Consider the following 72089-nt stretch of genomic DNA (forward strand, 5'->3'; position numbering starts at 1 on the left):
ATGATGAATAGGGGGTCTGCATGTTTTTTTAGGCAAGTTCTTCCCTTTTGACACAGTCTTGACACACCTCCGGTCAAACCACCATCAACCGTCCGCCCAACACCCCCCTTCTATTGGTACCAAACAGCATCTGGTTCCCCCTACAAACACACTGCACCACTGTTCAGCCCCAGCTGGAGACACACATCTGCGCTTCAGCAGGGGCGCTCTGACGTCACTGCTTCATCCCAGCCAATCAGCTGCTTTATTTCCTTCAAATAAAGCTCACCACTTGGTCAGTGGAGGATATGCTTCCCCGGAAGTCACCACACCGCTGCTGTCGCTCACTATTCTTGTAATCGATGAGCGGAGCAGTTTTTCTGCTCTGATCACTAATGTAGAATCAAACTTTGCACACAGAAACTGAGCATGCTGTGTTACAGTTATTCATGGTCAGTGCTATTTTCATCTGACGATGAGTATTTGCTTTTTTCATTTGAAGAATGTTGTTGAATTTTTTCTCAGATCTTGATTGTTTCACAGTTTTTTGAGTTTGAAGTGATAATTAACGACATTGTTTCTCTAAAAAAACCCACATCATGTTCTGGAACTTGATGATCTGGAAAATGAACTCATCATTAATGTGCAAGATGGTGCTTTTGGTAAATGATAATTTTTTCTATGTCCACATACAGCATAACCTCTTGTGCTCAGTGTGGCATTTGATGCGTTGCCTGACTTTGCAAATTAAAAAAATGTTACATCCCGCTTCAAAGAAGTGATGTAATGTAATTGTCAGCATTTGTGTGTTTGTCCGTTCGTTCTTCTGTCCATCCGTCCATCCGTCCGTCCGTTAGTCCATCAAATATCTTCGCAACCATTGCAGATAGAAAGATGAAACAAAAAGCACATTACTCAGGCAGCAAAGGGGATGGAAATAAGTTGATGACATTGACCTTGAGAAAACTAGGTCAAGGTCAGATTTTGACTTTCTGAACACTCAGGAACTGGATAAGACAGAAAGACAAGGGAGAAGGCCAGTGTGAGTAAGACCGTTGATCAAAGCTACTGCTTTGACCTATGAAAGTAGGTCAAAGCACAAACTTTGATCTTTGACCTATGCCCTAGGTCAGGGTAAAATTTTGAATTCAGGGGGTGTCGCGGGATGTTGCAGTCTGTGACTGATTGTTCTTGTTTGTTTTGCGTGGCATTTATATTGGTTCCCCGTAAGTCTTGCTTATACTGTACTATGCAATTATGTGAACTAAATGTCTCAGCAAAGTGTAGGGAGAATGGTGGTCCAATCATAATGGCAGCCTGGTGTGATCTCCATCATGTCTGTCATAGAGCAGATTAATTGACAAAATTCATGCTTTTGTCCTGTGTTTCTGGAAGTCACTACTCTGGGAAAACTGGAAAGTGATTTGATTTTTTTCTTTTAATTATAGCTACAATCCCAAATGAAAACATTGGTGTGGAAGGAGAGGAGTCTGCTTTTATGTTAAACTAAATCCACTTGTTCCACTTGTTCTGTGACATCACAAAGTTGTGCAGAGCAGCTGTAGAGTCGTCCTCCTCATCTCTCTCAGCATTATTACCATAAATTGTGGTGGGAAAGGAATCGCTCATCAATCAGAGGCATTGGGGGATTGACCAAGCAAAAAACCAAGGGCCGCTGTTTTAGCAACCGGCTCACAGGGGTCAGCTGACATACCCTGTGTGTGTGTGTGTGTGTGTGTGTGTGTGCGTGTGTGTGTGTGTGTGTGTGTGTGTGTGTGCATGTGTGTGTGTGTGTGTGCATGTGTGTGTGTGTGTGTGTGTGTGTGTGTGTGTGTGTATGTGTGCGTGCATGCGTGTGTGTGTGTGTGCCTTTACATCAATCACTCCAGGTTTGAAGAGCAAGAGGCATCAGAGCTTTTCTCCTACCCTACTCTTCATCTTCTCCTTTCAAGACCGGTGGCCTACGCACCCCATCTGACCACTGCACAGAGGCCAAGGTCAACCTGCCCCCCCTCACCATCTCATCTCCCATCAGCCCTCTCCAGGAGTCACCCTTCACCCCCACTTCCCCACAGCCTCGCCTCACATTCCCCCCACCGTGTCCCCTTTGTTCAGCTGTTGTCCTGGAAACTCGATTGCCACTGAGGCCACCCCTCCACTGTGTGCTCTGGCTGCGTGTGGGTATGTTGGGTGACTGGATGGCAGAGGTCAGAGCAGAAACTAAAATAATAGCTAATCCCAGAGAACACTGGTCAGGACATGACACCAAGGAGGTCAGTCTGTGACGACACAAACAACAAACGCCCAGTCACAGAAATTAACCATATTATCTCACAACAGGAAATATTTTCACAATATGCAAGTAATACAAAAATATAACAGAGCTTTTTAAAGTAATACAGTAGTAAGTGTTTAACTAGTGTGTTTGCGCATCTTGATACCAAGATGCATGGAAAGATGTTGAGTAAAGAATGAGACAGACAATAGTTACACAACCCTGCAAAATGGCTTCTTATGAACAGAAGTGATATTCAGAAAGATGAGTGCATACTGAGTGATCAAGTGATCAAATCATAAGAAATCTGATGATTCAGAACTGTCTATAAGCTTTCAAGACTAATAATTCAGTCATTGACAGGTAATAAAAAGCAAAAAATAAATAAACAGTAAATAAATAAATGAAAAATGAAAAAATAAGGATGTTTGGAAGTTTTTAATATTTCACACATCATACAAGAGTCATATCAAACAACATATCATCAACAAATGAATGGCATTGTCCGTTCCTTTGGTGTACATTAGCTTTTGACATTCACGAAGGAGGACATAAACAAGCCACCACGAAATCAAAAGGATGGACAGACAAATGGATATGTTGACTACATCACTCATTTATTTATATTTGGGATTTTTTTTTTAATTTCCATGAATTCTGACATGTCAAACATCAGCCACAACTTCAGCTCATGGTTTTTTCTTCCAGGGCCTTGAATGCCTTGAGAGCCAGAGTTTATCTGTGTGGTTTTTACAGTTGTATCAAGATCGTAAATATGCCCCCTTTTAAAGGCAGCAAATGTTTTGACCTGCAGTGTTCACCATCTTAATTTGTCATGTCAACATGAGTAGATTTGCTAATTAGTACCAAACAAAAGCTACAACATCAACCAATGGGAATGGCTCTAGTTAAGTAAGGAATTGGTCATGGAACAAATCAGCCATCTGAACAATCAACATGTTGAACTGGTGATGTCATCACATATAGCTCTAGACTTCACTCAGAACCACTCATGTGAACCTCACCTGAACATTGGCCTCATTCTATAGCACATCTGTCTACTTTTGAAAGATTTTTGAGAAGGTGTGAGAGTCCATGACAGTGTTCAGTGTCTTGATCAAGCACCAGCTCTAGAAGGGCTCTAGAAAAGGGAGTAAGGAGACCCCAGTAGTCCTGGAGACCCCAGTGGTCCTTTGGCATCAACAGTGTTGCTGCTGGAGTACAAGTTGGTGGTGTTCAGGCTGTACCATTTGAAAGTCAACAATGGTATACTTTTGGGTTAAGCTACTAACCGTTATCACTGCTCCACATACATTGACTTCCTTCCTGTCTCTCATCAGATTTGTTGATGACTCCCATTCCTGTGGCATCAACAGCATGAACAGTCAAATGCTGAGGCTAACCCACATATGCTGTGACACCTGCAAAGAAGTTGTTGAGCTTTCTTCAAAGAGAGGCACCCCTGTCACCAGCCTGCTGCCTGATCTTGTAATCCATTAATAGTTGGATTTCCTGCTGGATCTGTCTGATGTCTTCTGTGTCACAGAGGTGTCCATTTATTTTTCTTGTCACCGTGTTTTGCTTCCTTAATCCTTTGTGAAAGTGCAGTCCCAGCTGACTGACAGGAAGCCTTTTGCCATGATATTCTGCCTGTAAACAATGATTGAACATACCTGCAAACCAGTGAAGTGAAAGAAAAAAAATAGAAAATGGAAGAAATAAATTAAATGGTTATATTCATCCAGTGATGTGTATTATAAAGTTATTTTCCATTTAACGTCACCAATTTTAGATTATTTTTACTTAAAATCTCTGAATTTTCACATTTACGGCTGAAATGCTGAGAAGAGAGCTGCGGTGAGGCACCAGCCATCTGAGCATCGACATGGATCGGGCAATGGTTCGGCTAGCTGTGCTGGCATGCTATACAGTGAGACCGTAATGCTATCTCTCTAAATGTCGCTATCAAAATTTTCAAACACATCTGCTATATGAATTTCTGTAGTTTAGCTATAATGTATATACTGTATAATGTATATTCAACAACTGCATGTGTGTAACGTCTTTGTTGAGTTGAGCGGTCCTAAAATGGCTGGGAAAAGGCACAAAATGAGGCACGCAGTTCTCCTGCCTCATGGTAGGGGGCGCTGGTGATTCCAGGGAGTCTTTTTGGGACTCCTCGGCCGCTGAATAAGTGACAGCAATCTACCGTCAGCAAGTTAAGTGCAGGCATTCATTTGTTTTCCGCTCGCCTTTCCTTACTATAAAAATGGAGGATTGCATATCTCAACTCAAAAAATTTTCGATGCTTTTTGTTCAGAAGGAGCGGTGGATGAACATCATTTATAAGTAAACATAACACATTAACTTGTAGGTAACAACATAACGTTTTTTTAATCAAATGTGCTTATTTGTGTGTTACAGATTTTACATGTAAATAATTCTGCCATGAAACTTGAAACATAACCCTCTCACTGTTGCTAAATAAATGGTGAATAAGCTACACTGTAGGTTCATGTTTGGAAATCTGATGATAAAGTCAGTGCCTCACCAGCATGAACCTCACCTCACGTCATTGCTGCAACCTCTGTAATAATGGTAACTTTGTCTCACTACAATAATAACAGCTGCTGTAAAATTGTTAGACTAGATTCTCGTACCCCTCATTATCCACTTGTCACAAAGGTATTTGGAAGATTACATAAAAGGAATTTCTAAGCAGAACCAAGATGGAGAATATTAGTCCATCTTTAGCTGTGTCACCTTTGCTCCCGATTACATCTACAATTGACTTGAAGGACTTCCCCCCTACACAAAACATCCATATTGGGCTGAAACCAAGCTATAGTGTCGACTCCTTACTTTACGATTTACTGTCAAGAACTGCAATCATCGGCTGGAGGTTTATGTGAAGTTTTCCTCTTTTGTAAATTACAGTCCAAAACTCCAGAAAACACTACCCATAGATAAATGAAGTTTATTCATCACAATTTTAAAAAAAAGTTAAAGGAAGTTCAGTCAATATTATAAAAAATTAAAAACCTATTTCTACTTACTGATACAGTATATTACTATCAGGGTGCTGCACGCCAAGACTTTCTGCTGTCTTTGAAAATGCCTTTTGCTTAGTTTTATGTATTCTTAATGCAATATATAGTAATTGCTATATATTCTTATTGCTATATATCCTTAATACCGTATATTCTTTTACATATGTTCATGCTCTTTTGTAGTCTCTACAATATTTGTAGTTAAAGTCGACTGACAGACCACATGATGCCTTGTTTAGGTTACCGTACGACAGGAAATGTCTTGAGATGTTTGATTAGAATCAGTCCATGTTTTAGTTGAAACAATAACTTTTCTAATTCTGTGTTAATCCACTGTGCTTTCATCTGTTTATGTCTGGGGATGTCTGTCTTTTTTATCCAGGAGTTACTCTATTGGAGTGGCTCATCAGAATGATTGTTACTTAAGATGTTTAATCTTCCTCATGTCTCTTCATGTAGCGTTGAGAGCTGCATTCTCTCCTGCTCTGCTCTGCACAGCAGCAGCCTCTAAACTTGTTTAAACATGTGTTTCAAAACTTACATTTAGACCATTCATTTTCATAAAGCTACAGTGCCAGAAGAATTGTTTAAAAAATGGATTAACAAATACCATGAATAAATACACATTCTTCAACCTCATGGTAGCAATGACACTAATTAAGGGGACGTTTAATTTTACACTTCATATTAAATTAAATGTTGATAATTCACAGTTACTTCAGAAAGTTGGCCATGTTGGTTGTTGGTTCACTGCTTCTCAGTTACTCAACTACTGGAAGTTATTTCCATCATTTATTCTTCATTCCTGTTCAGCAGCTCTTCTGCCACTCATTCATACTGACTTTAATGGACACCATGCTTTTCACTTACCGTCACTTTTACACTTCATCATACTGGTTCAAATTAGCACATGTTGCCTCGCTAACTTGTTGAAATGAACTCGGCTTTACTGTCCTATGGAGAACCTCATCTACGTTAGACCCTTCCCTGGGGGGCAGCCCTTACTGCACCCGCATGGGATCAAACTGGGGTTCGGTATGTTGCTCAATGGTACTTTGACATGTAGGCTGCAAGGAACAGGAAACAAACCACCGACCATCTTCACTGGATACCCATTCCACCTACAGAGCTACAGCCACCCTACTCTGGTATCATCCTGCTATGGAATAGAAGAAGCAGATGACTGAATTTCATGTGAAATTCTAACATTGACATAAAAACACATCAACATATTGCTAGCACCTGCTAAAACTGGGGCCTCACAGTTGCATGCTATGGATTACCTTGCTTTGTCATGCTACGCTCAGAGCCTCTACAGACACTAATTTGTTTAAAATATGGCTCATCCTCATTTTGGGGTGTGTTTGCTACTTCTGACTGGTGAGTTCTCTCTCTCTCTCTCTCTCCGGTCGTCCCTCCATCTCAGTCCCGGGCTGTTCCCTCTATCCTACTGGGGTGGGGTGTGGGGGGGAACTGCAGGAATGTGAGGCGAGAGCTGGGCCCGTTCCAACCGTCCCGAGTGACTGCACCCACAAGAAAGGATTTAACTCTTTGTCACAATTGTCTCCTCACACTCTGGCCTGCAAGAAAAAAAAAAAAAAACAGCACAAGAGTCCCTAAACCAACTACACCCCTCCCCGTGCTACCCTCAGCCCCGACCCACCCCCCTCATTGTATACACCCACCCTCCTCTACTGCCCCTACCTTTCTCCTGACCCTGGCCGCGTGCATAAAAGACCCATCAGAAGTATCGCTGGCCACATTTACAAGTGAAAGAGGCCAAATAATGGAGCGGTTAGGGAGAAGAATGAAGAGACAGAGGGGCACTCACAGATGTGGAGGTGGGTGGGGAGGGAGGGTGAGAAGGAGCTGCGTCCCATTGTTGCCCTCCACCCCTGATGGAGGGGAGTAAGAAGGGAGGGGTGGGAAGGGGTGAGGAGGTAAAGTAGGAGGTGAAAGTGGCTTTTAACATTCGATTTGTGATGGGGGAGATGGGGGGGGGGGAAGAGATATGATGGGGGGGCAGTGAAAGTAATAGTCTAGAAGAAGAAAACAGAGAAGGAAAACAACAATAATAGCAGATAGGGTAGATAGCAGGAGCTCCTTCTTTCTGTTGTCTTTACTAAGCTTTCCTCCTATACTTCGATACATCCGCACTCGGAATGGAATAGAAGACGGGTCCAGCTGTTCTGCAGGGGGCGTGTGAAAACAGGCGCAGAGGTCACAGGAGGTGTGTGTGTTGGTCATCATGGCATTAAATATGCATGCGCCCCTCATTGTCCAGAAGCATGGAGATGACGATACGGCAGCTGTGCCGATGAAGCCTCTTAACTGACCTTCAAACTTTTCCTCTTCCTCACCACCGCCTGTGTAATGGTGGGTGGGTTGAAGGGTGTGTGTATGTGTGTGTGTTATGTGTGTGGTGTTAATGGAGTCATCACGGCAGGATCAGAGAGAGATGTGGCATAAATAGGAGGCACCAGGGTGCCTTCAGAGGATAAGGGGATGTTTCCAAAATGTTGGTGGGTTGGCCGCATCCTGCAGGAGCGAGTCAACATTTGGTCGATTTGGTGACGTTGGAGCTGAGAAACAGCAGCTGGTCGTGGGTTTGTGTGACAAAACCAGTGTTGTCACTAGCTTGATGATATATTTACGTTTATTCAGTGATATCTCGTGTCCAGGTGCTTTACAGCAAGAGCTACCAGTCACTCCTTCACACAAATAATGGAGCGGTTAGGGATTCTAGAAGTCGGACCCTGACCCTTTGGAGACCTGTTGGTTTAAAAATAGGAGCCTTTTGAATTTGGATGAACCTGTTCCCCGTTCAAGATTCATTTCCTGGTTGCCTCTCTGCAGCATTTGGAATTTTGGTTTGTATTAAAGCAGAAGGTTTCAGGGAGTGAATCAAAATTAATAAAATCTAACTCGGGAAAGACTTTTCTGCTCTTTGGTGAGGCTGCGGTGGTTTCAAAACTTTTAAAACATGGTTTTATGGAGGATATTTAAATATGGACAATGGAACACTTCATATGACTGCTGGTGTTACACACAATTCATTTGCAAATAAGTGCTTTCTGTTCGTCTCTACTTTTTTTTTTTATATATTCCCCCGACTTTTCAAGTGCACTTGTATAACTAGAAACCTGTGGAACTCTGTCACCAGAGCAGGTCATGTGCTTCCTGTTCAGAGCTCAGAGGAGACAGTCTAAACTCCATCAGCAACAAGTGGGGAAAATAAATCCTGCTACTGATCCAGTCTACATGTATCGATATACAATTTGAGAACTGATCAAGTACCAAAAGTCAAATCAATGGAAAAACTTCGTACTGCTATGTATTGATGGATTGAATCAATCTTTAATTAGCATGTTTTTTTCCAAGTATTTTAGCCGCGCTGTAGACAAGTTTCCCAAACCCTGGTGCATGAACAGGTAAGAGGCCTCCGAACATTTTCTTTCAGGGAAAACAAAGAAGATCTGATCTGACTGACATTAAGAGTTGTGTTTATGTAAGCATGCTGAAGTTAGACTACTTTACTCCTCCGGCAAAAAAAAAGACAATTTTAAATCAGGTAATTCATAATTATATAGTCTCTTGCTTCAGTATCTAACTGAACTTGAAATCTGCATGAGGAAAAGACTGGGATGTTTCTGAGTCTGTCTGTATTTAATTTAGTAAATAATGACAATACAATAATTTGACTCTAACTTGGCCAGCGCACAATAGAAATCACATTACAATGCAAAAAACGTATAAAAAATGGTTGGCAGACCCTGCACTTGGCCTCTCACTGGTGATTGAGAGCAAAGCTGTCAGCACAGCTGTGATACACAGTTGGCTACATTACCAAAGCCTATTAAGAGATCAGGAAAGCTGCAGAAACATTACCTAAATCTCATCAGTGACATAAATAGATACCTGCTGAACCATTAACAAAGCTTTTACAGGTGAGCGTAACCTCTGAACTGGATGTAGTGATTCAAATTAGCAAAATGCTTCCTCAGCTGTTGCATCAAATACTTTTAGAGCACTTCTGAGGTCGAGGGGGACATGGCTCATAATTTTTTATTACTGTCATTATTAACTGAATTAAACTTAAGTCCCTAAGGAGTAGTCACATCATTTAAGTGAGAGATGAGACAACCATTGTATGAACCTGATTGAATTAGTTGTAAATGCAAAATTTAGTTCATGAAAAAACAGTTTAAATCTTTAAATAAAAAGGATTCAAGTGATCAAATATTTTTTTTTAAATTGCATACAAGAAGAACAGGATGGAGAAACTGCACAGCACTACTCCATCAGTATCAGTGTTCAATTTCTGACACAGAAACATTATGTAATGTCACAAAGACAAATGTAGAAATACACAGATGATATGCATTTGTTTTTTTTAAACAAATTATGAAAGTTGAATCCAGTTTTAGAGTTTTCTTAGCCACCAACATCCAGGCATTTCAGTGGCCCAACCTGGAAGTTTAGTTTAGATTTACTATTCCATTGTAATAATTTTCATTGCTGCAGATGATTAAGTAAAAGCCTCTGAATATTGTGACACAATGCTGACAACATTGACGAGAAAAACACAGGAGCTGTTTGTTACAGATCAACAATAAATAAACACATGACGTGAAACTATTACATTTGGTACCATGTCCATGTGTCTCTGCTCCAAGGGGAAATAGCACCTCAATGAACTTAATTGCAACCCTTGATTTTCATGACATTTTAATTGTTCTAAATTGCCGTCTGGGGTCTTAAATACAACAAATAACTAACAGGTTACAATCATCGACATAGTTACAAACAATTCAAAAATTGTTTCAAACTTGTGGCATTTTGTTGCAGTCATAGAGACTTCTCATCACAGGTTGCCTTCACAAAGATCAACTGCTCTTCCCTTGTAAATACCTCATGTCCATTCATCAGTCGTGAGATAAAGTGCAATTTGAGCATGTTAAAAGACACAAAAGCAAACCAATTCATTCAAGAGGCAAAAGAGCAGTTTTTACAGACCCAACAGACAGAACTGCTTTCCTTCTTCCCCTCAAAGCCAAATGAAGTCTCTACTGCCTCCTAATGGTAGAACTGATAATGTGCTCAAAAAGCACATCAGCTCAGCTGAACAGACAGGATTTAAGTCCCGATTGTCACAACACTGCCTTCAAGAAAACACTTAAACGGCATTTTGCATTTTCATTAAATAGTATTTGAGGTTTAGCATAGCACACGCTATGAATGTCGTTATACTGATCATTTGGAAGAGGAGGTAAATTACAGAGTAAAAATATTTTTTAGCAGGCTCATATTTCAAATTTATTTCAATTCCTATCCAAGGACTTTACTGGCAGATATAATTAAAATTACTTCCTATTTTTAAATTATATTGGTTAACATTTGTTTAAAACAAATGGTGCTATATGCAGATGTATCTGTCATTTTTGCTTAACATTTTGGTCAATTTCTCAATCTCACATCGACTACAAGTTTTGACTGTTGGCAAAGTGAAAGGCATGCATTTTTTTCTGGTGAGAGTCAGTGACTTCATGAGGTCACCTTCTCACTTGTTTTAAAAAATAAAGACAGTAAAGCCAAAAATGCATCAGAGGTAAGTTAAAACACATTTTCAGAATGGGTGCAGAGGGAATTCTGCAACATTACATTGACTGTAGATTTGTTCCCACAAAAACAATGCAAAAGTATAAAAAACCCGACTTTAAATCTCTTTTAGTAAAAACTGCAGCAAGTCCCATTACAAAGGTGCATGAATAAGAAAAGAGACTGACCTCCTCCCTCTTTTCCTCTGTGGACTAACTGTGAAGCCTTCTGCAGTCAACAGTACGATCATACGATTGACAGCCATGGTGGTCAATAAATACTGGATAAATACATTTTAAAATAGACAATTTTTGAGTTCAATAACCATACCTAAAATCTAAAACCACAATATACCAACTTAAAGTTCATAAATTAATGGCAGAGTTGGGTTTGAGGTAGGGAATGGCTTGACTCCTGGATTTGTATCGATCGTTCCAAAAGCAATGCTCCCTGGGGAACTCAACGCTGACAGCGTGGAACTGCTTTGACTTCAGTTCCCCTTTGAATTGAGCAGGATGTGTCCTCACCTCTGAAACTCTGCATTCTCCATTGCTGCTGTTCTTACTTCAACAACCGAGAGGCTTATAGAACTCTCTTTTCACTGACTCACTTCAGAGTCAAAGAGTGTCCCTCTTGTTCTTTAATAGCAACAAACAGCTGCCCTCACCTCACAGGAAAAGGTTGATTTTAGCAGGGACCGTCTTACAGCCAGTCGTGGAAAAGTACTGTCCCTGATCAGGAGTGTAGATCATGTCGTCCACTACTGCCTTCACCACGTCACTACGGGAGCAGCTGCCTTGCACGCAGAGCTGTGATTGGACGCATCGTTCCACGTGGCGTCGGCTCAGCGGCAGGAAGGGAACGTACCCAGTGATGAGCTTCTGTTGGATGATGCTGGAGTTGAAGAAGCCGCCTGGGGAGAGAAAAACACTTCAGCTTCCTTGAACTGTGGAGAAAAGTAACAGCAGCTGTGCCTGCACAGTCCTATTCTGAAAAATACGCCTGTCAAACAATTAAAAGAGAGCAGTTGCCTCTTAAAGATAACACCAAGCCACAGCCTGCTCATCTGGTAAGACTCCAACTTACCTACTGCCACCTGAATACAGAGAAGCTCTTATCCTCACACTGGGATGAAACTCATGAATATTTGAAAAATGACATTTGTTTGGTTTGAGATTCAATGCACAAACTTTCTCTGCACAACTACAATTCATTTTGAACTGCATTGTTGTGCCTATGCTCCCCTTATCGATTCCTCATTCAGGGGCTGAATCCTCTATGAAATAGATCTTCAGCTGTTCATGGTTCCTGCAACAAGCTGAGTAGAAAGTGATTTTTACAGCCCACTGTCCTTCACAACCTTATGAGACTGAGGTGGGGCTCACAAAAAGACAAGCGAAAGATGAATTTACGTTTTTGGTTCATTTACGCACACTTTCATGAACATCAATCTCTCTAGCATCCCAGACACTAGCTAAATCTCGTAACACACACTTGTTTAAAGGTGGGAGAATTGACCACCATTGCTGAGACGGTGTTGCTGTGCCACACAGGATTGATCCAGTTTGTCGAGGTCCAGTCGAAAAAGAGAAAAAAATGGTGTGGCAAATCTCTATATTTTCCACGCTAATGGCTAGTTGCTGTACATTGAAATTGGAAAACACTCTTACTTGTGTTGCTGTTGTATACGGTTTGTGCAATTGCTTCCTGCAAGTCAGCCATCTTGATCTCCTCCCTGTCCCGTCCTGCCAACCGGTTGTCCAGTGCTAGTTTGTTAATCACCTCTCCTCCTGTGGTGCTGCAGGACAAATACAGTAATAATAACTTCATAATCATTTATTCACCATGAGTAAGGTAGGAGACAGGGCTGGAGGTAGCAGAGATGAAGATGCTGAGGTTCTCTCTGGGAGTGACCAGGAAGGATAGGATCAGGAATGAGTACATCAGAGGGACAGCACATGTTAGAGGTTTTGGAGATAAAGTCAGAGAGGCCAGACTGAGATGGTTTGGACATGTCCAGAGGAGAGATAGTGAATATATTGGTATATAATATATATTTGAACTGCCAGGCAGGAGGCCTAGAGGAAGACCAAAGAGGAGGTTTATGGATGTAATGAAGGAAGACATGAAGGTAGTTTTTGTGAGAGAAGAGGATTCAAAGGACAGGGCTAGATGGAGGAAATTGATTCGCTGTGGCGACCCCTGAAGGGAAAAGCCGAAAGGAAAAGAAGAAGATCCCGATAAATAAATGTGATACTGTCGGCTCTTGCTTTATCAACATTGCTCATAAAAAAACAAAAATGCCGCCAAGCCTTTTTTTTTTTTTTTAAACTTATGTACAGTACTTCAAATACAGACGTGGTTCATTTTGACTTTACTGTCCCTTTAATAATCTCGAGCTACATAGATTTGATCATTAATGTGAATTAATATTAATGTGATATGATATAAAGTGTGCGTTTAGGACATTTGAGAGTAATTAGACATATGATGCCTAGGATTACTTATCACATACTGCAGGCTGACGCTAAAACATACTGGGCTTGAACACTATGTTCAAATGGAAGTGCAGAATTTTATTTATGGTCATTTCACTTTCCCTAACTTAAACCATGTTGGTCTTAAGTAATACCAGGGTATTTAATACATTTTGGAATTTATTAAATAATGCATATTAATATGCATGTAATATTTAAAAAAATATTATAAATTTCAATGTATCAATGTAAAAAGGAGTTTTTAAATAAAATCAAATGGATGTATATGCATAAAATTAGTTTATGGATGTAGTGAAAGAGGACGTGAAGGTAGTTGGTGTGAGAGAAGAGGATGCAGAAGACAGGGTTAGATGGAGGCAGTTGATTCGCTGTGGCGACCCCTGAAGAGAAAAGCGAAAGGAAAAGAAAGAAGAAGTGAGGTAAGGTAGCTTGTCCGCTCGATGTAGGACATCCCAACCTCACTGAACACTCGCTGGAGGCTACTTAGACATCAACAACTGTTACAAATATGTAGCCAATCGCTAATTTTAACATTAAACAAACATTTTAAAAGTGACTTAACTTAAAAAGTGACTTAAAAATTTTAGTTATTTAAGATGACTCACATTACAGTCTACTTTCTGCAGCCAACTGGTTATGATATTACAAAAGAATTATTCATAACGGTTAGATTTCCTCAGTTTTTTGTTCAGCTCAAATAGCATTTACACAAATTATTAACAGAGACATAAAAAAAATCAAACCACTATAAAAACTGATACACATATAATCTGTCTCACAGAGGAAAGGGGAAAACACAGGTTAAAAGTTATTAATTGATAATTGGCCTTTATAACCTCTAGTGTGAGCAGGTGTGCAGCCCCCTTTAAAATAATGACTTCATCCTGCAATGTTTTATTAAATATTTGTTACCCAAACATTTATTTAACTCCAAGTTGAGCTCGGAAGAATTTTAATAATAAATTTAAGATGAGAAAATATGAATGTGTTGAATGGTGAAGAAGTTAGTCTTGCATCGAACACATCTCTCTTTGTGAATATTTTCATATCTGTGTGTTTGTGTGTGTGTGTGTGTGTGTACCTAATAAAGATGTAGATGGCCTTGCGATAGTTGGTACGAAACACAACATGGGAGGGACCCAGGAAGGGCTCCAGAACATCAATGATTCCTGGGGCCATTTTCTCCATCTCATCAAACATGAAAACAGAGCGAGCACATTTGGTCAGGTTACCCTGGACCCAGTTCTTCAGATCTTCCTGGGAAGGAACAAGAGAAATTCAGTCCTCATAGCAGCTCCAGAAATAAAAAGAAATGAATATAATTTTCTCCCTTCTTCAACTTTTAGTGGCAGTGAAAAAACCCCCACATATCTGATTTTAATTTACCACCTGTTTTAGAGAAACAAATAAATAATTTAGTGTTTAAAACATCAACAAAATAATATTTTTCTTAACCAGGGATCTTAACTCATGTTGACTTGATGCCTCACCTGATCCAGAATGTTAATTTTCATTCAGTATGTTATGCTGAGTTTCAAAAGTGTGTTCACACAGCTGCTATATATATGTTGGAAGGTGAAACACAGAGTAGACATGTATGTATATGAGAAAGTGACCCGTTTTTAAGGACAGAACAGGACAAAAAAAACTATTATATTGATGTTCAAATGAAGAAAAAAAATATTGAAAATATTTCTCAAAGATATCACATCCTTGAATTGTATGAATTTTATACCCTGTACTCCTCCACCCGGTCAGGCGAGGGGAAGTGCAGCGTAGGAACAAACTGGTGGATGTAGGGGCTGCTCATCGCTGAGCCGTACAGATGATTTCCCAGCATGGAGCTGACCAGCGTCTTTCCTGTACCAGAGGAGCCATGGAAGGACAAGACCAGGGGCCGCTCAGGACTTTTATTTTGAAGGAACCTTCCCACTTCCTCTGAAATGATGTCCTGGGCCAGATGTTGTCCGTAAAGATTTTTATAGAGATCCCATTCCAGATCTTCCAGGTCATGAAATAAAGATAAACTTTGATGTTAATTTTAATCAAAAACAATCAAACCCGTTTGGTTGAAGGTCAATGTGTTTAATCAGCTGAGATCAGGAGATATAACTACTGATGTTAAAGTCCCACAACACTTCCTTTAATATCAAATCTATTCTCAAATGTCAACACGACATTCAAAGGCTTTAGAAGATGTAATTCGCAAACAAGGCTTTTTTCCGACCTCTTAAACAGCTCCTTCAATTTTCGACAGCAGAGGACTTCCTATTTTGTTGGCTAGCAAAGCAGACAGCTAGCCAAGCATCCATTAGTAGTAACAATATTAACTTGTCTTCACCTCAACCAGCTAAAACTTTAGTTATCCACCAACTTGTAAACACTAACAGACAGGTGTTATGTGAACCTTTACTGGTCTAACTAACTAATGCAGCCCACTTGACTGTCTTGTTAGCATGTGAAGAAGTCAGTGAATGTAGCTAGCTCCAACAGAATCCTCTTACCTCTGAGCGCTGGCTTAAAATCGCAGTCACAACTGTCTGAAATCGTGCAGTAAAGTTTCTGAAAGACGCCATAAACCGGGTTATAAAGGTGTAAAAACAGCGCTAACAGGACGGCCAACATCTTGGACAGATACGTCTAACCTGAGGTTAACCGGTAAGTTTGTAGTTTTTTTTCTAATTTAAGAAAGAGACATTTCCCATAAACATAAGTGTTCTGTGACGCATACTAATCTGACCGAGCACAGCGCAGGTGTTCCTACACGTTGGAAGATCAGGAGTCCACACCACAACCACGGTATATGGCTGCTGTCTCTTCTTCTTAGTGTTTATCGCAGTGATACACGATACGAGCTCCTACGTGTTTATACCGCCACTTACCGTCCGGAATGTGTATAACAAGATCACTTTTTCAAATTTGGTACCACGAGTTCATCTTTTACCAATTGATAAAACATATTGAAGACAAAAATTATGCAGATTTGTGAAGTAATTTCCCTCTAAGATATTTTAAAAAAACCCAATTTGGTCACAAATTCTGCAAATTATGAGCGTGCTGGTTGGAGAGTATAGGTCATTGAAAAGTACTTAGATATTATTGACACAACGATACAAGACTATGATTCAGTTTCCAAATTATGTAAAAAAGATGAGTGTAGAACAGGTTGTAGAATAGGTTTCTATAACCTGTAACATACTACCAAAAGACTAAATTAGTTGTTACCACTGCAACCCAACACAATACCACTTCATCCAATATTTTTTAATGACTTCATTAAAACCGAACACAAATACTGTATACTGTGCATAGAATAGAAAAAAAGTCAAAGTGAAAATTATTTCTTGGAATTGTCAAAGAGAACTGAAGAAAAGTAGACTGAAGTAGATGAGTTTAATCCACAAATGTACTCTCTACTTACACACAGCCATCATGTAGAGTAACAATAACATAACAAAGAACAAAAGCGATCGTTATTTCACTGTCGTATATAGTTTATCATGTATAAACAACAGATCAACACTAGAAAACTTGTTTCTTTCAGAGATTTGACAGACAGTGCTTAAAACTCTGTTCCTCTGTCTTGCCCAGCCACACAATAATCCCTGAACTGATTTTATTTGCTTGAAACTGTACAAAAGAACATCAATACTAAAGTGAGGAAGGCATTGAAGAGGATGAAGAGTGGAAAGGCAGTCGGTCCTGATGTTATACCAGTAGAGGTTTGGAAGGGCCTAGGAGAGGTGGCAGTAGAGTTTCTGACTGGGTTGTTCAACAGGAGCTTAGATAATGAGAAGATGCCTGAGGAATGGAGGAGACGTGTGCTGGTGCCCATTTTTAAGAACAAGGGAAATGTCTAGAGTTGTGGCAACTACAGAGGAATAAAGCTGATGAGCCATACAATGAAGTTATGGGAAAGAGTAATTGAAGCTAGACTAAGGGCAAAAGTGAGCATTTGTGAGCAGCAGTATGGTTTCTTGCCAAAATAGAGTACTACAGATGCAGTATTTGCTTTGAGGATGTTGATAGAGAAGTACAGAGAAGGCCAGAGGGAGCTGCATTGTGTTTTTGTAGATCTGGAGAAAACTTATGACAGGGTGCCCAGAGAGGAACTGTAGTATTGTATGAGGCAGTCTGGAGTGGCAGAGAAGTATGTTAGAGCGGTGCAGGACAGGTATGAGGACTGTAAGACAGTGGTGAGGTGTGCTGTAGGTGTGACATCAGGGATCAGTTCTGAGCCCCTTCTTGTTTGCTATGGTGATGGACAGGCTGACAGTCAAGGTTAGACAGGAATCTCAATGGACTATGATGTTTGCAGATGACATTGTGATCTGTAGTGAGAGCAGTGAACAGGTGGAGGAAAACCTAGAGAGGTGTAGGGGGGGCCCCCTTGCCCTGTGCCCCTTGGGACTGTCCCGTGTGCCCTGGTGGTGGCAGCTGCTGCCTCCTCTGGGTCTACGTGGTCAGAATGTGATCAGACTCACAATCATATGCCCTCTATCTTCTTCCTACACTGTTTTCTTTTGGTGGCTTATACTATACTGTCAGGACCTCCACTAATCTGGTGTTTTAAAACATCGGTATTAAGGTATCAGTTAAGGTATCAGTTAGACATAATTAAACAGTCTAAACCTTTTTCACTCCAACAGCACTGCCTGTCTATCCACTACCTTGCTTGTGTTTTCTCTCCCTGTCTCCTTTTGCTTTCCCCCTTAACTCACAGACGTGCAGCATTTACCTCTCTGGCTCACAATAGGAAATTCTAATAAAGACTGACAATTTAGTTTCCAGAGAGGACTGGTGATAGTCACATTACTGACTTTAACTACACATTAAAACATATAAAAGATTTTGCTGCAAGACTAAAATAAGCACTGATATCATAAAAAGTTTACCCCATTTTATGGGGTTAAACTATGAGAATACATGCAAATAAACAAACAAAAAAATAGAGACAGTGTCACTCAGGAAAAGACAGGAGACAGAGCTGGAGGGAGCAGAGATGACGATGCTGAGGTTCTCTTTGAGAATGACCAGAATGGATAGAATCAGTGATGAGTACATCAAAGGGACAGCACATGTTAGAGGTTTTGGATATAAAGTCAGAGAGGCCAGACTGAGATGGTTTGGACATGTCCAGAGGAGAGATAGTGAATATATTGGTAGAAGGATGCTGAGTTTTGAACTGCCAGGCAGGAGGCCTAGAGGAAGACCAAAGAGGAGGTTTATGGATGTAGTGAAAGAGGACATGAAGGTAGTTGGTGTGAGAGAAGAGGATACGGGAGACAGAATCAGATGGAGGCAATTGATTCACTGTGGCGACCCATGAAGGGAAAAGGAGAAGAAGAAGATATGTAAAAGCCCAATTAAAAGCCCATTTTTGTAATTACTTTCCATACAGTACACACAATACTTATGCATTCTTATGCATGATGCATATGAATGACCAGACCACCTTGTTGATTCAACACCTTTATTAACAACAAATATTAAATTAAGATCAAATCATGTGCACTGAACTTATTATTTCTGGTGTGGAGCATTATCTCGGCAAAGTACGAGAAGCGAGGAACAACAAAGACGTTGGGTTAAGAACAGGACCGGGTCTCGGGCGACAACAAGATGATGATATCTTTTCTGCTGTAGGAGTCTGAATCATTTGAAGAAGAAAGAAGATCAACCTTTATTAATCCCCTTAACAGGGAAATTACTTTTTTTCACTCTACTGTATACATGTCTTTGTGTTACATACAGGATATACTGTATATATTTTGTACAGGCCCCTGAAAAACACAACACACAAGGGGCCTGCTAGTGTGCACTTAGTGAACACAGCAAACAGTACATTGGGATGCAGAGTGAAGGGCAGCCACTTCTGGTAGCACCCCAATTGAGCAACTTGTAAGGGGACGGCGCCTTGCTCAAAGGCGCCTCTGCAGTGGCCGAGAGGTGAGCTGACACCTCCCACTGTCAGCTCACACTCCGACGTCGAATGTCTGGTGGGAGCGGGAATCGAACCTCTGAGGTCTGGGTGACGTCTAGTTGGAAGACATCCGCTCTACCGCTGAGCCACTGCCGCCCCTATTTGCCTCATGATGAGGGGCTGACACTGAAGGAGTACCTGGGATTGTGATGCAAGCATTGGAAAGAGAATTTGGGATTGTTGTGCTGGCATCTCTTGTGAGTGGACTAGAGCTAGTTGTCTCAATAGGCATGTGCACAACTTTCACAGTAGCTTTATCTTCAAATTCTGAAGTTGATGAGAGGTTTATGAACTGATCATTCATTTCTCTGTCTGCGTACTGCAGTCTGAATGGCTCAGTCACATAGAAGAAAGTCTTAATTTGAAGAGTAAATTCCTCCACGGTGTTTGGTATTCCAGATTCAATGGTGAGTTTTCTTGTATTGTCTTCACCTCCAAAGAGAACTCTGAAAGTCACGCGTTTGTTGTTTTCCAACTTCAATAGAACAGAGCCAAGTTTTTTTCCTACAACTTGGAAAGGTCCTCTGAATGATCCATATCATTGCCTGCATCTGTGTCTGATAGACTACCATCTGTGGCTACAGTAAATGTGGGCCCCTCATCTGAACTAGACTGACTTTAACTACACCTGCTTTAAAATCCTTTAAACTGTGTGGATTATGTTTATGATTTTTAAGTGAGTTAAAAGTTCCATATTTGTTAGACTGATGTACATACCTCAAACATACAAGTCACATCTTAATACGACGTAAGGTGTTGATTAATATGATTTAAGTATTCTTCTATGTTGAGAGTTCTTTACACCCACATGTCTGAAATGAGAACGTAGTGGACTGAGCACTGCTGTTTCTAACTTGCTGTGTGTTCGATATGTGTGACTCAAAAGTTTCTTCCAGCTTGTGAATGTGCTAAGACAGTCTTATAATACACATGGAATTGTCCTGTCGGGCTATGGTGGAAATTTTTCAGCTTAAAATGTTTTAATAACTCATACCTGGTAGGTAACAAACTGTCACACAATATGCAAGGCCACATTTACACATCACCTGTAAATGAAGACAAAGAATAACAAATTATTTGGGTTATTTGTAAAATGAGCTGCCTTTCAGCTTGAGTTTGTTGTTAAGGTTTAACAGCTTTCACGACGTAACAAAAAAGGTATTCAAAAAGCTAGCTCTATTCCCATCTGAAAAACCTACACTTTCAAGCTTGAGATCAGACACTGTAGGCCTTGTGAGTTTTGTTGTATTGTAAATCAAATTTATGTATTTGACATGCTTATTCTAAACATTTTAGCTTGATATTATGAACCATTTAACATCACATGAACTGTAAATTTAACTGTGTTCCATTTTGAAGAGTATATATTTTAACTTATACTTACAAAATCTATGTTGCCCCACGGAGGTGAAAACATGGGATATGAGAATGAGAAAAATATCCCAAGAGTTAGGTATCTCAAAAAAATATAAGTAAGAGTAAAAGCAGCATCAAACATTAAGTTCAGTAATCCAAGACAGTATTTAAATATAGTAATTTTTAACAGTCACACAGCTAAACGTCATATAACAAGTTGACTCAATTCGATTCTTGGTCAGTTCTTTAGTTTTGTTAATTGCAATTGAATAGCTCAGTTTACTATATCATTGACCAAAACTATTTTTTCCTACCTCCGCGGTACACTGGCGTCGTGCCCGGAGTGTGCCCCGCCTCACGCCCTAAGACTGCCGGGATAGGCACCGGCTCCCCCGCGACCTGCGTTAGCGGATTAAGCGGGTTGGAAGATGAATGAATGAATGAATGAATGAATTTTTTCCTACAGACGACCTTTAGACAAATTGTCTAGATCACTGTTGCAAGTTAATGGACTGTTATTAATCCATGCTTCCACGTTTACACAGAGGAGCATTACACTCCGGAAAATGAGCTGGAAGTATTATGTCGCAATCGGAAAAGTGATGCACTGTAAAAGACAGCATGACCAGTAAAGTGAAGCGGGCATCAAGAAAAAGAGACTTACGCGTCGATAAAAACGCGTTTGGAAAACACTACAACAAAGTGATTAGTATTCATGACCGAGCTCGCGAAGCACATTAACTCTCCCTTCCTCCAAAAACATTTAGCTGCAGCTAAACGTGGGGTCATACGTCATTTGCGACATACTTAGCTTCATCTGTCAGGGCAGCCATTAGAACACAGTGCAATTGCCCAAGCCATAAGCCCGGTAAAGAACATGGTTACCTGTGATGTGAACGGTTTTGCCAACACAACAGGACATAAACACAAACACAGGGACCTATCCTTCATTAGAATACCTTCTGGAATGCTAGGAAGGAGATGGAGAGCATGAATAAACTGGGCCAAAATGACCAAAGATCCGAGGATCTGTCACGAGCACTTTAACCCGAATGATTTCCAAAGAGACCTGAGGATGAGATAATTTTTGGTTGTACTAACCTTATGACACATGACATCCCCTGACTGGATAACATCCCAATCAGGCAGAGGTATAGGCGCATCCCCCCCTCCGACTATGATGAAGTTCGGGCCCATATACGCCACCTGCTAGACAGCCAAGTTATAAGGGAAAGCTGTAGTCCCTATGCCTGTCCTATTGTCCTGGTAAGAAAGAAGGACGGTAGCTTGCGACTCTGTGAGGACTACAGACTGTTAAACGGTAAAACACTGAAGAATGCTTTTCCCTTACCATGAATCGAGGAGTCGCTGGATGCTCTGTCGGGGGCCAAATGGTTTTCAACACTTGATTTGGCCAGTGGCTACCACCAGGTCCCAGTCGCAGAACAAGATAAAATGAAAACTGCTTTCCGTACCCCATTTGGCCTTTTTGAGTTCCAGAGGATGCCCTCTGGTCTATGTAATGCCCCAGGTACATTCCAGACACTAATGGAGAGGATGTTTGGGGACCAGCACTACTGTTCCCTGCTGCTATACCATGTCATTGGGTTCTCCTCAACAGTGAATGAGCACCTTCGCCTGCTGGACTTAGTTCTGGATCGTTTTCAGAAGGAAGGATTAAAAGTCAAACTGGAAAAATGTAACTTCTTCCAACAGCAGGTACAATACTTGGGGCATGTAGTTTCTGCTGCAGGTGTCTCTACAGACCCGAAGAAAGTTGCTGCAGTGGCTGACTGGACAACTCCCATTACAGTGCCTGAACTCAGGTCTTTTCTCGGTTTCGCCAGCTTCTATAGACGTTCTGTTGAAGGGTTTGCTAAACTGGCCAGTCCCTTCACAAGGTAGATGCTGACCTCACCGGGAAAAAGAACGGTGGGAGTGGGGGGGCTGCTCTGGGAGATGCCTGGACACCCCAGTGTGAAAACAGCTTCAGAAAACTCAAGGAAAGGTTAGTGTCTTCGCCTGTATTAGCTAATGCTAACTTTGACCTCCCTTTCATTTTGGAAGTAGATGCCAGTCATGATGGTCTGGGGGCGGTACTTTCCCAGGAGCAGGATGGGAAGTTCAGACCAATTGCCTATGCAAGCCGGAGTTTACATCCCGCAGAGAAGAACTACAGCTCTATGAAACCCAAATTCCTGGCCATGAAGTGGGCCATGACAGACAAATTCCGTGAGTATTTGCTGGGCCACAAGTGCATGGTGTGGACTGACAATAACCCCCTCAGCCACTTGGGCACAGCCAAGGTGGGTGCCACAGAACATCGCTGGGTGGCCGAGCTAGCTGTTTTCGACTACACTGTGTGGTATCGGCCAGGGCGCAGCAACGGCAATGCGGATGCCTTGTCTAGGTAACATTCTTCCCAGGAGGAAGTAACAATCTGCCCACCCCGCCCTGGGACCGCGGTGCCAGAGATTGTTCGAGGATCTGTTGTTGAGTCAGGGTCAATGGTTCAACACACTATCTCGGCTGCCCCGGAGTGTTCCATCGACAACCTGGTAGCATTGCAGAGAGCGGACCCAGCCATTAGTGTTATACTCCCTTTCCTCCAGCAGTTGCATGATCACCATGGTCACCAAGGTATTGAGCGCACTACAGACCTAATATAGCAGCGATGTTATTGGCCAGGTATGATCAAAGAGACCGGAAGCTGGTGCCAAACATGTGAGAGATGTGATGTTGCTAAGAATACACAGCCTCAAGTTTGAGCCCCTATGGGACATTTGCTAGCCTCGAGACCAGGGGTCACTAACCTTTTTGAAACTGAGAGCTACTTCAAGGGCACTGAGTAATGCAAATGGCTATCACTTTGATAATACACTTCTGAAATAACAAAGTTACACAGTATACCTTTAATTTTATATTATTATTAATGTTATTATTAATTATTATATTATTATTAAATTTATTAATTATTAATTATTATTATTTCACCTAAAAGCGACAAAAAACGTTGCAAAATCCGTCCCCTGCTCACCCATCGGATTTCTGTGTGCAGTAACAGGTCACTATATTCAGCTGACAGCTCCTCCAATAGCACCTTGAATCTCCTGTGCTGTTTCGCTTTGGAGCGGATGCCGTTTATGATCTTCATGACGGGAGTCATCACATGCTCAAAGCCGGTCACTTTTGCACATATCGCCTGGTGGGAAGACTGTGTCACCTTTACAGTGTGCAATGAATCCTGCATGCCGGCCGGTCATAGCAGGAGTTCCGTCTGTAGTCACCGATACCAGCTTTTGCAGTGGTCCTTTTCTCTCCACAAAAAAACTCTTTACCTTGTTATAAAGGTCAACTCCCCTCGTAGTTGTCTTCAGGGGCAGTAGTGTCAGGAGTTCTTCTTTAGTGGAGAAATCATCAAATACCATCCGAATAAAGATCATTAGCTGCGCAGTACTGCTGTTGTCCACAGACTCGTCGCACTGGATGCTAAATCAGCTGCACCTTGCCAGATCCCGGTCCAGCTGCTCTGTCAAGTTCCCAGACATAGCAGACAATCTTCTAGCCATCATGTTCGCCCCAGCTGGACATCGGAGAGAGTGGATAGGACATCAGTTCCATTCTTCTCATCTTTAAGTACAGTGTTCGCAATAATCATCATTGCTTCTTTGACCCTGGTCTTGACAAATTGTTGGCCCGCCAATTTAAAAACCCTGGGGTAGAATGTGACCGCTAAAAAATGTCCCTCGTGAGCCACCAGAGTTGGGTAGCAGTCAGCTCCTCCTACCAATCAGCCAGGAATTGATATAAGATGTTACCATGCTTCCTTTCTGGCTAGGAGTTGACTGCTACACATGCTGCTGTAAGTTGTCTTCTGTTTTTATCTTTATGTGCTTTGTATGTATTCTTAGATTTCTTTTTCACATGTTAGGTTTTGCTAAGTGGCCTTCCTCGTGCTCACACAGGTGGAGTCCTGGAGAGGATTGTTCCACAGGAGGTAAAAGGCCAATTTCTTTTGTGCACAAATTAGTTTATCTGGCAGAGGTATTTGTTTAACCTGTCCCTTTTCATTGTAGACAGACTGCCACTGCTGTTTTGTTTTCATAGTTGTTTTTCATCGTTTGGTTTTTATTGTTTTATTTTGTTCGATTTTATCGGTTAGGCTATTGTGCCCTTTTATACTCCTTGTATTTATTTTAGACTTGCATTTTCCCCAAGACAACATATTGGACTCTGGCGACAGTCCAATATGTTGTTACTTCACACAGTCCAACAGTAACGATTGGCGGCTAGCTCAATCCTAATATAATATGAAAAATCCCATTGACGGGCTAGCGCGTTAGCATCGGTAGCGCGATTAACTTGTCCATACACACCGTAAACCAGAACGGGACTTTATAACTAGTTGGATATCTCTGTCAGAATCGGATTCAGATGAAGACACCCCGGATGAGTCGCTAGATGTCCAAACTCTCCTCCTCCGCAGACATCGGGTGGTAATTATCTGGGACAATTACCCCCCCAGGTGGGTTCACAGGGAACTCGTCCTCACTATCTGATGATGACGACATGATTTTAGGTGATATCCTGATAAATAAATGTGATACTGTCGGCTCTTGCTTTATCAACATTGATACGGATTCACCGTGATATCTACGATTGTGTCACTTCTGCTGTCATGGCCCGCTCCATAATTTATCATTAATTTAATTTTTCTAAGTCACCATTGCTCATAAAAAAATAAAAATGCCACCAAGCCTTTTTTTTTTTAAATTTATGTACAGTACTTCAAATACAGACGTGGTTCATTTTGACTTTACTGTCCCTTTAATAATCTCGAGCTACATAGATTTGATTATTAATGTGAATTAATATTAATGTGATATGATATAAAGTGTGCGTTTAGGACATTTGAGAGTAATTGAACATAGAATGCCTCGGATTACTTATCACATACTGCAGGCTGACGCTAAAACATACTGGGCTTGAACACTATGTTCAAATGGAAGTGCAGAATTTTGTTTACGGTCATTTCACTTTCCATAACTTAAGCCATGTTGGTCTTAAGTAATACCAGGGTATTTAATACATTTTGGAATTTATTAAATAATGCATATTACTATGCATGTAATATATAAAAAATATAATAAATTTTAATGTATCAATGTAAAAAGGAGTTTTTAAATAAAATCAAATGGATGTATATGCATAAAATTACCTCCTTCATGAATAATTTCTGTTAATGTAGTTCAGGTAAAAGTGTGTCTGTGTGTGTGTGTGCGCGCATACTACTCTGAGACTAAAGAAGAAAGCTGAAAAGCTTGTGTTTGAGTTTGTGCTAGTTTGACACATGTGCATAAATCAGTTTGTGGATGAAGTGTTGTGCTGTTATGACTGGGATAGCAGATGAACAAATATTTGCTGCACTTGGTAACTAATAACTACAAGGTGTGGTCTTGACTGGAGCAGTTATAAAGATGTAAGAAGTCAATGACAGAGATGTAGAATATCTGACTGGACGTATTCAAATGCACATTGTTTGATATTTCACAATTATTTTTTATTCAATAATTTGGCTTGATGGTGAGGTAATATCTTTATTTACATTTTATATTTCAGATAAATACTACATTGCCCCATTCCACCATTTTGTAAGGCAATAGAAATGTTCTGTACCTGTGAGTAACACTTCTGGTTTAGGTTACCTCACTTTCAGTTCACTCTTCCTTTACTTAACAGGTTGAAATATAACAAAAACGTAAAGTAAAAAGTAAACTCACACTAGAACTGATTATATCTCCTGTAATCTCATTAAATGTTGACGTCTAATTAGAAAAATTCTAGTAACACATGATAAACACGGTACAAAAAATACAGATCTGGATAGAACGTTATTCTGTTGAGTTGTACATACAGTTCTACAGTTCACTGGGCTGTAGATCCAGGGAAGGTCCAGCCTTTGCACAGACAAATATATTTCCACTCATGAACAGAACCAACTGAGGCACAGCCTCATTTCAGCGACCGAAACTACCCCAGTATCACAAATTTATAGACATCTTCGCATTTTAGTACATTAATGAACAGATGAAGTTATCTAATAAGGTAATTCAACAAGTTACATAAACTTTGTGGTCTGAATAATGTTGATTTGTACCCAAGCAATGACACAGTGGTACAAATTTTCACCTAGAAATATAAAACTGTTAAATGAGGCAGATGTAAATCCATGGGAAATTAATTCTTCAGGTTCTTGGGCTTTTGTTTACTCTGTATTTTCTGCTACATGATGGAGTCCCCTCCAGTGCTTCTGTTATCAACCAGCCTTGAGTTCGTCAGTCGACCACAGCATTAACGGTAACAAAAATATTAGCATGAGTAGCAAACCATTTTCACATGAAAACATTCCCGAATTATTAACATCCTGTTAATGTGCTCTTCAAAAAGAATTTGAACTCCAGTATCCTCCAGAGAACCACGAGAGTAGTTTATCATCTTCCCTGTCTCAGTCTCTCACGTGTGGCCAGGTTTACACGTCTGCAATCTGGAGAGGTTCAGAATGTGTGTGGAGCCGGAGGTTTCCCGTTTCAACACTGGTCTTCCTTTGTTTAAGGAACTTCAATGTCTGGGAAAATTGCTCACTGTCCAGCAGCATGTGTTTACAGATTTGAGAACACTAAAGCAAACTATCGAGTACAGGTCTTGGGTCAACGCAGTCTGACAAGCAGCTCCAGCTTGTTGGACAAGGCGGTCAGCACCTGGTCAAACTTGGCGTATCGCAGAGCCTGGCTCTCCTCAGCTCCCCTGCTCCCCCACAACAGCCGCATCTGGAAGTCAGTCAGGAAAAGCTCCAGGACCTCCGATTGCTCCTGGAAACCTGCAGGATCAATATTACAGCACCTTATCAATGGATGCACAGTGAAGATTTAGATTTATTTTCAACATGTCAGCCTCTGCTGATTTATTTTCTGACCTTTTCCTTCTTCAAATACAACAACTCCAAAAGCAAAACATAAGGAAAAGAAACTCACTCTTGGACACAATTACAGGATACACATTTGATTAAAAATTATCATTAAAATGAGTTTTGAAATATAGTGCACCCTCGTTCTTTGCGGTCAATGCGTTCCAGGAACCATATGCTATTGAGGAATCCACGATAATTTAAACGTTTATGAACCCTCCCAATACTGATATTAAACCACCTTTTATGTGTATTACCTTTTCCCACACTCTTATCGACTGTTGAAAACACTTTTGTGTCTCACGAAAGTCCGAGACTGACGGAACAGAGCGCACTTCCGGATTCCGTCAACCAATAGAGTGCGCGTACGGTATCACTCATCGCAGACTAAAAATCTGCGATGAGGTAGAGTCGCAATCGTTGATGCGCAAATGTGCGAGGGCGCACTGTAATTATATTATATAATCAGCTCATCTTCAATAAGATGAATGAATGATAAATGTTATTATTAATATTAGTGGTTGTTGTTTTTAGTGGTGGACATGGCTCCGGAGATTTACTGAGATCAGAATGTTTAATGATCAGCTCTCCCGGTGAGCAGGTACGGCTTGCATGTTAGCACCTGTGTGCTAATGGGTCAATGCTAATTTATGTAGTGTGACTAAGTGGTCAGTCAGACGAGAGAGGTGGTAACACCAATCACCATTTTAGCAGTAGTGTTGTAATAGTATTTTACAATTATGACTAAATACAAGATACATAATGCAGATACAAGTAAAAATACAGTTAACACACCATACTGTAAACAAACAAGAATTTACAAACTGAACTGTAACCAGCATTTAATCATAAATCTACAATAGTAAAAAAATGAATTGTGTTTTTATATCTAATAATATATTGTGATTCTAAAATAAAGTTAAAGATTGTAAAAAAAAATCAGTCACAGGCAACAACAGATTTCTATCTGCTCTCTTACTTTGGAGTTTGCTTTCAGCGTTGGAACAGTAGATGCCCCCCAGCTGAGCAATGGTTCTTGCTGCCCCCAGGTGGAACATGACCACATCTACCCCGGCTTCCACCGTCTCCCACGGCTCTGTCCCCTCACCCACAGCCACGCTCCTTTCCAGCAGGGACAGGAGGGGTACGACGTGGGGGAAGGTGGTGTTGGACAGTGGACAGCTTTCTGTAGGACAGAGCCCGTGGTTTCATTGGACCATACGGACCATCTGTATTCAATGTTTATAATATGGTGTACAGTGCGGCCAAAACTCTACCTCTACCGTCGTTGAGAGCCTTGAGAAATGGCCTCAGAGTTTTCTCGTAGAGAATGGCACCCTCCGTGTGTCTCTGCCGTAAAGCCGTCCAAGTCTGTTCTAGACGGGATACCTGAAAAGCGGAAAAACATCCCCATTAAAAAAAGGCTGTAACGGTTTCCAGATGTCGGGTCATTCCCTCAATAACATGTCCATCTTTTAGTCTGGGTGTACTGTTCCCATGTGGGATGGGTTTTTTGTACTTGTGGTTTCATATTCAGTCTGTGATTATAGGGTGGTTGGGGTCCCAAAAGCACCTATGTGTTGATATTCTCTCATATTCTTATAGTTCTAATTGTTAATTTGTCATTTATCTAAGAATAAAACTGAATGTAAGAAGTGACAAAAGTGCAAACGTAATTCTGCTGGGAGACTGGACTTGAAACTCACATTTTCACTTTCAATTATTTTAAAAAGATTGGCCTTGTATGCTTTTGAAAGTGTGTTCTAGTCTAATTCCCAGATTTGAAGGTATCCGTCTGCAAGTTACAATTTTATACTTCATGTTGAACTGGAACTGAGAAAGGAGACAATCAGGGACCATTCTCCTACATTATAAAGATAAGGTCTATCCAATATGTCCGGTTTTTTTTCTGAACCAAGGACACGGGGCGTCTTTGCATAGTTTCATTTCACCCATTAAAGATGGATCATGTTGTATGTTTATTAAATTATAACAGTGCAAATTGTTTTATGTTTAGAGAGACAGAAGTTAGTGGAGGTTTTACAGCAGATTAATTCTGACTAATAATAATTAGTTTAATATCACTCTGTCATTCCCAGCTCTCTCCTATTATCCTTTATCTACAGTTTTGATAAAGCCAAGAATTATTCTCCAAACTATAAACCTTAAAAGTATTTATCCAGTCAGACATCCATTCTAGGTGATGGTTGCTTACCTGCGGGAGCTCCAAGGCTCTCATTACAGCAGCAAAGCCAAACATGTTGCCCATTGTGGTCTTGAGCTCAGCAGCAATTTGAATGATCTTATTCAGCAGACCAGCCCTCTCTTCCGTTGTCCCTGTGCAGCCCAGAACCTCCAGAGCCAGCATGGTGGCCATAGTGTGGAACCTGTAGGAAGCGTTACGGCCCTTAATGGTTGCCTTATGTCACAATCACATCACCACGAAAGTAAATACCGATTAGGAGGAAAGCTTTTCTTTAATACGTCATCCTACTCAGTTTTCAGTCTCACATCCATTAGTAACTACGATTATATTTATGCATTAAAGGTCATTACATAGTCCATCCTCACCATTAATATGATATATCTTAAACTGTGATTCTGTTGTTCATTAGGGGCAGCACGGTGGTGCAGTGGGTAGCGCTGCAGCCTCAGAGCATGAACGTTTCAGGCTCGATTCCTTTCTGTGGAAAGTTTTTAATGTTCTCCCCGTGCCTGCGTGGGTTCTCCCCAGGTCTTCCATCTCACCCCTCACCCCCATCCATCCATCTGCTGTGAACCTTCTCCTCCAATCCCACCAGTACCACCCATCCTCTATCCATCGGCTGGGGTCCTGCTTCCTTTCTTCTTCCTTGCCATAATACAGTCAACCACGCAGCTGTAATTGTGCCTTGATTTACCAACTACATAATGGGAAACATGTATTGAAGGCAACAACCCCAATCGTCTAACTATAACCATATTGACACTGACTATCTGGTCTATCTGCCACTCTCTCTCTGTCTCTCTCTCTCTTACCCTGTCCTTATTTTCCTTTTATTCCTTTTCCACTCAGCCGGTCAAGACGGATGGCCACCCAAAAGAGTGTGGGTCCTGCCCGGAGTTTCTTCCTCATCGAGGCAGTTTTCCCACCACCATTGCTTATACTTGCTCTGGAAGGTTCAGTTGGGTTTTTCTGTCTGTTAATGCGCTTTAAAATGTCTGTTGCCATGATTAAGCGCTATATAAATAAACTTGATTGATTGATGAACTGAACAAACATGCAGTGAATTTGTCAGTATGTCTTGTCTTTCGTGTGGCCCCGCAATGAGCTGGGATCTCATCCAGGGTGTACCCCACCTCTTGGCCGTAAATGGCAGACCTGTGACCCACAAGGTGCTAGGTGGTTGAAGACAAGACAATTGAGACTGTCTCGTCTACAAAAAAATGGACGGATGGATGGATGGATGGATGGATGGACGGACAGTTCAATAGAAGTGTATGCTGGTTATGCCACTCACAATATTTGATGAAACTAAATTCAGTAAATTTGCATGCACTCATTCTAAAGCAGCATCCATTCAGAAGATGAGTTGAGTTTAGTTAATTGTGCAGATAAGAAGATCAACTCACAACACAAAGTAAATAACTTTACATCCGCACCGCTAATAAAATGTTCAGTGCATTTTGAGTCTGTCATGTCACCTAAACCTAAGGGTGTATTTTCTGTGCTGACAAGCTAAGCTGTTCATCTTGGTTACACTAAGTATGAGTCAATCCTTCTGACCCTAAGATAGTTGTGATACAAGGCATCACTCTGCAGGCTACTGAATCATCCTGCGGAAACCCTGGTTACAAGATGGTGTGGTCAAAAATGTATAAGTCCCTCCTCACCTCTCCAGCAGGTCCAGTCTGAACTGTTGGCCATGGGGCAACGTGAGCAACTCCATACCAGAACTAACTCCCATCATCCTTTGCATTTCTGGAGTCACCTCCACAATTCTGGCAACCTAGGAAACATGGAAGATCAAGATAATTACTGGGCTCCTTTCACTTTTCCTGTTATTTGGATGGTGATAAAGTCTGTCTGGGGACATCATGTGTAGATTTATAAATAGACTATAACTAAGTGATTGTACCTATATGACATCATTTGAATCAGAAAGGTGGTTGGGTTTCTCAAGAGAATTTGGGCTTCAGTCTCTTGTCCAAAGACATTTGAGCTTGGTTCTCATTTTAGTTAATTTAATTGTTTTTGCCTTAATGTGGTATGAAAGTGAACCCTAAAATCAGATATTTCAGAGACAGATTTGAGTGACTTTTATACGCGGTCCTAGATACAATCCAATTCATGCTCATGATGTGAATGTGAATAGTCAGATTGGAATACATGCGGCTTTTGACATCTTAAAACAGTACCCTACCATGCAGTCAGCCTTGGTGATATGTGTTGCTGCCGTTTTGGGGTCAACCTCAGCCAGAAGCTCCTTCACCTTCCGCAGGATGCCCACCTCTAAAGGCTTGTTCTCCTGGGGCATCAGTGGTGACTGGTACTTGCTTGGTTTGAAACAAGAGACTGTTTCCAACACAGGGGAGAAGTATACGTTGGTGTCCTCCACCCTCAGTGGATCTGTGCCTGCTGAATCCTCCTCTGCCTGCAGCCTTTCCACGTAGCTCTGAGGACAGGGGTACAGCTCTGTGTAGCAGCTCCCACCTGCATCAGATGATGGGCTCTCTTTGTTCATACGAGTCTGGGCTCTGTCACTGCACTGTCGGTGGAGGGTGCTGCTTGGGGAGGGCAGGGTTTGGGTGGTATCTGAGCACGAGGTGAGCGATGGCGATGGTGGCACGCTGGCTGCTCGGCTCATGCTGGGGCTTCTGGAGTGTGGAACTGAAGAAAAAGAATTACTTTTTCAAAATCCTTTCAGGAGCAGCTTCATTTTTGAAATAATCATATCAAGCTCCTTCAACATGAAGAAATAGTGCACAGCGACTAGACAGTTGGTGTCTCATGAGTATTCAGAGTAGCACACATTTAAATTTGGACAACAATGCACTCTATGACCCACAGGGTTAAAATATATCAGACCTTCATTCACAATACTTGGAACAAACAGTTTTTTTGTTATATTTTTTAAGGGATTTACGGTAAATGATAAGAAAAATAGAAAGTCTGTATATTTATCCTTTATCCTTATATTTAAATATTTTGTGGGTAGTTGAGCCATTGAGTAGCGCAGATCAAGGTGTTTGGGATGGTTTAACTAACAACTGTACTTGGATACAAATTAATATACCAATAGTAATGATGGAGTTAAACTAGAAAGACTTTAATCTGCTGATTTGGACTCTAACATTTTGGAAGTTTTCCATCCACTAGCCTCAGAGGGGGAGTTCAGGCCTGCAGCTACATGTGAATCAGACCTGTTCTTCTCTTGTCAGTAAACTGATCACAATTAAGAGGAACAAACATAGTACAACCTACTTTTGTTAAATATAAAGGACTTTCCATAATTTGTAATACTGTATCTCATTTACTCCAATGTGTATTTAAAATACCCTACCTGTGTGTGTGTGAAAAGTATTTGTTTTAATAAGTAATTAATTTATCTCCTGGGGATCTTATTGATTGTTTGAAGGGTAGTGAACAAGGTCATGTGGTCCATATGCAGCTGTATGAGCACATTGTTTGGTTTTGCATTGTGATCACTTTTCAACTTTCATCTCACTTTGTACAATTACATCACTGCGTTAAAATCAGTGTTGAGCATTCTCTTCAATTTTTTTAATCATGATTGGGACACATTTACATACACATAAAAAATAAAAAAAATCCCTCATTAATGCCATACGCCTGAGCAAGGTCACCCAGGCTTGTAGAGAGGTATGCATGGGGGCCCAAGGACTCAGAACAGCCCTAGCTCCCACCCACCCAGTTAGTACTTTTAATCTTGTCGTTCTTTTACTCAGGTGAACTTTAATTTTTTTTTGCTTGATTAACCCTGATACACCATAAATATCATCCAGTTTTCCCCAAAATAAAAGCTCCTTGGAGGCTCTTAATTTGGAATTCCACTATTTTTAATAAATAAGAAAAGCATCCATTTCTTCAATATAATTTTTTTTAACAGGAGGGTCCCATAAAGAACTGTAAGCTTCAAATCAACCATTCATATTGCAATGTACTTAGATGGGGCAGAAAGTGGTTTTCCCAGTTTACCTCTACTCCAGATCATTGTACACCTGAAGATAAGTCTTATCTCATACTACCTGTAAATGTAAAGTTTGCCATGTGAGTGTCTCTTTTATCCAGCTCTACCTTACATAACCAAACTGTTGTTGGTGCTGTGGAATGTTACACCCACTCTGAACCTTCACCCTATTACTTCACTGCCAATGTCCTCCGACTTACATTGACCGCTAGAATTGGATGAAAGTCAGTCACTCAGCAGTTTGCTGTGAGGGAGGCTTGACGTACGAACAACAACCTTGTGTTGTCAGGTGAAACCCGCTCCCCAGAACGCTGCCCGTGAGTATCTAGACTACAACTCATACTGGTGAAAGAGATTTAGAAGCTTAAGTCGAGTCTTGGTACAAAGCTAAGGATCTTATTGCCGATATTTCAATGTTGTTGTGTTCTTTTTAGGTTGAACAACCATTGCTGTGATGCTGATGTAAACTGACCATACAAGCATGTGCTTTCACAAATGTGAAATTCTCAAACTTTCAATGAACCAGATAGTGACTTACAGATATTTTGCTTTGACAGACTCAGCAGCAGGCTTATGTGAATGAACTGAGAAAGGCAAATTTATACCTATGGATGTTCACAGCCATACGTATTTTGACATTATCGAAAGTATAATGATGTACAGATTTTTTTTAAAAAGTCAGCGTCGTTAAAGCAAGAATATTTAGTAATTATTTTGGAAAAATTTGCTTAAAACCAACCAATTAGTCCCGTTCCTAAAATATCAGAACCCTTTCATTCCTTGGACAAATAAATTTAATAGCATTTGTATTTATCAATGCTTGTGATACTGCATTTAATTTTTAGGTGTTATTATTATTATAGTTTTTTTTTATAGGACTACTTTTGTCATAACTACTACAAGACCTCACAAAGTGCTCTAAAATTATTGTTACTACACTTAATAGTAGTAGTATACGTAACAGTGGTCGTAGTAGCGGTCAAATTATATGCAGTTAATTAATAACTTCTTGAAGCTAGAGCTGAACCTCTTTATGATTGTTATGGTCACATACAGGATGTTAAAGTACTTAGTTGCTTTAAAATACCGTCAAAGGTCAACACCTGCTTGTCATTACCGACCAGCACACTGAGGTCACATTCAGACACAGAAAACTCCCACTGTGGTTGTGTAATCAGGAAACTGCTATTCGGATGTATTATTCAGTTATGTAAAGAGAAGCCTTGGTTTGAGTGCAAAACGACAACTTTGTGTGCAAAGACAAGCATGAGGTTTCTTGACACAACACCTCACTGAAACTTTAAATCATGCATGTGCTTAACTAGCATGCCGTTGTAGTCAACACCTGTAAAACATTGAAACATCTAATATCTTCACATCTCTTGTTAGAATCTATTTCAGAGATGCACTGGCCCACTTGGATGACAGTTGCAGTGCTGCTCCTTTATTCATCTGTGGTAAAAGGAGGGAAAATCTTGGTGTATCCTTTGGATGGAAGCCACTGGATCAATATGATGGTCCTCATCGAGGAGCTTTCCTCCAGGGGCCACAACATCACAGTGTTGCGACCAGCAGACAGCTGGTACATCAAGCCGGACTCACCACACTACAACTCTATTGCTATAAATTCCTCTTCTGGTTTTGACGAGGAAAGTTTTGGATTATTTGCAAGTAAAATGATAAACACACGGCGAGGAGATGCTTCCATTTGGAGACGTTTCGCTCTGGAGTATGAAATTCTTCAAGTGTTCTATGAGATGAATAAGCAAATTGTTAAAATGATGGAAGAGATATTTGAAGATGCCAAATTTATGCAGAGCCTTAGCGATGCCAAATATGATTTGTTTCTGACAGACCCTGCGGTTGGTGCAGGAGTGCTTCTGGCTCACCGTCTGGGTCTTCCACTTGTCCTAAATGTGCGGTGGACTATTCAGGGGGAGGGTCATTTTGCAATTGCACCATCACCTCTCTCTTATATCCCAATACCAGGGGGAGAGCTGACTGATAAAATGACATTTTTACAACGGGTAAAGAATATTATGTTCTATTTCTTCACTCGTTTGCAAATTTGGTATGTAACAGACCCAAACTACATACCTTTTGTCCATCGTTACTTTGGAAATGAAGTAAATTATATGGAGCTGTTTCAGGCGGCAGACATTTGGCTTATGAGGAATGATTTTGTTTTTGAGTTCCCACGACCAACAATGCCAAACGTCGTCTACATGTCAGGATTTCAGTGCAAACCGTCCAAGCCCCTGTCTAAAGAACTAGAAGACTTTGTTCAGAGCTCTGGTGAACATGGCATCATTGTTATGACATTGGGAACCCTAGTGTCAAGTCTCCCAGAGGAAGTTACTGAGGACATTGCTGCTGCTTTTGCCGAACTTCCTCAGAAGGTTATCTGGAGGTACAAAGGCAAAAAACCCTCCACCCTTGGCAACAACACCCTACTCTTGGACTGGTTGCCTCAAAATGACCTTTTGGGTCACCCCAAGACTAAATTGTTTGTGGCTCATGGAGGCACCAATGGACTCCAGGAGGCCATTCACCATGGCGTCCCTCTTGTTGGCCTGCCCCTCATGTTTGACCAGGAGGATAACTTCTTCAGAATGAAAGTAAAAGGTGTGGCAAAAGTCCTGGACATTGCAACTGTGAACAAGGACAACTTCCTGGAGGCTGTGAAGGAGGTCCTCTATGAACCGACCTACAAGGAGAAGATGACTACACTTTCTACCCTGCACAAAGATCAGCCCATGAAACCACTGGACCGTGCCATTTTCTGGATTGAGTTTGTCATGAGGCACAAAGGAGCAAAGCATCTGAGGACAGAGTCTTACAAAATGTCAAGGATACAGTACTACTCCATTGACGTAGTTGCATTTCTGCTGGCAGTTATTTCACTAGCTTTTATTATTTTAATTTCTGTTGTAAAGTTTTTGTGGCGTAAAGTATTTTCTAAAAACAAGCCCAAAAAGGAGTAATGGAAGTTCAGAAAAGATATTTGAGTTCTGCATCTAGATTTTTTTAATGAATATTCATTAATAGCTGTCCTACGTAGGACACCATCTACCTTGCACTGCTCATTCTTACAATGACAGTCTGTAAAAAATTTATAATTTGTTAAAGTTAGACTGTAAGTCTAAGTATTTGTGTAAGTATTGTGTAAGTAAGTGTAAGTATTTGTTTTTAACCCATATGGGATTTCTGCTAATGCATTACATGTGGTACCATTCTAAAATCGTCTGGATCAAAACATAAACACAAAAGGAAAGAGGCTTGTTAAACTCACTGTGACTGTACGGAGCAGAAAGGGAGGCTTGCTGTGCATTCATCAGAGGCTGCTGATCCGGCTCCTTATTGACATCTGCCTCCGTGTGGCGGAGCGAGGAAGGACTGCATGAAACAAAGGCAGAGATTGGAGACATTGCTTCTGTACGTATATCTGTATCTTAAAGCCATGTTTACCCCCTCAGACTAATAAACAATAAAAACAGCAGTTTGTTTCTTTTCATAATGATGCCATTAAATTAAATTTATCCACCTAATAACCTCAGCCATCATCAGAAAAAAGAGGACTGCATCATTGCTAAACATTTTACACTGGTACGTATTTAATTGATCTGACATATTGACATACAGCCTATAGTCAGAGTCAAGATGTTTTTTTTATTGAATTCCAACTTGTTTTGTGAACCCCTCCAGAGATGTTTCATTTAAAGTACGATGCGAATAGCAAGTATTATCTGATTGTGTTTTTATTTTTAGGAAATGTCTGACTTCAAACTTGGATGAAGGTGATTAAACATGGCTCACAATCTTGTTCATGGCATATTTTTCTCCTTCATAAACACATTTCACTGTTTTTTTCTGCTGCAACGGGAAAATAGACGAGTCAAAAATAAAAATCAGCAAACTCACAGTAGGTTTATTTTTCTGGTGTGGTGCAGTGGATTCTAGTTGTTGTTTAGAAAATAATGATCATTCAGATACTAACTTTGTCTTTAAATGCAACCATCATCTAGATCGTCCACCTCTGATGCTTCTATAATCTTTTATAGATGATTTAATAATAAAATAACTGATTTTTATAGTTTGACATTCTAATTTGCCTTAAGGGGTGACTTCTCCCACTCATTTCCATCCTCATTCTTATTATTGCCTCTTCCTTCCGATGGCTGAGAACATAAATTAAAAAGGCAAAACCTGAATTTCCTGTGGCTGATGGTATAAATATGTTCACTTTAAATTAAACGTGAGTAATTAATGGAAGCTTGCATTCATTCAAAAAAAATAGAAAAAAATAAGGTAACAATGGCAACTTCTGGCTCTGTGATTTAAAGTCTTTCTTTTTGTGTAACCACACAATTAACTGGATTGTTTGATAGAGAATGACTCCATCCTTAAACCCAGGACTCACAACTGTCACAACACGATCTACTTTATATCAGGGCAGTGAAGTACATTCAGGATTTTTTTTTGTCTCAGTTTACAAATAGATTAAAGATGATGATATACTTTTCTTTAGTACTGCTGAAACCTATTGAGCTGTCACAAACATGAATTGATCAATTAAGTGTGATTTAGTTTGTAAAACACTACAAAAAACTCTGACCAGCTTCTGGTGGATTTTCTGCTTTTCTCTATTAATATTATCTTCTTCTTCTTTTCCTTTCGGCTTTCACCTTCAGGGGTCGCCACAGCGAATCAATTTCCTCCATCTAGCCCTGTCCTTTGAATCCTCTTCTCTCACACCAGCTACCTTCATGTCTTCCCTCACTACATCCATTAACCTCCTCTTTGGTCTTCCTCTAGACCTCCTGCCTGGCAGTTCAAAACTCAGCATCCCTCTACCAATATATCCACTATCTCTCCTCTGGACATGTCCAAACCATCTCAGTCTGGCCTCTCTGACTTAATCTCCAAAACCTCTAACATGTGCTGTCCCTCTGATGTACTCATTCCTGATCCTATCCTTCCTGGTCACTCCCAAAGAGAACCTCAGCATCTTCATCTCTGCTACCTCCAGCTCTGTCTCCTGTCTTTTCCTCAGTGACACTGTCTCTAGACCAAACAACATCGCTGGTCTCACCACAGTTTTGTACACCTTTCCTTTCATTTTAGCTGAAACTGTTCTATCACACATCACACCTGACACTTTCCTCCACCTGTTATATCCTGCCTGGACACGCTTCTTCACCTCTTTTCCACACTCTCCATTGCTCTGGACTGTTGACCCTAAGTACTTAAAATCTTCCACTTTCTTGATCTCTTCTCCCTATATTATAAGCATTAAAAATAAATTAAAACTTTGCCAAACCCACATGTAACATTACTGTTAAATCCAGGCCATTAACCTAAACATTTTGGACGAATGATTTTTGAAGTGCTCCGCGGCGCACTGTCGTCGTGCCCAGAGTATCCCCCACCTCACACCCTATGCCAGCTGGGATAGGCTCCAGCTCCCCGGCAGAAAATGAATGAATGAACGATTTTTGAAGCAAAAAGTGTGAGCTACATAGAAACAGAAAACAAAAATATTTGGATTAGCAAAAAACAATCCTTTGTGAAAATATTTATTTCTGCATCGGGTTGGGCTCAGCCACAGGTAATCAGGCTTCCATGTCAACCGGATGCTGTGTTCAGCATTCAGACCTGAGAAAGGAAATGATGGCTACTGTGCCAGCTGACTTGTGGTCAAAACATGACCCTGATGTAGGGTTAGTCAAGTCAGCACAACCTGTTGATTTCAAGCTAAAACCAGGGTGTAGACCACCTTGGACACCTCAATAACCGCTAAAGCCTGAAGTTGAAGCGGGAATTGAAGGAACTATTCAAGGTCTGTTGAAAGCTGGAGTGCTGCTGGTTGAGCCGACCCATTGCAGCAACACACCAATTTTGCCAGTGTTAAAAGCAAATAGAAATAAGTACAGTGGTACCTCTACTTACAAACTTCTCTTCATACGAAATTTTCAAGTTACGAAACACCTTCACAGGAAAATATTGCCTCTTGTTACGAAGGGAATTTCAGAGTACGAAAGGTAAAAATACAGTGTGGACTGCTACTCGCAGCTCCCAAAGTTCCCTGAACATTCTTACAGCTGCTCTGCCATTGGCTATTACCTAGCATCTTCCTGGCATCCCATTGGCTAAGAGGATGTGTAGATGTGTAGATAGATAGGTGTCTATGCAGCGTCCTCGTCATTCGGCCCTCGACCCAGGTGTTCTGATAGCTTTTCGTAAATACAGTATATTAACTTTTAGAGTATTCACTATGGACCCTACCGGGAGGAGACCCCGGGGACGACCCAGGACACGCTGGAGAGACTATGTCTCCCGGCTGGCCTGGGAACGCCTTGGAATTCTCCCGGAGGAGCTGGACGAAGTGGCTAGGGAGAGGGAAGTCTGGGCTTCCCTGCTTAAGCTGCTGCCCCCGTGACCCGACCCCGGATAAGTGGAAGAGAATGGATGGATGGATGGACTATGGACCCCAAGAAAGTAATGGAGAAAAGAGGAAAGGAAAAGAAGTTTTTTTGTCCACACAAACAAAGCAAGAAATAATAGAAAAGCATGAAAAAGGGATGCGTTTGGTTGATCTCACCAAAGAATATGGCCGTAATGCATCTACAATTGCCACATTATTAAAACAAAAGGAAGCCATAAAACACCGGGAGTTTAAGGCATCGTGTTGGTGGTTCCAGATGTTCAAAAGGAAGACTGGAATTCACTCGGTTGTTCGGCATGGTGAGGCAAGAGCGCATGAACCAAAAAGGGAAAAAAACAATGAGGATAGTGGTTAAAAGGTAAATGACCATCATTTTTATTCTTGACTTTATTTTTGGTTTTTTACATTATGCACAACTCTCATTTATTGTGTAATAATCTAATTGTAACATGTATTTTTTACATGTTTTGATGCATTTTTATGCTTTATAAAACATAAGCAGTGACTCCTGCCAGACTCACCCACACATTGGTGTTGCGGGGAAGTCTGACTACTAATGGTAGTGGATGTATAGATTCCACTCGTCTCAACGTCAGTGAAGCAGGGAGACCCTCACACCTTTTAGAGGTAGAGATCCGGGGGGGATGTCCTTATTACCAACATGTGGCCTTGCAGCCAAGTACAGGACAAGAAGACTGTAAAGTGCTGGTAACCTTGTGTCACCAACAAGTTTTTCAGTTTTCATAAAATCATTACTACATATTATTCATTTTTTCAGTAATCTTTCAATAATAACTACATAATAGCAGTATTGGAAACTACATTCGATGCAAGTGCTGTACTAAAGAAGACGCTGCAAACTTACAGTCATAATGTCATAGTTTCATATTCATATTAGAAGTGTATTTACTTGGTTGATCATTCCGTAAATGATATGTACAGTATATGTTCAAATTCTTTGGAGGCTACTAATTTTTCTTGTTTATTGTCTTCTCAGCAGGCTAAGATCTTGATCCATATTTCTATATCTGGCGTGGCAGCAATATCAATAGATAATTGAAAATAATGAAGCAAGTCCTGTGTGTTCTTGCATATTCTCAGTGAAGCCTCACCTTTTCGGACGGACCCTCTCCACTCTGCTCATCATTCCATTCCTTAGCTCTCTGTGGATGGACGGTGGGCTGGCAGTGATGCCGAAGGCCGTCTCCAGGAAGCTGAGAGGCAGCGTCCTGTTTACCGGCCGATGGATCTGAGCTCTGCTCCACTGGGTTAGAGCCGCCTTGCTCCCCACATAGAAGTGAACAAGAGCAGGGACAGAGCTGAAGACCTCACCCTCCAGGCTGTAGTGGACCCGGGTGTATGTCTCGTTGGACTGGACCACCGTCTTCCTGATGAGGAAGTGAAGAGTTTTCCTCTCCCAGTGGCTTGTGAGGACAAAGTTGCCTTGACTGGACAGAGAGTCTCTGATGAGGAAGTCGCCATGTTTCATCACCAGACTCTCAGACAGCTGAGGAGACATTTTTGATTGATTAATTTTGCTATTTGTAATTTTATTATAAATAAATTTCATATCACAAACAGACCAAATAACAATCCAGTGTGTTCATGATTCCCCTGAGCTTGCATCCGAATAACTGACATAAAAATACTAGAATAAAAAAAAGCACCTTTAATATTGGTTTTGATACGTGATGCTTCCTCGGACAGAATTATGGAACAGTTATTTTATTATATGGCAGAAGCCTTATGTTTTCTCCCTGCTACGTCTGCCTTCAGCTGCTATGTAACCTGATCATTCGTTCCATTCCTGGTATATTGATTCTCTTCTATTCATCAATTTGTTGCAATCCTGACTGATTATTTACCGATTTTGCCATTTATCCCATTTTTTTATTTGCACTGTGATCTAGTTTTCCTTTTTCAGCTCAAACGTGTTTAAACTGAGCTCCTTTTTGTTGTTGGACCGTTGCATGGCTTAGATTCCTAAGATAGTTCAAATGAACACAAGAATCTAGTTTATTTTACAAATCCTTATTTCAATCAACTTGAGACTGAACATAACAGGTTTTTTCATTTCATTTATCAACGTCACTCCATGGAAAATTAATGTTTTCTAAATATCATATTTTACATGCAAGTCTTTACAATGAGGAATAATATTTTTTTTAATGAAAAAGAGTGAATAATCCAACATAAACTACGACTTGTCAAAGATCTAGAACACCATTGCACTAAATATTTATTTGCTCGATAACAATAGAGTAGGAAATTAGATATACTTACTGCTTATCAGGATTTTTAGGTTTCTAATAACATACAACGGTTCACCCTGACCTGGGAACATGATTACTGTTCCTGAAAAATATACATAACTGAAAGTTTAAATCATTCAGGTACGTGAATTTTTAGTACTTTATAGAAGCAAACATGACGTCTAGTAAGGATTAGGCTGAGGGCTGCTGTTAGAAGCAGGGATTGTCCAGATATTGATTGTAAATGATTAGTAAATGGTGCGTATATCCATATTTGTGTTTGGGGCTGACCTCCCAAGGTATGAGTCCATGGTACCAGGCGTGGCTTTTCAGATTGGAACTGCTGAGCTTCAGCTCCTCCTCCAGCTCCTTCCTCAGTTTCTCCGAAGGTGGCTCCAGCCAGAACTTATCTTTGGAGAACTTAAAAGGCATCACAAACACAAAAAATGAACACATTAATATCCCAACATGACGTTTGAGTGTGTTTGGGTTCAAATCCCAACTGCATTTCTATTACTTTCCTGCAGTTCTTTTTAAAAAAAAATAGCTGCTTAGATTATCCGTCCTCTGAGAGGAAAAAAAGTTGTGGGTAAATCGAGTCAAACTGCAGCATTGTCAGCTCCGTTTTTATGTGAGTGTGTGTGTTAAGAGAGGACAGGGAAAGGGGGGGGGGGGGCTCTGGCATTCCCACACTGGCATCCACACTGACAACACCAGAGGCCCGAGACACAGACCCACGTTGGAGTCTTGGCCTTGTTGTCTTGACAACGTTATTGTGTGTCAGGGGTCATCACTCAGTGGTGCCTTCACACACACCACACAAAACGAACATACTGTAGATCAAGAGTTTGAACAAAAAATGGGCTACAATTCTCTCTTTCTCTCTCTGTCTCACACACACATACACACACACACACTATGGTGTGTGTATACTGGTGACACGTTGTTTTCCTTCTCCAGGACACCTCCCACCCCTCACTTTAACTGAATGGTCTGTGAATTAGGGGTTGGGCACAAGGCCAAGACCACTTCAAAAACAAAATGCAAGAGTTTGTATGTATTTAATGTGTGTGTGTGTGTGTGTGTGTGTGTGTGTGTGTGTGTGTGTGTGTGTGTGTGTGTGTGTGTGTGTGTGTGTGCGTATACACGCGCGTGTGAGCAGACCTTGAAACCCCTAGTGAATAGTTTTAATTTCATTACCATTATCATTCATCACCATTTACCCATTCAAACAAGTGTGTTTGTCAAGCATCCAGTTTAAGTAAATGAGGTGAAAATCCTGTCCCTCTCTCTCTCATACGACTTTCCTAAACGGAGCCACCGGCCTTGAGGAAGCCGCCATGGTTACCAGCAGCAACCTTCAAAGGACTTCCATGCAGAGGTAACATTCCCTCCAGTCCTTTCTGTTACCCATCCTGATTGAATTAGTGTGTTCTACACAGAGAACGAACACAGCGGCAACTCAGCTTAACCTTAACAAATGTTTACCCTCTGCTGGGAGGAGAAAGGAAGGGAGCGAGACATTCACACATTCATGAGTAACAGTGTTAAAGGGAAATAGTCATGTAAAGAGTTTACCTTCACATATTCTCCACCGCTGACTTCTAAGTCTTGCAGACTGAAAAACAAAACACACAACGCGTTCACATCAAATATAACTTTCTATGCTCGATGTAGCTACTTTTCTCTCATTGCATGATTATGGGCATTTATTTGTTAAAATCAATCAATCAATATTAAAATATGTAGTTTTTACAATTCTGTTTCTTTAGTGCAGAAACTTCTATGACGTCACACTGAGGTAGGTCAACATTGAGAAATTTGACCTGCAGGTGGTGCTAGAGAGTCGGAGGTCACAGGACTCATCTCTGTCTCATCTCACAGATTTTTGTCTGTATTGTGAATTTGATACAGGAACTGCGATACACATTGCCTTCTTTTCCCTTCGGCTTTTCCCTTCAGGGGTCGCTAAATGTATTTTAAAATCTAAGTAATACTTGTTTCATGAAACTTGATTCTTTCTGCTCTTCACTGGGCTTTACACAGTTGTTTTTGTTGTTCAGACATGGCATCTGGGTCATTAAAGAGTCCTTCATGATTTCATTACTCTCTATGTTCCAGGTCCATGGTACTGGCTTTTTTGTACGTCTCATCTCTAGAACTATTGACTGACTAACTATGAATAAAATGTTTCTTGAGAGAATAGTTGAGAGGTGATATGCTTTCCCTTTAAATAAAACACATTACAAGCTACAACTACTTGTAAATGTAAAGTAATAGTTCAATACAAATTCAACAATAAACTGCTTCATCAAAATTTCACGGTTGTGGTTTTTTGTGAGATCTGACATCTTGATTAAAAAAACAACTGTAATCAAATTTTGTATAGTCATGTATATTTGTATATTCCTCAATTCTAGCTGGAGTGTTGGAATATCCTTCATCACCTTTTTCCAACAGCAATCAAAAGCAGAGAAAACAGGAACAAAGTCTGCAAAGCTTTGCCAAGACTGAGCCTTCCCTCTGGAGGATCCCTATTCATATGCTGCACTTGTGTTTCTTTCACTACAAAAAAATGCACCTAGAATTCAGATCTCTGTAATCTAACTTATGAAAAACCAAATGCACATATCTTGTATGTATGCAAGACTGTTAGTGATGTACGCAAGATGTTACAGTCATGGTTTTCACAAAGTCCCAAGACTATTCTGAAAGGTTACAAAACAAAACAATGAAGAAAAAAGAATGTTAAAAAATGACAAACAGGTTGTGAACTGGTAACGTAGTAAGAAGCATATGAGGGAAATCTTTTTCAGATTGTTGTTTCATTCTCAATGGATCATGAAGAATTTCTAAGTTTATAACCTACGTTTTGATAGATGATGCCACACAAAAAACATTTTAGCTGCTAACAGAGGAGCTCAACAACCGGCTCTATATGTGGTAATAGTTATGTCTTCCTGCCTACTTATCTGCCTGTCTGTTCTGTTGCACAACTCTTTGGGTGTTTATCCACCAGGTCCCAACAGCTTGCAGCACAACAAACCTCTTCAGGGTGGATGAGGAATATTATATAATACTGAGTAATAAACTCATGTCTGCCAATAAAAAATTGTTTTTGAGAACTGAAGGAAAAGAAGCTTCTTTCCCTCCTGATGTCCACTTATTCATCACAGCAGCTGTGTGTACGCTCTGGGAGTCATAACCCCCAGCTCTGCTCACAGGTTATCAACAGACCATCATCCTGATGCTAGAAAACTGGAACAACTCTCAGAAACCTGCAGTCGGACGCCGTCTCTCCGACAGCAGCGACGCGTCAGTGTAACTGCATGTTGGCAGGCAGCAGATTCTTTCACCGTGCTCTTCCTCAGCACGCTGCATATTTCCATGAGAAATGACAAGGGAGGTGACCTTTTGTTCCCAAACGCAGTGAACACACAAGTATGCATGAGAAACTGGAGAATGGTCAAAAGCTGTGTTCACAAAACAAGCCCTGAATTGTTGCTTATAGTTTATTCTCTGACATAAACAATATTAAAGCGACTGACCTCAGTGGCATCTACTTATATTTCACAAATGACTGTGCTGCATCAATGGGCACAATTTCACACACACACACCCTTCCAGGCTCCCGTAACTTTCTAGGTAAAGTTATTCCTGCTGCACATGCAGTCGCACATTTTGCACATACTCAAGCCAAACCATGCTGGATGCCTGCTCTACCATGTTGTGTTCATGACATCATCTGGAGCTACAGTTTGTGTGTCAGGGATTGGGTGGATTGGTGCAGGATTGAGTTCCCTTCACACACCCTTTTTATAGCATCAAACAATCAAAACCAGACTTATCAAAAGAACAAATACTTCAAATACACCAGCATGATAAAAAAAAACTGACTCAAGTGATTGAGGCCATCATTTGAAAAATTGCTTTTTTGTCTTGTGTCCCATTTTATAACATGGAGGGGTGGGGTTTGAGACCACAGGGGCGCTTGAGATGCTTTAAATTAATTTTATAGAAGCAGTTGTATTGAGCAGCAAACTGTTTGCTGCTCTGCTGTGTGTATGTGTGTGTGTGTGTGTGTGTGTGTGTGTGCGTACGTGCGTGCGTGCGTGCGTGTGTGTGTGTGTGTACTCATGGCAGATGGAGAACAGAGGAGAGAGCTGGACACAGCAGTGTTTACTTCTTATCCCTGCGTAATTATTGCCTTATGTACCAGTGAAGTTCAGAGGTGTCTTAAACACAACAAAATGACAAGAAAACAACAAAAACATTGCTAAACGTAGACTTTCAGTGACAGTAGAATCACAGCGATGCTGGACGTCTCTCCTCTGAGCTGTCCACAGGAACTCAGAGCTGCTCTGAGAGCTCCGCCGGCTCAACCTCCCTCTGCTCCCAAACCAGCATCAAATTTTACCACACTTCCTGCCCTGTCAGCCAGGAACTGTTTAAAACACACACACACACACACACACACACACACACACACACACACACACACACACACACACACACACACACACAAACACACACAAACACACACAGAGGCCCCGGAAGATCCTACTTAAGTCAAAACAAGATGACACCACCTACATGCATCACAGAGTAGGGGCCTGCTTGCCTTAAAAATGAAAGTCAAGGTTTTATTTCTGGTTCACAACCGGCATCCTAAAATCTTCTCAGATTTTTACACAACCATCTGTGTAAAAATAAGGTCCAGTGGTCGGCGTTATCGGCGACCTTCTAAGAGATGTGTGAGAGCAGACAGTACATGCATTTCTGACCACATCACCACAAAGAGATCAATCGCTGAATCAGCTCTTCCTCACCCCAAACCCGACCCTGGAAACCTGCTGCTAACATTCAAAGTCTTGTGTTCATCATCATCAGCGGTTTATGATTTATTTTTCATCCATATATAACTTGTCTTTTTACTGATGCATCTCCTCTCTGTTGCTATGCTCTGCTGCAACACAATCAAAATCAACCCTCCTCAAAGGTTGAACCTCTACATCTGGTTTAAGATCGGGTGTTTATATTTTTCATGATCAGTGGCTCGTCGTCAAGAGAGTTGAACGTTGCCTCCCAAAAAATTAATGAAATAAATCGAAATCTGGGAAAAGAGGCCATGAAAACTAATTTTTATGGGAACATTTTGCAATGACAACTACAAATTTTGAAGGCATTACACAGCACATCGGCAACACCCTCCGCCCCCCTTTCATACAACTTGTATTTACATGTTATACATGACTGACTTAAATGAATTTAACTAGAATCTAGGATCTGTGCTGTGCATAATAGCAAAAAATGTTAAATACAAATGTTGAAGACAGAGAAATCGTGATCTAGAATCTCTACTAAATAATATTCAGCCCAGAAATCACAAACTTACACATAAATCTGGTGACAGCTTCTCCTTAGAGACAATCACCCATCATGTTTAACAACACTCTCCTGTTTCTAGACAGGAGTATTGACTGTATGATCTGTTGTTAATGTCAGGACAAAAAAACCCCCACGCAGCCAGGTGTAACTCTGGTCAGACACGCAGGTCACGCAGAACAGCGTGACCCGGCTCACTACTCTGACTGAGACCGGAGCAGATCAAATCCCTCCTCTTACATGAGGCGCAGTTCGGTTTCACGTCCACCCCACGCTCAGGGACCCCAGACCAGCCTGGCACCACAACTACTTCAAAGTTGCCTAGTTGTAAATATTTTTACAACTCAGGAACTTTTTGGCGTTCCACGACATCTCACTAACCAAAACCACGTGTCGGTTTCCTCTCTGATTCCACAGGAAACCCGGATTACAGCTGGGAGACCGCCGCTGTCCTGTAAACGTCCACCCCGTCCGTGAGCGTGGAGACGCGGAGCGGCTGACAGATGACATACCGCACATTCCTGCCGTGACAGAGACGGACCGACACGCAAACACTCCACGGTCTTCAGATGTACAATTTCTGTCATTAACGGCGGTCTTCTCACCTCCTGTCTCCCAGCCTGGACCGGACTGACCGACACCTCCCGTCCCCAACTTCACACATGTCGTCCCGCTCGGTCCGACACGCACTGACCAGCCCCGGTCCGACCAGCCCCGGTCCGACCAGCGCTTCAGGCGGGCGAGGAGCTACTGCGCATGTCCGATTCTCAGCGTCGAGACTTTCTTGTGTTCACTTTTATGTTTAAATGTATTTAAACATAAATGAACATAAATTGAAACATAAATTTCATGTATAAAATGGCTCATAGAATATAATATAACTGGGGGAAAAAAGATGGTGTGAATGCGTGTGTAAGTAGAGTCAGACTGGAATTCACTGGACAGGAAATAAAAAAACATATTGCACAAATAATCTCTACTTTTTAAGGGAATCTCTAAAATAATAATAAAAAGACGTAATTGTTTGTGTAACGTTCAGCTCAGGATCATTGTGGGTTGTTGGGTTTTTGTGCAGTGTTCAAAGAAAAGGATGAACAAAACATCTACGGTAGTATTTTATTTTAGATCCCTGCTCTTGTTTTCATCACGAACGGGATTGAATAGTAAGCTGAAAAATTCACCGATTTTTTTTCTGAAATTAACAAAAAATTTTTTATAAAGTTTCACAAGTTGTTAATACACCACAGCTAGGGAAACCACCTACATTCAGCGGACTGAACAGAAGGGGCCAAACATATTAATGACTTTCTGCATGGAAGTCCTACCAACATTACACTCTGTCAGGCTGACCTTTACAACATGAGTAGTACGTAGAAGAAAAAAGGTGAGAGTCCAGGAGGCTGTGGAACACATCTTTGATCATGACAGTGAAATATGGGAGGATGTGTCTGAAGATTAAAACTATCAAGCTAAATTCTGATTGTAATGATTCTGATTTTGAATCAGATGAGGGAATTGATATTCCTATTCCTCCAACCAGTCATATACAGTATGTCCAAAAATGGTGAAATACAGCGGTCTTCATTCCCAAATATGCATCAGGCTAAACTGTCTGCAGAAAACATAATAAAGACAGTGCCAGGTCCCACTAGGATGGCAGTGACATGTCTGACAGACACCAAGTCAGCTTTTGAGCTGGTCATGCCTAATTCAATACAGAAAATCATGCTGGAAATGACTAATCTAGAGGGGAGGCTTGTTTTGGGGAGAAAATACATTTAGATGCATTTCTGGGGCACCTCATCCTGGCTGTTATAAGTCAAAGGACAAATCAACAGATTCCTGGTAAAATAAGATGACGCTATAAAGGTGACACAACACTCTTGTATCATTTCGGCTCCTAACCTCTGGTTATCTACGTCTTTTTGTAGGGTTAGAATGAACTAACCCGACTAGTGCATCTTCTGATCTCAGAGATCATCTGTCTCACCTGGTCATGCTCTCCTCTTTCTGCCAGCAGTTCACAGTCTTCGTGTTTGTCTGTGTACTCGTGACGCCCGGCGGCCTCTTTGTTTGGTCGTCCATGTGGTTGTGAGCTATAGGGTCCATCGGAACGTACACATCCTGCGATGATGTCAATTTGGAGCGCTGAGTCGCCACGTTTAGACGCTCTCTTGGAGGTATATCAATTTCCCCAGTTTCCTTTCCTAGGCTCATGATAAAGTCAGCTGAAGGATCATGGAAACAACTTTTAGGCGGTGAGGTCAAAGGTGAAGTCCAGCTGGGCACTGGGGTGGCAGGCAGCGGCCGGGATTGTGATGAACTCGGCAGAGGCTGGTTCAGACTGGTCAAACTGTGGCTTGAGAGGGCGCTGAGCAGAGGGGAGTGTCGGACATGTTCCCTCAACTCCCACTGATTCTTCCTGTCATTTACCGCCCCCTCCTCCTTTTTCTCCATGTGTGTCTTCTTCTTCTCTTTCAGCCCCTTGCAGCTCTTCTGCTTCGGACGGCGGGGCACAGTGCCAACATGTGTGTACATTTCATTGGAGCTGGCGTAACCCGGGCTGTGGAGGCAGGGCTCCAGGTCATCCACTGACTGCCCCGCCGTTTCTGACTTGGCTCTGCTGAGGATGCCATGGTGGTCAGGAGGGGCCGCCTTGGTCTGCTCTGAGGGGCAGCGATTGGAGAGGTTGGTGAGGCTCCCAAACCATTTCAAACCTGCAGAACAAGAGCCAGTCAATCAGTGCAGTGGGAAATATTCATTTGAATCTCAGTATAGAACTAGAGACTGGATGACTCTATGATTTAAAAATGCGGATGGGGAGGTTGTAATTTTAAAATCTGCTTTCACAGAGATGTCAGTGGTCAATCAAATTCTTTTACTATTTATAAACACTAGATATAATTTTGGCAAGTCAGTATTGAGTGGAGTGTGGAAATTATTAGCTAGATTGTAGAGGCCACATGATTCCAGATGATGCTCAAGCAAAGACGTTAGAGGATATTTGGACATGAAAATCTTCCTTAGAAAACCAGTCATCAGTGTGGTGACAAAAGCATTGTTAGCAATCAGTTGATCATTTGCATGCTGCTGCAATTCCTGAATGCCCCTCCACAAAATGCTGCTAGTTTCAGCTGTATGTTTGCTGACAAAGTGTTTGCTAACAGGCTAAATGAGCTTGACTTGACATCCTCAGGACAAACTGTATCCCATTATTATAGTACGTTTGTAATGAACATCACAAATGGCACCATTCATCATCTCCAGTAAATCATTTAATTCAATTCAGGCAATTCAAGAATAAAGATATCAGTGTGGCTGTAACAAGTAAAATTTACTGTTATTCTGGCGTTCTCGCTTCCTGTAAAGGAAACTCAGCAGTTTCTAATTTTTCAGCCAAATCTTAACAAATGAATGGGACTGAAAGTATGAAGAAAGCCATGGGTGACACACAGTTCTGAATAGTGTAGTGCTGTCAAATAGCAGAACAAGAAGAGAAGCACAGTGAGCTGTTGTCCTTTCAGACTCACTAGTTTTTCTTCCTCCAAGCTTTGCATAAATCTTTACCCAGCCAGGCTCCTGTCCATTCAGCCTGAACAAAGATGCGTCTATGCTTCAGTGACAATGAAGCAAAAAACTGTTTACAAGTGGAACAGTGAACAAAGAGCTGACACACACACACACACACACACACACACACACACACACACACACACACACACACACACACACACACACACACACACACACTTTTCTTGGCTCTCACCAACAAACTCACGTCAGTCTCTTTTCCCTGACTCATCATTCTGCTCTGTGACACATCAGAGGGAGATATCGTTCTCCTTATTACATTTATCTTTATCTATCTTTACCGACTGTGAGGTAAACTTCTAATAAATGTTCCATTACAGATTTGAATGGTCTTAAACTGTCAATTCCAAAAGATGAATTTTGGGAAATGTCAATGTCAATGTCATACAATTCCTTTGAACTTGAGAGTTGATTTTTATAGAAAAAATAAAATAAAAACACTTCAGCATCGAACTGTTGAACTTTAATACGTCTGACAAAGAGGTATACCTTTTGGGTGTACCCAGTGTTCCCCCTTTATACCTGATCATGGCACCAGTTACCAGCGAATGGCTTTTCCTGTGGAATGATCCAATTGTGTTTCAGCATTAAGAAGCTCTACCAGTCTTCAGTGACCCGTCTCAAATTATCTGAGATGTTGCAATGAAATTCAAAATAAGCAGATACTGTATTTACTAATACCTATGAAGCTGATGAGGTGCAACTTTAGATGCAGGGTCTTTGTTCTGTTATCATATGAACAGGTTGTCAGCAAGCATTAGGGCATTATAGTTTGTTGTCATGTTTTACAGCATTGCAACTTGTTTGGAAGCATAAAGTCAAAGTGTTACAACAGTAATAAAGAATAATAAGAAATAAAACTTTAAAATATGCTGTTACACGAAAAAAAAACACTGCATACAAATTATGGTCTAATGAAAGGAATAGAATTACCGGTGGTTAAATTTACTTAAAGCATTATTAAGAACTTCATACAGAATTCAGGAATTTCCACGCATGAACTGATAACATAAAGAAGTCATGGTGTTCATGAATATGAAGGATGAAAATAAGAAAAAATGTTAATTATTCAGAAAAACAATAATTTTTGAGATTTTATAAAGTATTTTCCAGGTGTGTCAAATAATCCATCCATAATTGAGATGATGGAATAAAACATGACTTACTCAGTTTTCGTCTGTTCATGTTTCACACGTTGAATCTGATGACTTCCTGGTAAGCTCACATATAAAAACTAAGTCTTCCACTCGCTGCAGTTGTGTGCCAATGAGCTGAGTCCTCTTTACTCAACAGAGTGACTCTTTTTCCTGTCTTCTGTAAACAGCGGAAGTGTTGGGGTTTTCAAACCAATTTCAAGTTAGTTTGATGCAATCAGGTGACATTTTTTTTACCTCAGGATGGAAAGGTTTCACAAGGTATGTTTATTCAAGTAGATTTGGACAAGATTCAAATTCAGATTTATACTTGAAAACCATAATTATGATAAATTTCTCCAATACTTCCACTGATACTACTATAGCTACTACTACTAGTAGTACTACTAGTATTACAAATTATTATTATTATTATTATTATTATTATTATTATTATTATTATTATTATTATAACAACAACACAAGGCTTTTTACTGCCAAACACAATAGTTTTCATTTTTTTCTTTTACACAGATGGAAGATTGATGGAAAGAACAGAATGATCTGACATGAGAACAGAAAAACCCCTCTGAAAACGGAAGGTTTTGTTCTGACAGCAAAATGACGCACTACTACAACCGATAGTGATGTGGTCAAACACCTAAACACTGATTACAGCTATATGTCTTAGAAAGTGGGATGAAAAACTACATTTTTGTTAAAATACCCATTACAGTATTACTTAGAAAAGAAGTAATAATTGCTAAATTTATATTTTATTCATTATTTCAAAATTTCCAAGATGTGTCTACCCGCCTAATGCCTGCAAGTCCGCTGAGATAGGCTCCCTGACCCACAAAAGTAGAATAAGCCATTTGGAAAATGAATGAAAGAATGAAAGAAAGAAAGAAAGAAAGAAAGAATGAATGAATGAATATTTCAGAATTGCCAATGATTGGTTGTTTTCGAAAATGAATGTGTTGCTCTTATAGCAAAATAGTCTCTTTCTATAAAACATACGTATTAGGTTTTAGATCATTTTGTTCCCATTCACTTTTTTTTTCTTCTTCTCCTTTCGGCTTTTCCCATCAGGGGTCACCACAGCAAATCAGTTGCCTCCCATCTAACCCGTTTTTCTGTATCCTCTTCTCTCACACACTCACACCTACCTGTGGAGCATACCCACTAACAACATTGAACATCACACCTTTGATTTCTAGCTTCAGACTCATCACTCTATCTGACACTCTTTTTACCTCCAGGACATTCCTAACAAACTCCTCCTTCAAGATAACTCCTACTCCATTTCTCTTCATATCTACACCATGATGGAACACCTTGAACCCTGCTTCAAAACTTCTAACCTTGCTACCTTTCCACCTGGTCTCCTGGACACACAGTATGTCTACCTTCCTCCTCTGCATCATGTCAACCAACTCTCTACCTTTTCCTGTCATAGTTCCAACATTCAACGTCCCTACTCTCAGTCCTATACTTTTGGCATTCCTCTTCTCTCTCCTCCTACGAACACACTTTCCTCCTCTCCGTCTTCGACCAACAGAAGTCCAATTTCCACTGGCACCCTGTAGGTGAACAGCACCGATGGCGGTCGCTGTTAACCCGGGCCTCGACCGATCCGGTATGGAAGTCATAGTTTTGATTCACATGTTTGATTTGGCAAAAGTTTTACATCGGATGCCCTTTCTGATACAACCCTCTGCATTTATCCAGGCTTGGGACCAATACAATAAGACACTGGCTTGTGCCCTCTTTTTTTTTTTTTTTTTAAATCATGCTGAAAATGTAAGGAATTTATTTGCACAGCTAACAAATTCTGCCTTGAGAGTCCAAACGAAAATGAGAGACCCCTCCCCCCCAAAAAACCCCCAAAAAACTGAGAAACTGAGACCTAAACATAGATTTAAAATTTCAGCAACATCCTCTTCTCCTTTCAGTTCTTAAAATTGTTGGGTGGGGCTCGATGTCTGTGCCAATGCTATGTTTAAACACACAATATGAGGAACACCTCTGAAGAAACATTTTGGGCCACAGGTATTCAATAGGTATTCAGTCATTTTCACGAGTGGACAATGTTTCAGATTCGTATTTGTCTTTTCTGCTTGAATATGTGTTAAACTCACTGTTGTAAGATGACTAACATTCAAATAAATTCAATAATGTTTTCCTGCTAACAGGCTAAATGAGCTGTTACGTCAGTGTTGGACAATTTTAAATGAAAATGTAATTAGTTTTAATTGTTTTCCGTTTACCTCCTCTAAGTGCTGTTGTCAGGATTCATGCATTTCCCTCTGACATTTCTCCAGCTAATCTGTTTGAGAGATCAGAGAGGGATGTATCCTTTATTCTGAGGTTACACAACGAAACCAGCGAGAACTCTGACCACAGCAGGAGGGCATATGTCACCATGTGGGTGGAGGCACACAGCTGACAACATGTTGCCACATTTCCTGCCAGCGTTTCCTGATGAACCAAAAATCTTCACATCAAACTTTTTTTCATGTTGTGTTACATATCTCTGAATTGATGTAGACAAGCTAAATACTGAAGAAAAAAAAGAAAAAAAACGTCGTTTTTATGAAAAAAGAAATATTTGGTTCCTCCTACATAAGATTTGCTGTTTCTTCATTTAGTTTTTATTTGTTAAATTGTCAAAGATTTTTTATACTCTACTACAGTGTACTACTTTAAGATTTAGCAATTAAATCAATGCATGTAAAAAAGTTGAGTTAATTAAAAGTGTGGGATAGTTGTGACTTGTTAAACACTCACTTTTTCCTCACAATATTAAAACACTTTATTGAAGTTTTCAAAACAGAGTTTCTACTTGCTACTATTTTGCGGTATGGTCTTGACAGTTTTACATGACCGAGTTTTCCCTCCACCACAGCTCACTGCACTGGGTAGTTTAGTGGCCTCATTATATTGCAAAAGTATCACAGATAATTTATTTAATGTTACAATCAAGTATCAACATGGTCTTTGTGCAGTATTAAGTAAATGTACAAAGTAATCCTCCTCCACCACCTGCTGCTGGTGTTGAACCATTTCAGCTCAGCTGGCAGTGGTGACTGACTTTCTGTCTGACACATAGAAGAGTTGTTATGTGTCTGAACAAGGACAGCTTGGAGCCCAGGCAGATGAACGATGACACTACGTACCAAGCAAGTCATGTCACTGTGGTCAAAAGAAACTCAGTAATTTAAAGGGTCATTTCACCCAAATCACAAAAGCACTGTTTGGAATAGTTAGCATTTGGGATTTAACAGTAAAATAAAGTAATCAATGAAAATTTCTTTTTTTCTGTTTCTGTATTGTTAAAAGAACACTTTTGAACATCATTGTGTTTAATTATTGATATGACAACTGCATTCATCAGTCTTTAAGTGCAATGCAATACACAATTATAAAGTTTGTTGGGTTTTCCTTCTGTTTTTGCTGAACTCTAGTTATGAAGTACTCTGATATTTCATATGTAAAGTTACCAATAATACAGGGCAGAAGTGTACTAAAGTAAATGTCAAGTTTTAAAATGTATTGGCGTTAAAATAGACTAGGATAGGATAGATATGTCAATCATACATTTATCTATGCATACACAATTTATAGTTGTTTGCATTATACAAGCTACACAAGACCATCTTGATGATAATTATCAGTGTTTTTATTTTTTTCACTGTTAATGTTGCAGCAAATAGCGATGGAGTTTGTTAAAATCACAATTAATAATTTTTTTTTGTTAGTTTACATTTTGTATTGTAATGTGAATCTGCAAATTAAGGAGTAACCAATTTCAGATTGTAGTATCAGCCTCTGAAACTTACTGAAGTTCTATATTATTGTATACTGAATATGTTATTGAGGCAGAAAATAGACACAAGCATAAAAATAGTGCTTGAATCAGTAATTATTAGTAGTTATTTAATTATTAGTAGTTATTTAAGTCTGAACGTGTAATAATGTTTATATTAGATGCAGAAGTTAAAAAAAAAGCGTCAGTACTACCTCTGACCAGTAGATGGCAGCAGAAGTTCGACCACGTGTGAATGGAGGGTCTGCGTAGGTTGCACATGACATCAAGAGAACTTTTAATTAACTCTGTGATATTTTTAGAAGGTGTTTTCTAAGATGACATTTGGGGTTTTGGCCCGCCCATTATCACTTAGTGTTTTTCAAAAAATTTTAAATGCTGTCAAGTTCATAGACAGGATCGTATTGTAAAATTATTGACTCACACACCAAAAGCAATTGCATTCAAAACCACACTTTTAGTCTACTTAAAATATTAACAGTAAGCAATATGGTCACAGAGAATAATCACAATTACCACTGATACTCTTTTACACACAGGCAAAGATTTGAAAAATGTGTGTCTATTTTTTAAATAAAATCTAAATCTGCAAAGTAACTTCAGGTGTCCAGCAAATACAGTGGAGTAAAAACGTTTTTAACTTTTGTGACCAAGAAAATAAATTATATTCACGTTAAAGAGCCGAGGCACAGATAGAGTTTTAAACTTTCTCTGCTTCAGTGAAGGTTCTTCAGAGAGAAGCATGGAACTCACAAGCCATATCTATCAGTGTGGATGCTCATAGATCTTTCTTCACAGGTTTCACATTCAGTCTCAAAAAATCATTTCTTTGAAAATACAAGTGCCAGAAAGAGTACTAACATTCTGACTGATGCATTTTCTGACCAGTTTTCATTTAAGATGACAAACAAATCTTGTTGTATCTACAGTATTCCTAAAAACATCTCTAGAGTTTCTTTCTCTAACAATTGTGAGGCTGTGTCATAACATCCATGACAGCCCAGGATTGGCTGAAGCTACCAATTCAGAGCAAAGAAACATTACATGAAACCATAGAACATTTCTATTTAAATGGTAATATTAAGGTGTTTTTTATTTCTTAGGATTTAGATCATGACCGATGAGTCAGAAGCAGCATTTAAAAAGAACTAAAACTTAGAGTCATAATCTGAATCATTTAAAGAAAAACATTCCACAAACTCGAAGGCGGTATTTGTCTGGCTTACTTTCAGTAGCTGTGACAGTGAATATAAAGGCACTATTAATGTCTAAAAAGCGCTCTGAAGGGAACTCACCAGGAGCATCTGCCAGTGAAGGAATGTGACATCTGACATGATGTTGTCAAGGTGTCTTTCACCAAAAATAAATACAAAGAATACGAGGACATCTGGTTGATCAAATTAAAATGCGTCCCTTAACTATTGGCACCATCTGGCCCGCTGAGCTGTAAGCTTGTTAATTTATGAGATCTTTTTTTCTGCACCCTCAAGTGAATAAATGCTAAATCACTGCACATTAATTAGACACACATTGTCACTTTCCTGTGACAGTTGGCTGAAGCCATGCTGAATGATATTCCACATCTGATCCTGATCCAGCTTAGAGGATTATGAAGTCAGGAGAGCGTCGCTGGCCTGATTGCATCCTGATCTGTTTGCTCTAACAGGGAACACGGTTCAAGTCAATCTGATGAATATCAACTCGCTCTCCATCCACCTGGTTTTCAAATACACGGAACATTCAGAGTACTTTGGCTGAGATGGAAATGGTGCATGAAGCAAATGAGACGACGAGCGATGGAAACAGAACTGGTAAATAAATTATGATGTTCATCAGGCACATGACATCAGACGGAAGAGAAGACAACATCACATCTGCTCGGAGTGATAAGAACACTATACTATTACATTCATTACATTATTACTTGAGACAAAGAGACCTGACACTTCATGTTTTCTGCAGATTTTTATCAAGTTTAAGTAGAACAGTTTCAGTTCTATCATCTTGCTTCTTCTTCAGTAGTGTAGTGACATCTAACGTGAGGAACAGCTCTGCTTTTCTCAGTCCAGTAACTCCAGATGGCGCTCAGTGGATGGAAACACAGAAATGTAATGTTCATTTACAGATTGTCATTAAATACTATACAAACTTTCATTTTGATGAAGATTTGGATATAAATCCTTGACATGCTTTACATACTTTACATGTCTTAAGTTATCATGTTAGCTGATGTGTCACGGTGGTGTAGTGTAGTGTTATTGCCTCGCAGCAAGAAGGTTCTGGGTTCGGGTCCCTTCTCTAGGGAGGTCGTATGTTGTCGACATGGGTTCTCTCCAGGTTCTCCGACTTCCTCCTAACTCCAGATTTGGTGAACTGGTCAATCTAAATTGTGTGTGTGTGTTTGCACATAAGTGGTTCTTTGTCTTTTGTGTGGCCCCGCGATGGGTTGGCAACTCATCTGGGGTGTACCCCGCTTCTCAAATGTAGCCAGCTAGGATAGGCTAGAGCACACCAGGAAAGTGGCTTAAGATGAGATGATTACAGTCATCTACAAGAAAAGGGACGGATAGATGGAGAAGGTGTGTGTGTTCTCTGTTGTTAGGTGAGTGTTGTCAAGTTAAGAGAAAATCAAACTGAGCAATAACAAATCCCAAACGTCCACTAGTGGTGCAAAAAATATTGTGGATCCACAACTTGATCCAGATCCACCCTCAAGATGTGACCTTTCTCTTGTTCAATTTGTGACCTTTGTATGCATTTTCTAAATACATACAAACCAAAGTCCATCTCACCGCAGGATTGTGTAGCCTTCATATTCTCGCTATCAGAACCAACAGTGTGGTAATACGACACTCAACACTCTGGTCCTGTTCAGTTCCATGTGAGTAACTACATGTGGCTGCTGTGGTTCTTAACCACTGTTACTCAAGCAGTAGCTGGCAGTGTTAGAGGATGTTAGAGGCTATTATCTGTGCTCACACTTGTCTCTGAATTACTTGTATTTCACTTGTTCTGCAGTTTGAATCCATTTGTGCTTTTTATGTTTGTGGTTTTTACAATCTGTAGATATAATTCTGCTTGAGGAGACTGGCGTCACGTAAACTAGAACCTGCCAGTTACACTCAGCCCAGTGCTTTCCAGCCATACTCTTAGATCTCAATGTGGATAATCGCACAGAAATGTCATATTTGTATCTCAGTCAGTGAAATACAGATAACCCCATTTTTCGGCTGCCTCGTCTCAGTTCCGTTTGACTGATGAACGCTGGTGGTTTTTCTTGCCAGACCACCAGAGTTGTTTACATAGCAAAAGGCACAATGCAGGTCATATTGTTAAAATCCACAAGGGAGAGGATTGGTTACCATCCTGTGCTGTGAACAGTTTGTCACTATTTTCATCGCACTGTGCTCCGTGCCCAGTTTGCTGCTTTTTCTCCAGAGCTGTTTTATATCTCTGTCTTTGTTTTTACCGCCTGGAGCCTGGAAGAGACACATTCTGCTGCTAATTTCATCCCATCTCCCTCTGTGCTTTGTTTGCTGAACACATCTCTATGGCTGTGATTTATCACCACTCTGCGGCTTTCAGGTAATTCCCCGGTGAGGCTACCTGTCTTAACGACCGCCCAAAATAGAAGACTTATCACCCAGAAGTAGACTACAGAGGATATGTGAGTCTTCCCTCCATCCTCCCTGAGTCAATATGTATGTCTGCTCTTAATTCCACTGCCGAACTGATTCACACCGCAGCAAAAGGTCTCCGTGCTTCTGCAAAGACAGATGAGGGTCCATGAATCGTGCTAGATTAGAATTTCCTCCAGTATGTAATCTCATTCAGTGTGATATGAAAAAGCAGAGCGGCAATAATTCTATGAGGTGTGCATGCCATCCTAAGGACGATGGATTTTGTTGTTTTTTTCTTATGTTTTTTTATTTTTTTATTTTTTACATTTTTTTTTGTGTTTTGAGGAAAACTTGATCACTGTCTCACCAAAAGGTGTGTAGATGTTATATCTAAATATTTTCTCCTGTAGGAACTGATTTTTATTTCATCACATTCAACAAAGAGGAAGTGGTTTGACATGAACAGATTAGATGCTTCAACAGAAAGACTGAACTTAATCTCTTGTGTGTTTGACTAACTGTTACTTTCCAGAGACACGCCTCTCTTTGTTCTGTAGCACTGAATACTGTCAACTGATACCGCACATTCTCGGAAGAATAGAATAGAATAGAATAGAATAGAATAGAATAGAATAGAATAGAATAGAATAGAATAGAATAGAATAGAATAGAACAGAACAGAACAGAACAGAATCTAAAAATAAAATTGCATTATCCATCCATTCACCCATTTTCACAACTGCTTCATCCGCTGTAGCAGGTTGCGGGGAGCTGGAGCCTATCCCAGCTGACTGAGGGCGTGTGGCGGGGGAAACTCTGGGCACAACGCTAGTGCACAGCGGAGCCACACAGACAAACACACACTCACACCTACGGTCAATTTGGCCAAGTAACCTGAAGCACATGTGTTTGGAGGTGGGAAGAAGACGGAGAACCTGGAGAGAACCCACACAGACACGGGGAGAACATGCAAACTCCACACAGAGCGGGACACAAACCCAGACCCGCCTTGTTGTGTGGCGACAGCGCTATCCATTGCACCACCATGCCGCATACATCAGATTAGATTAGATTAGATTAGATTAGATTAGATTAGATTAGATTAGATTAGATTAGATTAGATTAGATTAGATTAGATGAGATTATTATATTGCCTCAGCTCTGACCAAAGTATTTTTTCTATTGTTTTCTGCTCCCAGTGGCCAAGTGGCGATGCGTCTTGTAAAGGTTGTGCTCTGACACATTTATAAGATATAACTGCGTTCTGTCTCTGATGTCTCAGTCTTCTCACGTCTCAGAGAACGTGCAACAGATGGGTGGAAGTGGCAGCGACACATATAAATCAGCACAGATGGATTGATGCCAGCAGAGAGAGAGATGTTTAGTGTGCTGCTATTTTCTCTGATCCTCCGGATCTCTCTGGGCAGCTTTTAATTATAAATGACTCCAGCATTGACTCTGCTTTAATGATGCATGAGAGCAGAATATGTATTGATGGAATGATCAGGTATTTTCCCTGTGTGTGTGTGTGTGTGGGTGTGTGTGTGTGTGTGTGTGTGTGTGTGTGTGTGTGTGTGTGTGTGTGTGTGTGTGTGTGTTTGTGTGTGTGTCAATTTAATCTCTTTAAGTTTGTAAATCGTCAGCATTTGTAATAATTGGCATATTTAGAATGTCGGGAGCTGTACGGATTGATGAGAAAAGGAATATTTTAAATAAGTGACATTGTATGCTAGAAAATGAGGAGACGCATAGAAGTTGAGCATATTTTCAGAAATGAGAGACACCTTTTACAAGTTTATTTGTGCAACACAACAACAAAATATCTCTCTCACACACACAAACACACAGGGAAAATACCTGATCTCAATCCATCAATAAATATTGATGGATTGATCAGTTATAAATCATTAAATTAAATCAAGTTTCAGTGTTAATGAATAAAAGGATATTTTGGAAAGAAGAACAAGAGAGCACTTTTCCTAAACTGGGATCATTTTAACTTTTGAACATGATTGGAGAATGAGGACAGTTTAGAGTAAGGACACTTTATATTCTAGCCTAGCCTATCCCATAACCTCGGAGGATCATTGGGGCATTGGCTCTCACCATAGATGGTCTGTTGACCAGCTCTCTCCAGTCCTCTCTGTCCTCAGTAACTCTCACTTGTTCACTGAGTGTCAAGTGACTCCATTATCTGATGTTGTCCGCCCATCATTTCTTTTGTCTCCCTTGTCTCTTGCCACCTTGTACAGTTTCTTGTAGGATGGTCTTAGCAAGGCCTGAAGATCAGGCGATGTGTCCCTACCACCTCAGTTTATGCTTTTTAACAGTGGTAAACAGGTCGTCATGTAGGCCGATGGCTTGGCTGATCTTCTGCCGGACTTCATCATTTGTGACATGTTGGGTTTAAGAAATACCCATGAGTCTTCTGCGGCATCTCATCTCCATGCTCTGTATTCTCTTCTACAACAGTCCAAGTTTCACAAGCACTTAGAAAGATTGAGCTGACAAGTGAGCGCAGCAGTCTCACCTTTGATGCCCGACAGATGTTTTCGTCTTTCCATACGGGCTTGTGTTTTGCCATAGCAGCCGTTGTTTAAGCAATTCTGGCAAGAATTTCCTTTCATTGCCATGTCATCCGTTCTGACGTTTATTATTTTGAAGGTATGCTATGGGGAAGAGGAACTTCACAGTCAACCGAAAATCAGCTTTCCATGGGGGGAAAAAAACAATTTGCAGAAAAATCAAAAGAAGAAGCTGCATTTTTGATTTTGTTCTGGACAATATGACCACTTATAAAGAGGTTTAATCAAGAAAATCAAAATGGATCACAAATACCTATGACAGTAAATAGTAAAGGGGGACTTTGTTTTGTTGTTTGTTTGTGCTTTTGTCCACAAGCATATGTATTTGTCTGTGTCGTCGTTTGTACTTTAGTGTGTGGTTTGTATGTCAAACTCTGGATTCTTCTGACCTTGGACGCCTGTTAAGCTGCTGGAAATACACAGCAGCTCATCAAATATTTACAGCTCTATCTAATTCAGGACTTCACGGGGTCTTTCTTCCACTGGCCTGGGGCTGTTGGCCGCAGGCTGACAGAGAAGAGACGAAAACACATCAATACCCTGCTCCAAACTCACTACACACACATAACAAGCATGAAATACCCAGGATATACAGCCATTGGCGCATTTCACTGAAGAAATATAGTAGGAAATTATCTGAGTTGTTAATTGTGAACTTCTGTTGACTGAAAATGAGTGAAAAGTTCCATCTTCAAAATTAGAAAAATAAATAACATGCTTAAAGTTTCCATACTGGCGTCAGAGGGCGTCACTCATTAAACATGCACAATAACCCTCAACCTATGAACACGACTGGTTCCGACAAGCTGTTCATAAGTTAAATTGTTCATAGTCGTTATTAAGTTTTAGTTTGATAGTCGTGATTAAATTTAGTTGGATTACATAGCTAAGTGTTCAGACAAGAATCCTTTCTGGTTTATTTGTGTCCAAATCAGCACAAAAGGTCTTAAAGGACCGTTTATAAAAACCTTGTAGGCTTTTAGAGTTTGTATATGTTTGCATGTGCGATGGGGATATGGATGCTATTTACACTCTGAAGTTCTCTTTATTATACATTTATATTCAGTTCACTTCCGGCTCTTAACGGGAGCAGACGTCTTTCTTCTGTCTCCTGTTGTCGCTATCTCTGGAACTCATACTCGTACTGACTCTCATTGATTCTCTTCAAAATGACAAGAGGAAGAGGAATATCAGAGGATACTCTAGACCAGATGGTCTCGTCTATGAAACAGTTAAAGGGCGACTTTGATAAGTTAAGGATGGACTTTGTTAAGTTAAAGAGTGACTTGGATAAAAAGTTGGAAGAAAAGCTAAACCATTTCTTCTATGCCTAGACACCATAGAAGAAATGAAGAAAATGTGGAAAGACACAGATGAAAAAGACCGAAGCCTTGTTGTCATAGAAGAGGGACAACAAAGAGTGGATAATTTGGAAAAAATCATTCGTATGAATGATGTGATCATCACTGGCATCAAAATCGGGCAGAGGAATTACGCACATGCTGTGGCCAGGGGAGAGGGAACTGAGCACAGCGCTGACATTGAGACCGTGGAACAACAAGTTCTCAATTGAGGGATCTGGAGATAACTGTAGATCAAGACCAGATTGAGACATGTTATCCACTACCTTCTAGAGGTAGGAGACCACCTACAGTGCTGATAAAATTCCAAAAAATCCAGAATCGTAAACACAAAATTGCTCTTATGAAACAAGGTTTCAAAATGAAAGGAAAAAATATCTACATTAATGAGAATCTCACTAAAAAGAATGCTGATATTGCTAAAAAAGCTCGACAACTGAAGAAAAATGGGTTGATCGACAACACCTGGACAAACAACTGTAGGATCTTCATCAAAACAAAGGGGCTTTCTCCAGAGCAGATGAAAACAATGGTGATCAGGAGTGCAAAAGAGTTGGTGAAATACGAGCAATAAAGATGGACAAGAGCTGTTACTACGCCAAAGATCTGTACAACAGAATCACTTCAATAGTGGGAGCTCTACAACAATTTTGGACACGTCAAGTATTACATAAAACAGTTGAAAAACCATTCAACATCATCAATGTCAGAAACATGGATTACTAAACAAAAAAACCTGGATTACTGATTGGAGGGATAACGTTAAGTCTGACACTTTCTTATCTTTTGACAATATAATAGCATGTGTAACTGTGTAGATTTCCATCCAGTTACACTCTAGTGTAACTGTTAAAGTGTCTTTAACAAACTGGTTAATTCTTGGATAAACACTGTCTGCTGAAAGAGGTTACTATGATCATTCTATTCTTTTGGAGAACACTGGCAAGGTCAACTCCTTGTTTTGACTATCTATGATGTTAACAAACCTTGCTGTTCCTAGGAAGAATGTAAACATGATCACGCTTCGGGTTATATTCCGGACAAAGACCAATATCTGGAAGTGGATAAGAGTGTGAATGTCTGTCGAAATTCAGTGGATGAAATGGTTGAAAACATTTAATTTCTGAGTTGTTGACATATTGTAATGAGAGGGATGTTTGTTGATTCATTGGGACGGGAATTTCACAAGCCTATTGGCTGCCACACATCAGCTCTTTTTCCGCATGTTGTACGTTGATGTTGCAAATGTGATAAAGGTGTGAAGTTTGTTATATTAACATGTCCAGAGGAAAAAATAAACAAAAATAAATACATTTCATCTATAAATGCGGGTGGCAATTAGGTGGACTGGTCATGTCAAAATTGCCAGTAGGTTTGAGTGTGCACGTGAGTGGTTGTTTGTCTTTTGTGTGGCTCTGAAAGTGCACAGATGACACACCCATAATGTTCCCCCACCTTTTGCCCGTAGTCTGCCTGGATAGGCTCCAGCAACTCCCGTGATCCACAAAAAATGGATGAAGAGTAAGAAAATACAGTAATTTAAATGTTAATGCACCTTTCCTATACTGTTATTAAAGCAACTTATAGCTGTATTACCTTTTCCCATGTTTTAAAACACTTTTGTATTAAAGAAAAGAGTTTCTTTAATACTTGGAAGTGCGCTGTGTTCCCTGAGTCTCGGACCGCAGTGCACACACAGATGCTGTCAGCAAATAACATTGGCGGACAGTATCATGTGATTACCTACTAAAAATCTGCAATGTAGTGAAGCCATGAATCTTGAAGGGTGAATAAACAAGGGATTACTGTAGATAGATGAAGGAATCTATCATCGCCATTTGAGATGATTTAAAGAAAATACTATTCCCTAAGACTTACCGGAAAACAATTACAGAACATAACAACAACACATAAATGAAATAAACTATTGTAATACCGTAATGAAACTTACCTTTAGAGTAAAGGAAGAGTAGGAGGAGAGAGAAGCTATCGTTGCTGAGAGGCAGAGTTGTCACTGGAGAGATCATTGTGCGTATGGAGCGGTGTTGCTTGGCGGGTGTTGTGGCAGAAAGGGGAACTACAGTAGTCTCATATGGCGGCACGGTCATTCGTATCTATGAATGTTCATAAGTCACATGTCTGTATCTTGAGGACTACATTTAGGCGGCATGGTGAAGCAGTGGTTAGCACTGCTGCCTCACAGCAAGAAGGTCAGGGGTTCAAACCCCATCATTTCCAACGTGGCCTTTCTGTGAGGAGTTTGCATGTTCTCTCCATGTCTGAATGGGTTTTCTCCAGGTTCGCCGGTTTCCCCCCATTATCAGGAAAAACATGCATCTAGGTAATATTAGGTCATGTTGGCCCGTAGTGGCGGCGCACCCAGGGTGCAGCAGCTCTACACTGACTTTCCATCTGCCCTTTCAATTTCATTGTACCATCCCTGTGTACAATGACAAATAAAGCTCTTTGTCTTTGCCTTGTCTAAAAAAAATGTAGGAAACAAGCAGACAGACAGAACCCACTGCTACATTCCCCTTCTTACTCAAAGCAATGGTCACACCTCATCCCAAAATGAGCAGGATTAGCACTTTGAATATTACACCAGTCTGTAATTGTCCATCAGGACCTGAAAATCTAAATCATTTTTTTCTTGACAAATGATAGGTTTCTATCTGAGGCAAGAAAATAATTACTTCAATTTATATAATCAGCATGCTCCGCGTTGCACTGGCGTCGCACCCGGCCTCGCACCTGGCCTCGCGCCCTATGCCAGCTAGGATGGGCTCCAGCTCCCCGTGACCCACGCAATCGGATGAAGCAGGTAAGAAGATGAATGAATGAATGAATAATCAGCATTTCTTTCTTTAATCCATTAAAGACAAATGAAACACACAATGATTTATTTTGTTTTCCTCAGCTAACAGTTCACACCAGTGAATGACACAGAAATGAAATATAATGAGTAATTGATGGAGTTTTTAGCTGTTAAATCTATCTGTAGCATATGACATGTCCATCCCTTGCAGTGTTTGCCTACACAGCACTAATATTTACTTAGACCGCTCGCAGTTAATGAATCAAAAACTGTTCCTGGCACAATTTAATAATCAAGGATATTTATCACCTGCTATGTGAGGAAAAATTTAATTTAATTTAAAAAAAAAAAAAATTTATACACTGTTATAATTCCCGAAGGGAAATTAAGAACGCACACTCTAGTTTTGTTAGTCAATCACACGCATGCATATTGGTGTGTACAGGCCCCTGTAATACACACAACCACACACAAGGGGGTCTGTAAGCATGCAGTAGAGTGGCGGGCAGCTCCTTCGTGGTGCGCCCAAATGAGCAGCTTGTGAGGGGGGATGGCGCCTTGCTCAAGGGCCCCTCGGCAGTGTTCCAGAGGCGAGCTGAACTAAATCCTAGTTCATATTAAATATGGTTTTCCAGAATGTTTCCAAATAAATTAAATACGCTGTCTCCCAATGAAGAAATGAGAAAGAAATATTTAGGTATTTAAAAGAATTGTAGAAGAAATTAATCCTATGATGGCTGTTTTCAAGATTTAGAAAAAGGGCATCTGTGTTCACAATGACTGGCCGCAATTCTTACTTTTCATAAAACAATACATATTCATGCAAAAAATAAACTCATTCAGCAATTTCATTCAGAGACTGATGGCATGACACCAAAGAAAAAAGAGTTGAAAAAAAATATAATTTTCCACAAGCAGGTCTTGGCTGTGGGCTGACTCCATATCCTCCAGCATTACAGTGTGTGTCAGGAGTGTACAGCTCTGTTTGTGCTCCAATGTTCTAATTAAAGGTCCCATATTATGTATTTGTAACTTAATATCATTCAGCTGCCAGATGTCCAACTAGACTGTATTCCAAATATTTTGAACTAAAGTGATCTGTGGTCCTAAATATCAGCTTTTATAAATCACTCATCTGAGTTCCTCACAAAACGCTTCGTTTCAGGCCTCCGGCTACAGTATGTTAATGAGCTCCGCTGGTCAACGCCTCCTTCACCTGGGCCACGCCCCTCTGAAAGAGAGCGTTAGGCTAACGGGACACTGACCAGCATTACGTTTGTTATCATTATGGTGTTCGGAGGCCCCATCCTGTCGCCGTACATTTATGACCCTGAGTCGGACCCAGAAGCGGGGGCTCCTGAAGAAACACCGACTGTGCGGCTGCAGCAGGACGTTTCTGAATCGTTAGTACGTGTGAACGTTACTTAGTTGGTTCTGTGTTTTGTTTTGTAACCTACGTCATCAGGACTGGAGCATCGTCCGGTAGCTACTTTTTTTTCTACTTCCGCCTCTCATCGTACAGTAATAATGTCATATGTCTTATTATGTATTTTGTATTTTGTATATGTGCAGATGTATTGACTGCTAAAATGTTCCTGTACTTCTGTAAGTGACAATAAAGTCTGATTACCATGTGGCTAATACTAGCTTCTGCTCACGGCTAAGTTACTTTATTTTTCTATCACATTGATTTAACCCGTTACTAAGCTGTGAAATATTTGAAGCAGTCCTCTGTGACAAGACACACGGAGCTAACACCTGCTACCATCACACCAGGTTAATGGTGAATTGATGTAACCATATTGCAGTGATGCCTTTACATTCTGGGTTCCAGCCTGTGTGCCTAAACGTGTACACCCTACAAATGGTCACGTACTGAGGGCTGGGTATGGCCCTTCACGTCTTAGACGAATACATCGGTAAATCGTTCTTTGAAAAATGTCAGAATAAAAACCACAGTTATGTCCTATTTTGCTTCATCAGGCATACCTTCATTAATGCAGTAACACATGACAACTATAGGTACAACAAAGTCTAATATATTGTATTTGCGACATCTTGATTTTTTCTTATTAATAGACATGTTGAACATTTTTTGGTATTCACAATCCATTTCTGTTGACATGTACAAGCATTTATTTACATAAAACAATACATCCAATAATAATAATGAGAACACAGGGCCATCCTGTCAGGAAATCAACAACAGCTGTAATACTCAGGATCAAAAACATTGTGAAATAAATTATTTTGTGTCCTTTTTTTGTAGACGGTGCAGACATCTGGCCTATCGCACCTTTGTTGGCTGGTGCTGGAGCTACTTGGGACGTAGAATCTGGGTTGTCATTCCAGCTTATGTGGTTCTTCGCATACGCCAGGAGTTTCCTGAAGACAAAGGCCACTACGCTGGATTTAGAATGAGTCTTGGTTGAACCTGGTCATGTAGCTGACAATGACCTCCTTCTTGTCAGGACGCTCATACTGGGCAGACAGATTCTCGGGGAGAGGAATGGACAACATCTCATTTGTGTATGGCACGGGGTCCACCAAGACTTTGTCACATATGAGGTCCAACATGTCAGCTACAAAACCGGTCCAATAAAACACAAAGATAGATCTTTACTGTTATTGATATTGTTTGATTCATTTCTTTGTTTAGGAAAATTATGTTCAAAATACATCCTGGTACTTGCTACTAATTTATTTATTTGTATGGTTACTTTTTACTGTGTTTTGTTGTGAGCAATTAACAAAACAGAATTTCAAAACATGTTTGTTTGAAATATTAAAATATTGCAACACTAACAGAATGTTGGCTCGGTCTTGTGAGGTTTGACTCTGCATTGTCCCTTCAAAAGCCTTTGGAAAGTGGATCTTGTAGAGGGGTACACCAAACGCAACGACATAAGGAGCCAATATTTTTTATGCTAAACTCTTCACTTACTGTCTTGCTGGAATATTCTAATACACAACACTATTATTTTTACTGAACTACTATCAACACATGTGCATTCACTAACAACTATAGACAACAATATTTAGAAAATTAGTCTATTTAACCAATTTTATTAAAACATTGTATGGAATATGACTTGTACATACCTTTACTTCTATAGTGGGAATGAAGAGTCCTGCAGGACAGCTGTGTACCAACAGTATGAGTGTCCAATGGGTCAGTTTGGCACGTCACGTCCTTTGAAGCTGGTGGCTGAATGGTTGCACAAGGAAGAGGGACACTAATTTCAGGACACCAATGTTCTGATTTGGATAAGGACAGACCTGTGTGCGTTGTCGCTATGACGCCGAACAAACAAGCGACTCTAACACGTGCGCGCACACACAATACGAAACAAAGCACAACTCCCTACGTAGCCTAGCATAAGCTGACTTTATTTATGCTGACAGATAATAGGAAAGAAAATATGAGACCAGCTTACGTGCGTTTTAGCCTAATAACATGACTTCATTCATGTTAACCGACAAAAAGATAAAATGTGAGCCCAACTCATGTGGGTTGTAGCTAGATACTGTTGGTCCAGCACACACACGTGTTGGAGCGCACACGCAAACGCGAAACAAAGCAGTACTACCTAATTAGCCAAATTGCACTCCATCACTCATGCTAACAGACAACTGCTAAAAAGATAAATATGGTGAGACTTACCTGTAACCGGGGTGCAGGTCCTTGGTCCCGTATGGTTGGGAGTGATCCTTGAATGAGGATCAGTCTCACGCAAAGCCCCGTCTGGACTGACCCTCATTGCTAAAACAGGCTGGAGTGAAGTGGTTCCACACACAAACAAACGTGCAGGTGATGTAGCTGCACATAGCCATTAAAAATGAAATACAACCACGGTCTCTTCTGTTCTTCTTTGGATGGGATGAAAAATAAACACTGGTGTTGATTTGTACAATCAACAACTGAGCAACTTTCATGTCTCCCCCTCACAGACGCCATTTCAACAGACTGCTGCCTCACGTCGGACACAAACAACTCCGTCTTGGGGATGGCCACGTCCTTGGGCGTGTCAACCAGTCCATATCGTCCAATACTCTGTCCAATTGCACAGAGTTCCTAGTCTGACGTCAAGAATGGGGAATCTAGCGCAATATGATCGGTTTGAGTCGTTCAGAGCCATGACTTCCTAAAACTCCAAATATCTATTGATGCAGGGAGTCTTTGTTTACCAGATTCTAGGAGTTGGTCGGGTTAGGGAGGACCACTATGTATAAGTCGAGACCTGAAAAAGTGTGATTTTCATAATAGGGCCCCTTTAAGGTTTGAAAATAGCAAATGGATCCACAGAGTTTATTGTTCTTTAGCTCCCACACATCCCATCGACTTCAAGAGTGTAAATGTGTTCTGACACTGTTTCCATCAAATTGTAAAGGTGTTGTCATCCTCTTCAGTTTTAGAGTCAATTTGAGTTTGAGCTAGAGAGAAAAGCTGCTTCACATGTTCCAAATTTGCAGCAGACAAAAAAAATGAGGTGATGTCTCTATGTGATGTTTCATATCCAAAATAACTGAGGGGATGACAGAAGATCTAACACTGATGAGCTCAAGTTTTTGTGTGGCTCACATTTTACTTCAGTTTATGCTGAAGAGTTTTTGCTACTTTTACTTTGGTTTTTTATTCACCCAGAACCTTCATGAGTCCAACTAATAATATTAATAATGTTTGCCTCAACTGTACTTTGAGATTCATACAAAGCAACATGCCAGCCACTATTGTACTATGCTAACACTACACTAACATTTTGTGTTGAGTATTGTTGGAATATCTAAGAAACATTGCTGCCATTGTTACATACCCAACAAAGGTTGTTATTACAGAGGAGGGTGAGCGTAATGACAAACCAGATGGCAACTTTTCCAGATTTATTAAGCAATGCAAACAAAAGCCCTTTGACCCATGAGCAAATAGAACAAAAACCAATGCGTGTTCATTTGTGTGGAGAGAATAAAGATCAGAATTTCTCTTCTAACTCGATGCAGATAGATAGATAGAGATCCAGGGAGAGAGAGCTAAAGAGAGAGAGAGAGAGAGAGAGAGAGAGAGAGAGAGAGAGAGAGAGAGAGAGAGAGAGAGAGAGAGAGAGAGAGAGAGAGAGAGAGAGAGAGAGAGAGAGAGAGAGAGACAGACAGACAGACAGACAGACAGACAGACAGACAGACA

General features: G+C 40.5%; 2 protein-coding genes and 1 pseudogene across 3 annotated transcripts; 1 reads left to right on the forward strand and 2 right to left on the reverse strand.

Moving 5' to 3' along the window:
• Positions 1–8666: 8666 nt before the first annotated feature.
• Positions 8667–16199, reverse strand: tor2a (torsin family 2, member A). Its single transcript, XM_068311330.1, has 5 exons — positions 15905–16199; positions 15136–15401; positions 14482–14657; positions 12573–12700; positions 8667–11815 (listed from the first exon to the last, which is right to left on the reverse strand). Exons 1-5 carry the CDS (start codon positions 16023–16025, stop codon positions 11571–11573), a joined length of 936 nt encoding a protein of 311 aa, XP_068167431.1. The 5' UTR covers positions 16026–16199; the 3' UTR covers positions 8667–11570.
• A 10081-nt stretch (positions 16200–26280) lies between these two features.
• sh2d3cb (SH2 domain containing 3Cb) lies at positions 26281–52867 on the reverse strand. Of its 2 annotated transcripts, XM_068310029.1 has the most exons (12): positions 52734–52867; positions 49967–50693; positions 44170–44209; positions 42883–43011; positions 41452–41846; positions 37187–37290; positions 32107–32573; positions 31577–31692; positions 29919–30090; positions 28981–29092; positions 28683–28889; positions 26281–27616 (listed from the first exon to the last, which is right to left on the reverse strand). In XM_068310029.1, exons 1-12 carry the CDS (start codon positions 52750–52752, stop codon positions 27447–27449), a joined length of 2658 nt encoding a protein of 885 aa, XP_068166130.1. In that variant the 5' UTR covers positions 52753–52867; the 3' UTR covers positions 26281–27446. The 2 variants fall into 2 exon arrangements, with proteins under 2 accessions (XP_068166130.1, XP_068166131.1); XM_068310030.1 differs by lacking the exons at positions 49967–50693; positions 52734–52867 and adding an exon at positions 48582–48757.
• LOC137592120 (UDP-glucuronosyltransferase 2A2 pseudogene) lies at positions 32594–37167 on the forward strand (annotated as a pseudogene).
• Positions 52868–72089: the final 19222 nt, after the last annotated feature.

This window comes from Antennarius striatus, chromosome 3 (genome assembly GCF_040054535.1).
Source record: "Antennarius striatus isolate MH-2024 chromosome 3, ASM4005453v1, whole genome shotgun sequence".
NCBI classification, from domain to species: domain Eukaryota; kingdom Metazoa; phylum Chordata; class Actinopteri; order Lophiiformes; family Antennariidae; genus Antennarius; species Antennarius striatus.

Coding starts and splice junctions, on each gene's coding strand:
- tor2a (XM_068311330.1), bottom strand. CDS start 16,025: ATGTTGGCCGTCCTGTTAGCGCTGTTTTTACACCTTTATAACCCGGTT. Junction 15,402..15,904: donor TTTTAAGCCAGCGCTCAGAG/GTAAGAGGATTC, acceptor ATGACCTGGAAG/ATCTGGAATGGGATCTCTAT. Junction 12,701..14,481: donor GCCATCTACATCTTTATTAG/GTACACACACAC, acceptor TTTGTCCTGCAG/CACCACAGGAGGAGAGGTGA.
- sh2d3cb (XM_068310029.1), bottom strand. Junction 29,093..29,918: donor GAGCCTTGGAGCTCCCGCAG/GTAAGCAACCAT, acceptor TCCGCTTTTCAG/GTATCCCGTCTAGAACAGAC. Junction 27,617..28,682: donor CGCTGAAAGCAAACTCCAAA/GTAAGAGAGCAG, acceptor TTGATCCTGCAG/GTTTCCAGGAGCAATCGGAG.